Below are 56,033 nucleotides of genomic sequence, written 5' to 3'. Positions count from 1 at the left end.
ATATAAATACAAAATATAAAATATTTTATAGTTATGTTGAAATTATTTTATTTATATTATAAAGAGTAATCTATAATATATTTCAAATTTAATTAAAAAGTTATTATTAATAATTATTATTATAAAATTTGAAATTGTTAGAAAAAAATTATGATTTTAATAAAAGTTAAATAAAATATAATAAAATATTTTTATTTAAAATTTAATTAAATATAGAAATAAAACTAAATAAAAAACTTTTTATTTGTTCAAAAATATTGCTTTTAAAATAGAATGTAAGATCTACTCTATTCGATAAAAAAAAAATAAGTTGCCACAGTATTAAACTATACTAAAATAGTACATATAGGTAATAAATTTATGCTGTATTAGGCAATTTATATATTTTTAAAAAAAGGCTAGTATATAAATAAATTGATAAAATAATATTAGAACATTGTTAAAGAAGTTAGTCTTAGAAGAAAATTGATTCTATCATTTATCAAGAAAACTATTTAGAATTAACGCTGCTTGGAAATGTGCCAATGTCAATGATTCATTATTCTGTTTCATATATGATTTCGAATAAAAGTCATCTTAAAATCGCTTTCGCTTTTCGTGCGTTCTCATCATTTTATTATAATTTTCTTGCACCGTCACACACAACTCCTTTTCGCACTCAACCTCTTTCATTAGAACGTATGATTCTTTAAATCCATTACCTGGCTGGCAATACTTTCGTCTTTTACTTTCTTGTCACTTAAGATTTGTCTTCCCTTTTTCATATTCAACAATTCCTTCACTTTCCCACTAACTTTTTCCCCACTGCTTCCCACTTTTTTTTATATGTTTATAAATCTCTTTACATCTTACTTCCTCGTCTTTCTTGTTAATTTAGTCGTGAGCATTGCCGGAACTCTCGCTTTCTCGCTATTAGACTATTTCAAACAGTTGGTATTTAACTGTCCATAATAATTGAAAGAGTATTGAATAAAAAGAACGTAATGCCTAGTTTGTGTGTAACAGGAGCAATTTACATATCTGACAATGAAGAATGCAAGATTTCCCAAACAAGGTTCAAAATGTCCGAGAAACTCTGTGCGAGTTCGTATGGAATAAAGTGACAGAAGTACAGCGGAATAAAACGGAAACCGGGCAGTAGAATATGGGTCACTTGCGGAAAGTGAGTTGATAACAGGTTTAATGCGACAAGCCTGCTGGGCTCTCAGGGTCAAGCCACGCTTTCGAGACTCTCGGTGACTTCGTGATTCTCCGGGCTCGAGATGCATGCTTGACCCCTCAAATACCGCTCGCAACTACGTTTGGGGAAACTACGTGGAAATCTGGTTTTCGTAACGGTACGATTTAGTCATGTTTCACTTAGAAACTTCCCCGAGAATACCGACTAAATATATTAACATAACCGAGATGCAGTAAACTATATGCATACACATATGCGTGCTATATAAATAAAAATAATTTACAGATGCATAGATACTGCTTTACTGTCTCCTGTAATAAATGTTTTACGAAATTTCATCTTTCTTTCCAAGTGAATAACTCAATAACTTCTTCAATTCTCTCTGTAATCTTGAATAAATTTAATTATCGTTTTTTCAAAAATATATGTTCCACATTTACATCGTAAATAACAATAAAACGTGATTAACAATATTCACAATAGAAAGTGATACATTTTTATCTTATTTGATTTTAAAAATTTTAGCGGTCAGAAGAGGAATTATCGATTTCAATAAGAAAAAAAAGCGTAGATAATCGGAAAGGATTAGCGAGCGTCAGCAGATTGTTAAATGAATATAAAGCGCCTCTATTCGGTTATCTAAAGATTTCGATCTGTGGATTCCATTCGATGATCTAGAACTTGACAGCAACAGCACGTATCTTTCCTCATCTCCTAATAAGAACCTGAAGGATTACGAAATCGTCCGGGAATCCTACACCTGCGAACAAACGTCATGCATGCTTAGGATTGCTCGGATAATCCGACTGCGTTGACCGTGGTTGGAATTATCGAATGACTTTCGAGGTCAGAATCGAACGGCGTGGCGATGAGGATCGTGCCCGATGGTCACGAATGCACGGGTGAGAGTTTCCTCGCGTAGATCCATTCGAGGCCGGAAGTGGCAGTAATTCATTTCCTCGGCTCAGCTTTCCATCGCGATAATTTGAGATGCGCCACATGCATACCACGGTCTATCTGCAATTAGATTAATGTTATGTATATTGCGTTTTATAATTAGACGTACGTATTCAGCCGTTTGCAGTTCCTTAATAGTGCTGCACTCATGCTCAAACTACATTCCAATATCGATTTTATTAATTGACCTAATTAAAAGTAGATTAATTATAAGCATTAAACTAAAAACGAGACGCTATCAAAGAAGAAACGCTTTCCAAAGTAAAAAAATATTTATTTGACAAAATAAATAGAACATGTGTATTTACATTTGCTCGAAGATAAATCTGAGACGGCAGAAGAAGTACGTATGAGATTCCGCAATCATCATTTATATACTAATATCATTAAATCGATCAGTAAATTATTTATTATATGTATATATACAATATATTATATGCACACACACATACATACATTAACTTATATAATCCAACAATAGGAAAAAGTGAAAGGAACACTATACTTAAAAAATCAACGAATATCCCTATCCTATAAGTAACACTTCAAACGTTCGTATGAATGGCGAAGTTTTTTCTACGTGTGATCGACAATTAGAAACGACGAGTGACGCTTAGAAACGCTCACTTGACATTCTTGTCACAGTACCCCAATTCCAATGAGACAACTGCGCTAATTATCACCTGCATAATGTCACTTTCTCAATGATGAATTTCGAAATCAGCGGATGCGCAATGACAGATGGTACAGCGGATGTATGAGGCGTGTATTGAACAATCATCGTAGTTATTCTTCAATAGCGAGAAACTTAAGTAGGCTAAGTATGTTAAACGTTATATAAAGAACTAGAGAAAGAGAAAAATAATCTCGTTTTCTAAAATTTAAAATATTATTAATTATAAATTTTGTCAGATTAGAGTCATGTATGTTATTCGAATTTATATAGGTACGTATCAACTTCTGTATACACGATTGTCTATAAAACTGTAAAGAAACTACAAATGTTGAAAATGTATCTGTTACAATTATACAAAACTTCTCATTTAACTCTACGTTATTTTTCATGATAAATCAAACAAGAATTAATAGTTTGCTAGAATGTATGAAATTCTAATAGATAAATATAAGCTAAATTTAAATTAAATCGTGCATCTACTTATAATTTTTTCATAACAATGCAATTCAGAAACAAATAATATTCTATGTCAACAGAAACAAATAAAACTCCTTATTGTAACGGATGATTAGCAGAGCGCAATTCTATTTGTCAGCTTAAAACTCTTACTAAAAGAAGAAAAGGAAATCTTTATGTGAAAAAGTTTAGCAGACGATGTAGCGCCGCGTCATTAGCACATCAAAATCACGATTGCGATAGTGACTCTTCTTTACCGTACTTTCTTCTTCAATCTCTCCTTCTCCCTTTTCCACACGAGTAGACAGTCAGCCACAGTACCGCGGATCGACTTGCGATCCGTTTGAACGTCTCATTTCCATATTTTCGCCGGTCCCGTCTGCGTCGTGTACGAAGGCGCGTAATTCCACGGATAACTCGGCGACGTAGGCTTCTGCAGCTGATAAGCGATGTCCACGGGATAGTAGTACACCGGATAGACCGCTTTAACCGGTTTATAGAGAGCGGGATTGATCAATGCGTTCTGCACGCTGAACGAATGCTGCACGCTGGATGATACGGTCGGGGCGGTTTGCGCCGGATGCACTTGCGCGGGATACGCTGGTAGCAGGGGAGCGACGATCGGACGTACCGGTGTCGCGAAAGGAGCAACAGGTCGTATCGGTTGAATTGGCAGGGCCACCGGTGTCAGAGCGAACCCCGGTCGATTTGATGACGAGGCGGGCGAGAGAGAAGGTATTGTCGTCGCTGGGGTCGAGGGTGCCGATCCCGGTACCGGTTTCTGAGGCGGTTCCGTGGGAATCGGTATCCCGAAATGGGTGGGCGATGTTTCGGGGGATTGCACAGGTCTGACGGAGCCAGATGTAAAGATGCTGGTGCCGTAGCTGGGAAAGTTGGTTCCCGTGATGAAAGACGGTACAAATCCACCGTAAAGGGGGATTCCCGCGGGAGATCCGGTCGTGGAAGAACCAGGCTGGTTAGAAGCAGGGTGCGATGACACTGCTTGGGCAATACCATCGCTCTTGGATGGTTGCAATGGGGATTGCGTAGTAAGTATTCCGGCCGTAGTTGTTGTAGTCGGAGTTTGCGTAGTGGTTGGAATACCGTAGTTAACGGGAAACCTCAAGGGATTGACCGTAGTTTCTGGTAGAAAGGTAGACTGACTGAACGCGGTGTTTCCAGGACCAAAAGCTGCAGACTGCGGCGTTGTGGGAATATGTGAGTTCACTTGCTGGCTTATAGAGGCGAGAAGTTCCTGATTCTGAATGAAACCTGCTTGGTTCTGAGCATACCTTCCCGCCACGTTCGGGTTAGTCTGAGCCTGGACAAGGGCCTGCTGCAATTGAACAATCAGCCGATCTTTTTCTAGCGACTGAATTTGTTCTAGAGTCTTTCGAGGATCGAGCGTTCCCGACGCATACGACGGTAACGTGCCGCGGAATCCCTCAGGGTTCTGCGAAGTACTCTCGAACTGACTGTTCAGATTATGAATCGGATTACCGACATCCTGAAACTGATCGTTGCTGGGCGCGAAGTCCTGATTGCTCGCGGGTGCGCCGTAAAGTTGCTGGATCGCCTGCGCGTTGTCGGCCAGGAAAAGCGCGGCGTCGGAAATTTGATTTTGAGCCTGCACGAAGTTCTGGCTCTGTAAGTTCGTATCGTGAATTTGTCCCCGACCTGGAATGCGTTGCGAATCGAAATTGTCCGTTGAAATATAAGCCGGCAGTTTCTGATTTTGTGGCGGTAAATAATTAGCGGTGTTCATGCCAAACGGCTCGTCATTCTGACTAGCGATCGGATTCACCTCCGCGAAATCAACGTTTCTGATCGGGCTCGGTACTTCCTGTTCCATCAGTCCTGTTCCACCGAAACCGATCGATTGCTGTTGACTGACGTCGTGCTGCAATTTGTCTCGATGTTGCTGCTGAGCATGATATCCGTGTGTCGTCGAACCGGACGTTGAGTGAATTGGCGGCCCATATTGCGTAAATGGTCTGCTTAACTGGCCAGGGACCTTAAATGCGATTTGACTTCTGGACGGATGCGTTTGGATGCGAAATCGAGCATTTGAAGAGATACGATTCGGCCTGTTATAGGTGTACCCAGATTCTCGTTTTCGCTGGACGTCGGATTGCTTGAAATCAGATTCAACTTCGACCTCGCCGAGATTCACTACGTCCAGCTTCGTGACTTGTGACTTTTGCACTTCGGCTTTCTGCTTAGCTTGAGTCACCGAAACCACCAGTATGAGAACGTAGATGACCTAAGAGTAAATCAGATTTTTTTACACAAAGATAGCCAAACATTTTAATATAAAACTAAAGATTTAAGAAAAGCAAAGTAAATATTTTAGTTAAGTCACAAAATGTAATTATTTTATAAGTGATTTTTATCTAAATATATTTTTTAAATTAATTTTCTAAAATAATAAAATTTTATAACTGCAAAGAAAAGGCATAAACACTGTTTAAATATTATATTATTTATTTATAAATTAGTTTGCCTATCTCTCTTATATGTGAAAAGTTTTCTTACAATTAATTTATACATAAAATATTAACGTAATGAAATTCTATGTTTCTTATAAAAATTGAAAGATCAAAATTTTACATTATATAGGCGAATCAATATGTGAATAGACAATACGATAATTACATCAAAGAAAGTTTTATTACTGTATACTATTACATACCAGAAGTAGCCGCATTTTGAAATTCGTACATATAATCCTTCTTGCACACTTAACACTGCACTGAGGCAATTCAGTTATCTTCTTCAACAGGAAACTATGCTATTTCCCATGGGATCTCAACATTGAATTAGACTGCTCTACTCAAGAAACTAATTTGTTTGAGGATGGACAAGTCCGCGCCGACTAAGGCTACGGCCATACCAGCACATGTATAAATACAATCGGGTCGCGACCATCCACGAATTACAATAGACTTTCTTACGGGCTTTCATCGATCGAACTTAAGCAATACTGTTACGGATTCGTGATGTTATACATATCGATGCAAAGTACGTCGTATGTTCAGCGCGGTCCTGTAATCGAAATTTCGTAGCCGCGGCTTACCGAAGTCTGTTATTCTCAATAACGTGATCATCATATAAATATATGTTTCTTTAAGAATAAAAAATTTTACAATAAAGATTTTGGTTAAGAAAAAGAATACATAACTATACTGTAATAATCTCTATTAGCATGCATGTGTGTATTATTTATTGTACATTAAAATTAGACGTACAATCTTTTAAAAACATCCAGATTGAATCAAAGAATGTGCTCTTTGGAGCTCAAGTGATAGAATCAATAACATTGCGCATAATTTAGCGGAATTGAGAAAAAAAACTCATCTGATCTTTCTAAAAACTTTCCCCAATAAATCTATACGGAAAAAAAAATAATGAAACGCGGCTAAAAGTCTGTGGAAGACCAAATTGGCCTATTAATTTCTACGAGAAGGCACAGAGGAAAGGCATTTAAAATTGCAATATTTGCTTTTAATGAAAGATGTAAACGCGGGTCGTATTTCGCCCAAATACTTCATACCGCTTCATTCATCGTTGAGGCGATATGCATTTGGCTTTATATATGCACCCTATAAAGGAGCGGATAAAAAGTCGAAATTTGCGATCATCACTCTGCGCGCTTCGCATCCGTCCGTAAATTATGCCCTCAATAGGGAAATACGGTAAAGGAAACGAGCGTCGTGAACTTCCGACGAGGTCATGACGGCGCGGCGATGTCGTGCGAAACGCAGCGGACAACTCCGTCCTGCCATTCCGGTCACGTTCGCTCGGTCTCCTCTCCCAGTCTCCTTGCCCGGGTCTCCCAGTGAAAGTCAACGGGGGGACGGGCGAAATCTCGGGGAATACGGAATAAGCGTTCCCGTTTCCGTAGAGACATGTATTGTGTAACGCGCCGAGATTATGCGTAAATCGAACCGCCGCGCCGCGGCCGTGTCAGTCCCGACGCCTGCATGTATTACGCGGACACGATTTAATGTCGCGCGAAACAGAAATCGAGGATTGGATAACGTCGCGCTCGTCGACCTTCTTCGGCAACGGAATCCGTAAACAGATAACTTTTGGAAGGAAAAGTGCGACTTAATTATGTACCGAACAGCGCAGATCCATGAAACACATAGTAAATATGCTAGAAAAATGACCTCTTACACGTTTTTCGAACGATCCTTAAGACGTTCTTAATTTGATTATCTTTGGCTTCTAAGGTTTGCCATTTATTCAGAGATTCCGTCAAGAAATATTGCTTCGCGACATATCAAAGTTTATATGTAGACTTTTTTATCAGTCATTTTAGAGTAGATAATCAACTTCATGTTTTACAAACTATTATATAATTTATTTTATCATCGTTATAAATCAATTAAGCAACATCTTCTGAAAATAATACTTAATAAAGTATACGAGTATCTAATAAAACTTTTATACTTCAGATATATTATTTCTAACATTGTATCAATTGCTAATTGTATTTCCGATATTGATTTATGAAAAGCTTTATTGTAACTAAATTTATATAATCGAATCGATAATTAAATTAATTTACTTAATGATATAATCGAAAATATATCATTTAAAAAATACTTAATAGACAAAGAATCAAAAATCAATCTTTAGTATTTTATTTAAACGAAATTATTCCTGTGAGTTTCTCTCTACAGTTACGGTAAAGAGCATGCATTGATCGACAATTGTTGAAAAAGATTATTCTATTTTTTATCTAAGATATTACGTAGAAAGATCATATTCCTAACAATATGATTTCTTGCCATCTACATAGATACGTGATATTCTGACGAAATTCATGTGCCACATTTGAAACCGCGGTATGTCAATATTCGCGGCTAATGATGAGACGCGACGCTAATGCAACCCATATACGCATTTATGAGCTTCAACTCATTTCGTTGCAGATTCGGTCTCTCAATGATGCCAATCCGCTTGACATCTTTCTACATCGCATCTGAAAATCCGCGTTATCGATCATACATTAAACACTCGTATGAAACACGAAACCGCAAATGCATGCGCGATGAACTCGCCGGATTTGACTATGAAAATGTCCTGTGCCATTAATTTATTTACAACGGCTGTGCGCGCGTTCGGCAGCTACACAAATTGGATCCGAATTAACGCGTTTTGGCAATCATTAAAATTCGCAATGCTTTCCTGTTAATTATCCGCTGTAATTACCGCGAGCTGTTTATCTAGTAATGTATCTCATATAAAATAAGCGCAAATGACCCCTTTAATAAACTCTTTCGGCAGCTTAAGGACGCAACGTTATTCCAAACAGAGCGTAATATTCCACCGAAAATTACCAATTACAATAAATCATGAATTATTCCTTTCTCTTCCCGCTTTTTCATTTGTAATATTGCTTTTGCAAATTATAATAAAATAGCTTGGAGTTTAATAGCTTATTGCGCGTACGCGCGATTATCAGATATTATCTTGGAAACAAAAATTACGTTTCAAGTTTCGGGAAAATAACAAGGAGGATAAAAGGAGGGTAATTAACAGAGAAAACTTATCTCTTTCACATGTAGCGTAGTTTTATTACAATAAGCATAGGAAAAAGAAATCGACGGTCAAAAAACTCAAACGCGATCATATTTGCAAACACCAAGAGTTTCGGGATCGATTGGATTATAAAATCTGAGAGCAAAACTTCTTCCATGAGATTTCCATGAGGTAATGAGGTTTCCATGAGATTTTCGTCTTGTGCCCGTTTTAATTCTGAGTCACTGTGCATGTCGACGTTTTAAACTAATAGATGTAGGGATAGTTGTTGTAACGGTAATAGGCGTACGGAGAGTACGAGTACGGCAAGTGGTAAGCGTACGGTGAGTTGTAAGCGTACGGGTATGCGCCATATGCGTATGGTGTATAATACGAGAGACCTCTTTTGTCTCTGCCGAGATCGGCAGTCTGCGGTGCCTTTTCCTCAGCTTCGGACGTTTTCTCCACCGCGGCCGCAATGGCGACGGCGACGAGAGCCAAGAAGAGGATAGCCTGAAAGTGATTAATCCGCGTTGATTAATCCGCAGTCGACGCTGCATCGAATTTCGCGGCACAAAATAAAAATTAAACGTTACCGCACTTGGTTTATAGATAAATAAGCCGTTTTTTTTTTCAATTAACACAAGAAGGATGTATTTTCGAATAAAATTAATTTACTGTAAGATGTTAGGAAATATATCTTAAAAATATTTTAGATCTGAATCTAAAGAGTTATTGTATTTTTTTAATTAATAATGCGATGTGACGTATAAGAAAATAGAACAATTTTGTAATGCATTCTTAATATTGTAATAGATGCTCAATAGAATTTTATGATACTCGCTGATATGTTCGCTACATCACACACGTTCGTAAATGAAATAATGTGTAAATATATTTAAATAATGTGAAAATACAGCTATGCTAAATAAGGTGAGAGATAAGATTGCCAAGATCCAGGTTAAACAAAGATACAATTTACAATTCTAAAAAGGAAATATTTAGCAAGTTTTTAAATACATTTTAAGTTTGCTATTTTATATTCGTTGAGTAACTGTAACTATCAAAACAAATCTCCGGAGGGAGAGAAACCTGCCGGAGGAAGAGATTCTAAAGGAAAGCAAATTCTCTGATAATTAATTATCGGAGAAACACTAGAATATTACAGTATTATGCGACGATAAGCATGATCTGAAACCGGAACATACAGCCGAACTCAAGCCGATCGATTTACAGATAATCGCGGTAATGTGGTAATTAGACTGTAATCGGAGTATCATGATCGGTGAGTGAATTAATTTGAAAATCTATAAAAATATTTCAGGCGATAATGAATGCGCCGAGGCTCAACTAATCGCCCAAAAATGCAGAAAATTATAAATTCTCAAGCGATTTGTCCGAACGGTGCTTTTAATCTATTAATATGCATGCAAAGATATTAAAGAATGATCTATCTGAATACTTACGAAGACGCACTTCATAGTTGATTAGAAGTTTTGGAAGATCAGCTGCTGATGAACAGTAACTGAATGTGATGCCTCTGCTTTTTGGCGGATGGCTTATATACCCGACAGTCCGAGTATTCTGCATGCGTCACTAGCCGATTGATCAATGCACGAGGACCAGATCGTGTGTGAATGCGCGCGCGTGTGTGTGTGTGCGCGCGTGCCTGCGTGTGTGTGTGTGTGTGTCGCGTGTGCCTGCGAACTGTTGCATGGGGTTGTTATACGGCGCATATTGTTTACGCCTTCTCATATGTAATTCGCGGTCGTGCGCTATCACCATCCTTATCGGCGCGATCTGACAAGGCATCGCGTTCACGTATTCCGCGATGTACTCGCATACCTTCGATGGATGGAACTCGGGTGAGGCAAGGGACCTTGGCAACTTGCCAAAGACGGAGGAAAGTTTTATAACGATGACATAATTATTACTGCCCGTCGTGCTCGCTTCCTAGATACGCGCTCAGTGAACCGCAAATTAATTATTGCGCATCAGTCAAGCTCACTTTAGTCAGATTCTAAAATAAAATTCCATTTACAATTTTATATGTGCACATTTATGTGTACATTTTAATACACACATGCGTGTATTTTAATATTTATCTCGTATATACACTGTAAATCCAAGTGTTATTTCTGCACGTATAAACGTTTAAAAATGGCACATTTGACTGAAGTTCGTTTTACATGTTTCGTTGCGTGTTAAATTAACACGGTTAATCATATTAAATCAAAAGTTAATACGTTTAACTGTGTTAAATAACGTGATTTAAAACGCAAGAAATGTGTAAGAAGAGCTTTCGGTTAAAATAAGACACTTGGATTTGCAGTGTATCTGTGTTTTTATTCTTCAAATGTTTTACGTGTTACACGGCATTTAAAATATAGATTTAATTACAGCAAAACTTTTCATGAATTATTATTGTGAATGCATTGTAATTGATAAAATGTCAGAAATAATGTATTTAAAATATTAAAACTTTATTAGACACTTGTAAACTCTATTTTGAGTATTTTTATTAATAAGATTTTCTGTGTAATTTTGTTGCTTAATTATGCGTACCTCGCGTACTTTAGCGTAATTACACAATTGTTCTTTAAAACTATAAATTATCGTATTGTGCAAAGAGGAAAAAATCAAATTATTGTATATGTTAACAATGTCCAGCACAAAGAAAGATTTTAATTAGTGAGTTTTATTCAAATGTGATTATTATAATACCGGTTTCGTGATTGAATCGCTTTGAATAAACCACGGTCCAAAATATAACAGGAAAAATTTAAGTAGAATATTTGGCCACTATTGGCTAAATTAGAGCCAAATGAAGTTAATTTATTATGTCTGGCTCATCCAGTTGTTTCACCTTGCGACATTCGAACATTTTTCAGCAAATATTTCTAGAATGCTTTTTAAAATTGTTCCAATAATTTTTTAAATACTCGATGAAATAAGGTGTGCTAGAGAGAAGATTTATAACTTTGTAAAGTTATAAATAGTATTATTTTTATCGAATTTGTTTCCAAAAATAATTTATGGAATCTTTTTACTATTTATAAATAATGCGGCTTTATTAAACATCACAAATTAATCCTTAAAATCCCAACGAGGCTGTTTATATGTTACATAGCTACATTTACTATAGCATTGTAAATTCTGTTATGCGATTGCTCATATTTACATTTGCAAAAATTAATTAAATATCCAGTTGATGTATGCACGTTTAATTAATTAAAATGTACGAATTTATTTATGTTTGAAACCGTTCGCTTGAACTAGCCTTCTTTTGCAAATATTTATGATAATTAATTTTATATATAGGTAATAAATAAACGTAAATTGAGACGTAGTTTCGGGTAAAAGCATTTTCAAGAAAATATTATTTTATTTAAAGAAAATGTTATGAGATGTACTCATAGATATTACTTTCTGCTCATGAATCCCAGCTTAAGATTCCTGACACGTGCATTGTGTTGTATCGAATTTACATTTCCCGTTCATAGTAATAAATAAAAAATTTCGTGTTCATATTTCATCCATTGATTACGCAATTATTCTCAGCAGTCATACCTAATTTTGGATTTTGCTTCGACCTAGAACAGGTAGAATCTGTAAATATTTCCGTCTGACAGAAAAGATCAAGGATACTTGTCAGCCCACGAATCACTTGAAAAAGATACAATATTTCAGATATTTTTTTACGGTGGCGCCGCATAATTGAATTTCTAAATTAGAGTGGTTATTCCCATGACCTCAATATTAAAAAAAAATATATCCTTTTCGGCGTCGATTGCACTGCATTTTATTAAAATTTTAGTTCACATATATACTATATAACCGGCAAAAAATGACGCACTTGCATAAAATAACGATTAATATTAAGCTCAGCACCTTCGCTGCTACGTTTTATAAACGCGAAAGCGATCGACTCATTAACAGTCCAGATTGTTGAACATCATATCTCTCTCTGATTTTTTGCCCACATTTTTCGTCTACGTCGACGCGTAGTTTTATTCGCGTCTTTATTGTGGCGTCTTGCAAAATAAAATATTTATATGAGGCAAAAGAATGTCACTAAGATAAACGACATCATATACGATTTGCACAACGTTCATATCATTATTATGCAATGCAGGATATTACACAACTAATTTCTCCCTCTGATATTTCCTTAACTGATTCATATTTTACACAAGATGTAACCTCGTATTAATTAGGAATAATCAATTATAAAGAAAGAATTACTATTATTTAAAAATTTTCGGTCAATTTCAACGTTTTTGCTGCTAATTAATTTCTCACCGTTAAATATACATATAAAGCAAAATATATAAAGTAAATATAAAGCAAATTTATTAATAAATTATATCAAATCATAAATTATATTTCCCGCGTCATTGCAAAGTCTGTCGAAGTAAAATTAATTGGAATATGGTATCAATTTATTTAATTAATAAGTTCAAAGCATGGAATATCTGATGGACAGTTTAGAAATGTCTCGATCGTTACAAACACACTTTCAGTAATACGCATAGCATTATATGTTTTAGCACCAAAGTGATTAAAGCATCACCCGTTCATAATCGTGAGAAAGATATTAAATTATAGGTCGATAAATGATGACACAAAATGAGCTCATTCAGTTATATCGATAATTAGCATTCATAGAATGTGCAATTTTTATTACCGATTTCGTAAAGAATTTCAATAATTTATTCTTCACATTTGTATCTCAAGGTAAATTTTTTATATTACTACTTTCGAAGAAAAAGAAGGAAATTGCTGCAACGAACTCGTTTAGAGTGTGTGTTGACATATGTTAAAAATTAAAATTTTACATTTGTTTGCCAAAATTTTGTAAATTTATAATATGATTTTTTTAAATAATTTTAAAACTAAAATAACACTAAAATAAATAAGTATAAAAAGATTTAAGAAATACGATAAGAATAGGAAATACTGGGAAGCGAGTTAAAAATAGATTTTGATTTACACACGTACTCTCTGAAAACTTATTACACAAAATGTAATGTCTACTGTAAGTAACATATAATTCAACGAAAAATTTTAAACACTAGCTTTTAATAATATAATACAGCATATAATAATACATAATAATATATTTAAATATATTTAAATAATATAATCATTGTTCAAATATTAAATATTAAAACTACAAATCATAATAAAATGGTGCACGCATTGTTATATGTTCTAATGCGAAAAAACGTTATAATGTAATTCGTATATATGTATGATATGAGATTGCTGTTACAATTAGAAACTGGGTTACTATTAATATTTTTGTATATTATTTTGAATTCTCAACCCAATAAACACCGAGCATCAGTTTCATTATGTTATAATTTCTCACTCAACAATACACATGCAAAATAACATATGTTTATTGGGGTGTTTACTGGGAAAAGCACCAGGTTACGATTATCGATATAATTTCGATATAATCAGCTTTCATAACATTTTATTAACGGTACTTAATAAACAGTAATATAACCACATATGTGTCAAATACAATTAACTGCATTTAACAATTTACCTACAGTGCCGATAAGAGAGAGAGAGACAATTAAACAGATAATAAATATTATACAAGTGTTAAAAGTGCATTAATATTAATCTTATTTAAATTGTTCGTCATCAGACTTTTTCAATACATTTGTTTTTATTAATTTTAGGATAATTTATGCTTATATAGTGAAGTTTTAAAATCCTTAACTCTTTCGTCATGGCTGAGCTGGACAAAGAGCTCTATCTCTGTACGCACAGCTTTATCGCTGTACGCTCTGCTAGAAGCGCTTTATTGATACTAGATTACTAGCAGCGCGATCAGTGTCTACTGTTTCATACTACGTAATTCATCGTATCTACGTTAATGTAATGATAATAGTCGTTTAAGTTTTACATTTAATAAATTATATAAATAAATAGAACAGTATTTATGTCCAAAAATAAATCATTAAGTTTTTTGATTTTTCTCAGAGGATAAAATAACAGCACTAAAATAAAATTTGATTTATGCAGATACATTTTCCTTTATTAAAATGACTTCCCTGTTTCGATGCAATATTTTTAACCAGTACTGTAATGTAGTAGAACTGATCTTGTATTTATTTTTTAACAAAGTACTTTATTAAATAAAATTTTTAATTTTAAATTGTAGTAATAAAGAATTGAACTTTAGAGAATTTATTATCTTTAGCTGGCGCGTAACTTCTCGATATCACTATATTTGTAGATGGAGTAGATTTAAATAATAAAATTATAAAAGACTTTTCAGGTTAATGTTACGCTCGTACACTTTTACGTGAAAAACCACTTTCTGCGCTCGTGTTCACACCCGTGTAAAAGAAAGTGCGCGCATCTTTTATTTAAAATTATTTTATTTTTTAATATACTTGAATCTATTTTTATATACCATAATATTAAAGAATATTTTATATAGATTTTTCCACCAACACATTCACGTAGCGTTCCTTTTACTTTGAACGAGTTATAGTTATTATAATTTTATTTCAAAAAGATTGCTTTGCGAAAAACCGCTACAATATTCTTAAGAATTAACTTGCCTTCCATTTCTGTCATATTAATGAATTAAAAATATGAAGTGATAAAGTGTACTAAGTTCAAATTTTAGAAGCAATATTGTAATTGTTTAAACTCAAATAACAGGAATAGATATAAAGAATTGGACTGTGCTAAAGGTGTTGAGAAAGAATATAGATTATATAATACATAATAAAAATTTATTTATAAAATTAAAACAAAAACACAATACAAATTTGTGTTTGGTATTGCCACAATATTCACGCCATATTGCACATTAACAGATCTGCAAAAATAAAATAATTCATGGTTCATCAAGTTGTAATATCTATAAATATAATACATTGGTAGTAAAATTGTATGTCAGATAGAGCTAATATCAAATAATCACAACGATTCATGCGAAAGATGGTGAAGATGATTAAATCATCATGGCGTATATTTAAGTGAAAAATATATATATGCGATACAAATAATTGGTCTTACCATATACATTTGTATGGGCTAACATTATTCATATTTAGAATCGTAATTTCTTCTGCAATATGTATTAATTTAATGTTCCCAAAGGGGTTCCACAAAATCCTCAGTCTTTCATTCCTTTTAACTCTTTAATCAATCTTTCATAAACCAAAACGTACATCGGATAAAGCGGAATCGAACTTGAGATCTGACTGATTGTGAGTCAATCGGTTGTACACGGAGCCATCGTAATGTCTTCTGTAATATATACAAGATACAATTATTTGCTATAGCTATTTAACTTAATATACACATTAATTTCTAGTTTTTTCTCAGAGGTAGTGACGAATTATATGTATAAATATATCACGGTTAATCTTTCACATATACAAAGATATACATCACTGAAATACATTAAGAATATTTAATAAAACTAAAAATTTATTTAAACTTACCATATATTTAAAAAGTACACAAGCCCTTTTTCTCGAGTTTTCGTCCAAGATGTCTAAAATACAAAATAATGTTGTCTTTAGATCTATTTGAAACTCGATACATTTAAAACATATAAATACACAAATAATATCAGATAGGAGCGAAAGACTATAATATTAAATTATCGTCAAAGTAATTTCAGTTGAACTATGAAATCATCATGGTAATTGTACAATGCGCACGCATTATTAACAAAAATGAATATATAAATACAATTGAATGTGCAATTTCGAAAAAGACACATCTCGCATTTTTTGGCCTATAAGTTTTTTCACTAAGATACTCTAATTACGTCCTCACATCTTTGTGCGAATTCCTGAAAAATTTTACTTTTCAGAGATGTGCCCTTTTCGAAATTGCACATTCAATTATATAAAAACCTAAGTACAAACCTTGGATATCGACTGCGTTATTATGCACTTCTTTTGTATATCATTAGATCATATTTAAGAATTAAAATTTTCCATACAGTTTCCCATAAGTGTTACTGAACTACAGTATCTGCAAATAAAAAATTAAAATTTGTTACTAAATTAATTAAAAAATAAAAATAAAATAACTTTATTAGCAAAAGAATCAGCACTGCAGGACATTCGTCATTAAATCCGATAAGTCACAAAATCATCATTAAAATAAATAAAAATCATAAATTATTAGACTTTTGAAATATAATAATCACACACATACATTCTAAAATATAAAAATTAAAAAAAATTTCTTATTCAAAAATTCAAACTTTAAATGGAATAATTTACCATCAAAATTATTTGTGTTTTAGAACAAATTGTCACAAATACAAACATTAATTTTAATCAAAATTACTTACCACTATCATTATTACATATTCAAGATTTTTTAAATTTTGCCTGAACAAAGATTCTTGGAACATCAATGTTTTCCTTTAAATTTATCGTACGTCTCTGTATGTAGCCACAGTCCAATGTTTCGAAACCAACAGATTCAAATAGGCACGCTATTTGTTCTACAGAGAAATAATAACTCCTGAAAGATCCAAATAACATATTGTCATTACTATGTTCTAAGCAGATAGGATAGGATATAATTGCGTTATCTGGCAAAATCAGATTACAAAAAATTTATTTCATTTTAATTATAAATCAATTGAACTATGAAAACATCACATCTTTTTATTTGTTTAAATAGATTGTAACAGAAAGAAAAATATAAAGTCACCTGGTTCCATCTTGCCGCATATAGAGATTCTCGCTAATCTTGTGCCCAGGTTTAAAACGTAATTGTGCCATATCGTACAATCCGTAATCTCTAAACAATAAGATTCCTCCACTACCAAGAACGTTGTATATATTTTGGGCAACTCTATTAAATACACGAGATAATTAGTAAATTCGACAATAGCAAAACCTTAAAAAAATGTTAGAACTATATAGTTTTAACAATATTAAAATCAGTAGCATCAGCATTTAACATACTTGTGAAATTTATCAGGATGAATAGCCGATAATGCAAAAATCAGAGTTGTAACATCAACCGGACAATCAATTTCAGCGAAACAATTCTCTAACGTAACGTCCGTTTGAAAAGCTCGCATTGTTTCCGGATGGAATAACGTGTGACTCTACAAGGAAACCTCTATTAACGCACCGGCACGCAACGTGGGCTAATTTGCAATTATAATCCAGCGAATGTACCTTAAGTAACTCTATCGCCCTCGTGGATAAATCGCACGCGAATATTTTCCGGAATTTCAATCCGTCCTCTAACAAAGGAAAAATAAAATTGCCGACCCCGCAGCCCACCTCGAGGAGGACATTTTGATTCTCGTTGCCGCCCAAACCCAGCAATTCATCGAATTCCCGCGTGGTCCAGTGCCTATCTTTGAAGAATCTGGTATCGTTTCGCTTGTAGAATAAATCCCAATGCTTTTTCGCGTCCCTCTCGAGTTGATTCGCGCGAAATTCCGACACCAAGCGAGAATCCTGCGCCCGCATTCTATCGATTTCCTCCGGCGTGAGACGCTTCGCCACGTGTCCCACGTTCGAGTCGTCCGACATAGCATTTTCGACAGATTCGCTCATATTTCTTCTCCTGATTATATTACCGAGCCGAGCAATTAATTTTGCAACGCGAAACTCTTCATTTCAAAAGAAATTCACGCGATATTTTAATGTACAAGGGAAAAGAAGTGCTTACCGTAAGCGCGTGCAACCTCACTCGTCGAGATCCCGGGAGAAAATGGACGAGAGACGGGCGGCTATGCCACGCCACGCCACGCGGTGATTTTTAGATGAAACGGCAACGTTGCATGCAACGTTGCCATGGTACGTGGCAACATCGCATGCGTAAATCCCACGTGACTACCATTGACATTTGCCGGTAAAATTCGAATAGTCAGAATACATAATCCGAAGAAAACCATCTTGACAATATATAAATTAATATAAAACATAGAATAATTGTACTTGATATTTTATTCCAAATTTGAAAATCGATATTTGTAATACTTGTAAAATTAAATAAGCAAATAATTAATTAACTTAGATTAGAAAATTTATAAATAGCGATTTTCTATTTTCGTAATTAATATAAATTAGCAATCTGCTTACCTGTTAATTGAATGCAATATTAGAATAAAAGACATTCAGAAATTACATAGAATTTTATATCAAATGTTTTAAAAATTTCCTTGTAATATTAGTATAAATATTTAAGTATTCCTCTTTTTTAAACTTTTCTGCAGATATAAATATACATATGTATCTTCTTTAATAAAATAACATATATTTATTATTAGATATTGATTAAACTTTGATATGGCTATTTATTTAATTTTTTTTTAGTTTTAGGCTACATAAGAATTTATAACTATGAATATTTGATAAAAACTATTAAAAAACAATATACGATTTTCCTTATTGTCTTATAATAATAACTTTCATATTAATAACGCACATCATAACTTTTTTTTATAAAATTTAATCTGGGATAGTTTAATAAATTCATGTGATGTATTGACATACTTACTGATTGATAAAAAATGAAATAGGCTTCTCTCTGCGCGCGGTATGAATTCCACGTGCAAACACGTTTTTGTTTCATTAAAATGCAGAACCCATAGGGGACAAATATTTTATGCCACCGTACAGCATTGGCACACAATGACACACTATTAAAGGGGGCTGAACGTGACTAAAATTCAGTCAAGTAAATTGCGTATCGCTCACCGGCGATGAGAACAAAGAGCATTTATGATAACGCAAATATTACATATCGTTATAAATATTAATGAAACAGCCAAAATCGTCATACGAGGTTGCGTACATAACGTTTCAATTGATCACCTCCATTTTACGCGACACGTGTGTATTTTCCATATTATTCAACGCATTTTGCGTTTCACGAGGAGCCCATAATGTGCAAACTGAGCGCGGTCGAAAGAAAATGAATCGATTGAGTAGTATGTAGGTCATTGCAGACCACAATTTTGTAGAGAGCTTCGCGAGAGATGTAACAACCATAGATTACCTGAATGGAATGAGAAACACGTTTCACAATTCGCAGTCATTAATGCCCCGTGTAGTAACGTCATTCCGCAGTTTTCAATGCGGCCATCCTTCACAGCCGCTTTATAATCGTATATACCTTGCTCTGACCGTTAAAAAATGTCGCAATTAAAATTGCACTTCTATACGCTGAATGGTATATGGCAAACCGCAATCAGATTAAACTGACCGCATGATTTATTTTGACTTTCTCGACATAGTTTATTGCTTTCCTCATCACCAATTATTTTATTACTTGTCGAACATACAATATCAATCTTATTAAGGTTAGTATATTAAGCCTTTAGGTCAATCGTTTTGTTTTAGATATAGCAACGTGATTAACAAATAAATTTTCTGTAGCGAATCAATAACTATCAATTTAGAATCTTTTTCGGAAATTAAAAATATATGTTGGTATTTTTGAGAATCTTGTAATATTAAAAATTTTTAATTGTGTTTATATTATATTTTATACAATAAATAGAAAAAAATAATAGAATAAATAAAAAATTTTAAAATCTCTGGCTTTTAAAAATAACATTTGTAAAAAAGATTCAAGTTAGATTATTTATATTCTTTACAATTATTTACAATTATTGTTTACATAAGAAAAATTTAAAATTTCCTGAAATAGCAAAATCACATGTTCAAACTTGCGAAATTAAAATGTTAAGAAAATACATATATAAATTTTCCGAAAATTAAAAAATTATGTTTTCTTAATTTGCAGTAAGCTAATTAAGTATAAAGTTGTATAATAATAATAATGATAATAATAATAATAAAAGTTGTTTAAATGATTGAATCAAATACTGTTATAAGTTTTATAGCGATCAACATTTCACATATTATGTGTGTGGAGCGATATATACGCAATAATTCGAGTTTTATATAACATTATTAAAGTCGAGATAAGAAAATTAAAAATTAAAATAGAATATTTTTATAGCATTTTCAAGAATTAATATCATATATCTTTGAATGATTATGGATTAATAACGGTATTTTATATCGAACGCGTGATGGGCAGAAGATCAAATCACATAAATAATTCGTATTGCAGAGCCATTGAATATATACATATACAGTCGACAGTGTTGTAAATATCGGATTTGCATTACATTCGCTAACCTATGCTACGTGATTTTATTTTGATGTTATTACTCGAAAATTTATTTCGCTAATTAGCTGAGCGTCATAGCCCCCTAAAGCGTACTTTCGCATCACCCATCATCCCGCAGGAATACCCTGTGCGGTTAACGAGCAACAGCGCGGGGTGCATAATCATAAAAATAATCCTCATTCTGGGAGCAGAGAAAGAGAGAAAGAGAGAGAAAGCTTTCGCGAGATTGAACGCACTCTGGCTCTCACGAGAGCGATCAAGAGATTATCCAAATTCCTCCCGTTACCAATGCGCGTTACTACGCTTCAACGGGCTCGATGCGCGATTTACGCAGTTTCAAATAATCCTACTAACGTTTCCATTAATGCTGTCGTGAATCTTCTTTGGAATTTTTCCGCGGAATGAATTGCAAAGATTAGCGACCGTTGTTACTCGTGAATTCTTGTCGGCTCATCGGACAAAGGGAAATGGACAGTTACCTTCATATGCCTATAGCGAAAAGAATGAAAAAATCTTTCAAAAATAATAAAAAAATATTTTTTGTTATCCTTAATTTTTTAACAGTAGAATCTTTGGTTAGTTCGGAATTTATTTTTCCTTAGCGAAAAATAAGGGAGATCAACATTTATTTTCAATCTGTAGCATTATATGTATATCTTTGCAATTAAGATCCAAATTGGAATTTTATTAAAATAAACTATCTAAATCAGTTGATAAATGTAATCTTACAATTTATTTGTCTCTCTGTTTAATTTGCGAGAAGATTATCTACTTCAATCGCTTATAATTCGAAATTACTGATGCTTCGATATTTTTGTTAAAGAAAAATCATCTCTTTAAATTAACTAAAGAATCTATCGTTAATAATACGTGAGAAGAACACTCTCTATATTTATATCATATAACTATAACATATATATTTTAAAGTCTTCAAAGCAGGTAATGTATATTTGGATTTGTATTATGTCATCGCTGCATGCCAGCAAACTTAATGATAGCTTCTTCATGAGAAGAATCTGTACAATTGTTTACGTCTGTGCAATCCCGTGGGCACGTTTCCCACCATTTATGTAACTGTGTTACACATCGTCTACGAAATGATAATTACTTCTCACAGTCAAGTGAAGCGCGCTATGAATAGATTAGATCGTATTATGTGTCTAAGATCGTATTTCTGATGTAATAAACTTTATTGGTTCGTAGGCATCGATTTATGCAAAAATTCTTTATATTTAAATTTAAGAATTATATTCTTTCATAAGAATGTAACACATATTACATATTTTAAGTATTTATTTTTATACTTTATATATTATATACTTTATATTATTATATTTTAGCGTAATAAGAGATTACATAGATATCCATCTGTTCTTTAAATTGCTTAACGCTACTCGATCATGAAATTTATTTAACCAGCAAAATATAAATAATTAATAATAGTTGTTATACAATATTATAATTATTGATATAATATATTCTACTTAAATATAAGATTATCGGCTTCTGAATGTAATTAATATGACGAATATAAATTTTTTTGCGGCCTTCACAGCGTGCGAATAATAAATAGTACGTAATGACTAACGTTCGAAGAATCCACTTAAAAATGCGTAGTATGGAAGAACATATTCCACACCTATTTACCCTTCGGAGCTCAATCGCTTACTTTACATAACTGTTCAATGCGAAGTTACAAAACCATCACGAATGCCAGAGGCGATACCGCTGCATTTAATGATTTTGCAATTTTGTGCTGCAAGCTTTTAACCCTTCAATACGTAATTTTTTATAGCATCCTGAGTATTTGTTAAATAAATAATGACTGCTTAAGGAATCCTAAAAAAATATTTAAAAAATTCTTCTTTACTAATTTGAACCATTTACAGATGGGAAAGAAAAGGGCCAGAGAAGGCCCTTTACAGATGTGCAAAGTCGAGCGTTTTTAGTTCATAAAGGAGAGTACACGAACTGCATAAGAGCAGTACACGGAGCATCGGAAAGTCGCTTTGCATATATGCAAAGCCGCGCACTCAAGAGTTAATTTGTGCGTTGACCATCTGTGTGTGTATTAATTCAGCGTTTTTGTATAAAACACTGAATTAATGTTTAACAAACTCATTTTTCTTAACATTTAAAAATATAAATTGCAGTAAATAAATAATTCTAATCGTCTTTTACTTTTTCCTTTCCTAAAAAAAAAGGGAATTGAACACCTTACATTTCTTTGCACGATCCTCTCCTCGTGCGACGCAGCGCGTGTTTATTTAAAGCGTCAAACTGTAAAGTATTCACTACGACGGGAATTCTATTACACCGTATAAACCACAGGTCATGTACAATAATTTTCACATACTTGTTATTTAACGTGACGCACTAACTGCGTTTGAATTATATAAATTGTATAAATTTTGACTCTATTTAACGTTTTCTATCGACTTTATTTCAGGATAGTTCTAAAGAATCGTCATGTAATAACCATCCAATTTCAAGTATGTGCCCATGACAATCGATGCCCATGCCTCTCAATTATTACGGTGCGATACATGAGAGGCGCGCACGTGACCGTAGGAGCGGCGGCGGTGGAGGCACGAAGATGCCTCCTCGCCGTGCCTTTTCCATTCCGTCGAGGTAGGCACGGCCGAGTATCGCATATACCGTTCCTCCTCGTAGGCATTCCAAGCGGGAATTCTCGAAAGCCAGTTGTGTTGTAGAAACCGTGGTGCGGCTTGCCCGCCGCTCGCCGATACTTTCGACCGGTCGTAAAGCCGACGTTTCGCAGCACCGTCCCGGTCGCTTTCAGTAACACGGAATTTCGCCACGAAAACGGACACGATCGTTTTGCCTATCGTGGACTATCGTGGAGTCGCAGAGCCCCCGGCCCGGAGGCCCCACCGGCGAACCGTACATAAAATTCTGGTGAGTTATGCGCGCATTTCTACCTGTCCGTCTACCTGCGAAATCGACGGTCACTTCTGTCGGAGATCCATCCTTAACCGTTGAATAGGACCTCGCTCGGCTGTTCAATATTTCAAACGTCGAGGCGTCGGTTCTCTAACTGAAATTTACAGTTTAGACATGTTATTTTTTTTTTGCGGAAGAGCGCTCAGTTCCGACGTTATGTTTGCGGCAAAACGTATTGAAAATATATATTGGTAAACATGTCAATGGCATTACAAAACTTTTCGCATTTACGTGCTGTTTGCAATAACATGCTGTGACAGAGAAGACATGTTTTTTATTGTTTTAAAAAGTATTTTAATTAGATAATGTTATTATATAAAATGAAAAAATTAAATAAAATATATTTATCAAAATTTTTTAAGTATTCTCTATTTCCATTATTTGGTATGGATTAAATTATTCATGTGTGTGCAGATAAAAACAAATTGACGTCTACTAATATTTAAATAATAATAATTTTTAATAATAATATTTAACATTAATTAAATTAATTCAATTTCATCATGATAATCTTATTATGACATTAATTTCAACAATTAAAAATATCTAATAATATATTCTATCGCAATATCCTTATTGATTTGATATTATTGTAATAGAATTATTAATAAATTTTAAGAAATCAATTCACGAACATTATTATCTATAATCTATTCAAACTTCAATTATTTAAATTGCCTTCACATTCATATTAAGTTTAGAATCGAGAGCACTCGTTTCTGCGTGATGCCAGCCCCTCGTCATCGTAGAAAATAGCCATTAAACGAGTTACGAATGCTCTAATTTCGTGATTTATGTGCCAAGAAGTAGTCACAGAGAAATTGCTTAAATGACCATCAACATTCGAAAAATTGGAACAAATTACAGTCTAAACGATTTAGAAGAAATTGTTTTTAAAAAACATTAAAATTTAGTAAGAAGCGGAAGATTATTTTAGTGTTATTGCGCTGAAATATATGTATAATATATGTCATTTTTCGAGTTTTATTTTCAAACTGTTTTTTGATAAATCTAAAATCATCGGAATTGCTATATTTAGCTATTTTTTTGCAATTTACTGTCAGATATATAGTATTTATATAATTATCGAGTTTCAATCGCTGAGAATAAATTATGTTAACAGCCAGTGAGACACGTAGAAGTTTATTTTAGAGCCATCGCCGATAACCGATATCCATCGTTTAAAGTTTACCCTTCAAATTGATTTTTGACAGTCCTGAAATCGACGAAGTCATTTGGTCTCGCTATGTTTAGAAATTCACCGCGAGTTTTTATTTGCGAAACGCGTTTCGCGAGTTTCTCAGCTCTCGAGAAGCGAGGAAAACCTCACGAACGAAATGTCAGGGCTGAAGCCATTTGCATGAGCGATTCCTTTGTCTGGATTCTTCGGGCAGGGCGAGGCTCGCTGTTTCCGCTTTAGAAGCTTCGATTATCGCCACTAGCGGACCGTGTCATCGCGAACGACACCATTTCCGGGATCTTCGATCGATTATCCGCGTCACGAATAATGCTTCTGCGTCGTGTTGCGTTTGTAGGAACGAAGGCCGCGCTCGCGGAGAGTACCGACGTGAAATCGTCGAACAATAAATTCTAATCGTCGCTTAGACGGTCCTTACGGCGCAATCAAGTCTTAATTAAGTCGGAAGGATCGCGGGGGCGAATGGCGGATCTCGCGGCGCAACATCCGCGCCTAATTCCGGGATTGCGCCGTGCAATTTTGCCAAGCATTCGGATTCGCTCCGTGCTCTACTTAACTAGCGATTTAATTTTCACTCGCGCCACTATTACGATCGTTAACGCCGCGGCCGAGTAATTAAACTGCTCTCTCTGATCATCTTCGCTGTCCGCGAGCATGCGACGCGCCGTCGTCGTCACTATCGTTGTCATATTGTGGGCGGCCTATAATCTCTCCGATCTCCCGGACACTCGTTTTGCTAGAAGTGGCCGATAACGACGAGATTTCTAAATGCTGCGAAACGAGACTGGATCGGTTTCTCTCCTCGTCTCGAGAGATCGTGGGAGTGGCATTTACGCCAGTCGGACAGCGCTTTTCATTGAAGATATCTTAATCGACCTAAAAATAATTAAATAGAATATTTTCATATCTCTGAAGAATAATTGTATGCGAGTATCAATTTGCAAATATCATTGAATTGTCACTTTACATTCAACTCACAAATATTTTATTCAAGCTCAAAGAAGAACCTACGTGTCTATGAAAATAAAATATAATTTTTCTCGAGGCGGACCAGATCGTTTTGATTAAAACTACTCGTAATTTGATTCGCATTGCGTTAAAGTGAAATCCCTTTGTGGCAATAATAATTAAGAATTGCTTATGAGCGAAAAGCGGCCTTTAACTTTTTTTTAGGCAGATGCCACTTCGTCATATTCTATTTACGACGCGACGTGGGCAGGTCGCTTATATTACAAGGTGTTGTGCATCGATGCGTGGATCAGATTTCAGAACTGTGTGTAATTAACTGGCATATTCATGTAACAGTGAAAACAAAAACAAAATCGTAACGTTGTAGTAGGACACATTGATGTAAAGCTCCGCTTTGCACGGAAATTATATCTTATTACAGTGAAATTGATAGCTATCTAGCACCCACTACAAACTTCGAAATCAGGTCGACAGAAATAATTGCCATGTCGACCAAATATCTCGCCGGTAAACCGGTGTAACTTAAGAAAGTCAGCCATTAGAGGGAGAGAGCGCGCTTAGTTCTCTCGAACCATAAATTAACCACTAGTAGTATTGTGATTTCAATTAAGTGATTTATCGCGCTACATTAGTCTGCATAATGTTTCACGTTCAACAGCATCCCTATAATTGAACCTTCGCGGTAGACGAACTAATTCCGAAAGGACAACGCTCCTTTTCATTCGGATTTTCGCCGACAACGTCGTTTCCCATTCAAATTTTCCCTGTCGGCATCGTTTTTCATTCAAATTTTCCGTATTTTCGCTAAGTAAAGATGATGAAAAGCATCGTCAAAGAGATTCAATTCAAAATTTGTTCTTACTTCATAAAGCCTGATCAACTTCGTCAGTGCTCATTGCAAACAAATAGTTCTTTTTTCTTCGTCTTATAATTCAGCGAGTGAGTTACCGTCTAATTTCGAGAAGCTACTTCTTCTGCGGATCAAAGAGGAAGACTCTGATTTCCTCGCGGTCCGCAAGCGCGCCGATATTATCCGGATGAGCGCACTTCCTCGTCAACAGTCGCGAAAGTAAGCGCGCGGAATATCGGGTCCGGCGAATCGCAATGTCGGCGACCGCGCGAACAACGGGCGCAACGGCGCGCGGCAGGCCTCGTCGATACGCATTCCTGGACGAGCGCAACGTTCTCAGCCTTTCAGCTCACGCGGCGGGAAAAGTGCTTAGCTTAAACTTTCTAAGCGTTTCACGTCGCGGCTCATATTCGGCCGGGGCACAGAAAAACAGAGACATACTTATGTGGTTCCTACAACGTAATAATGAAAACCATAAAACCAAGTCTGTGTCATCGCGCAATCCCGATAAAACCGCACCCGAGACTTATTTATGCGATCGCAGTCGGCTGCTAACGAATGCAATTAGTACTCCACGCACGCCCGCTCTCTGCCCACCCGAGTCGTTTAATTACGTCCGTGGAAATTTTTGCACCCGCAGAAGCCGAAGTCGCTCGCACATAGTTTTCCCTTTCCGCTCATTAGGTTTTATTTGTGTCTAAAATCCTACATAATATATTATCTAAGATTCGTCGCGTTCCATTTCGATAAAAATACTTAGTGCACGATCTCAAATTAAAATAAGAAAATTATTCAGAACTCCAGACAAGACAATTTGTAAAATTTATCGTATTTTTGTTCAATATTCCTAAATTTTAATATACTTTTTTCTAAATTTAAGTATAATTTGTTAATATTTCTTATTTTGTTAAATATTCATCATCATAGTCTTATCGACATCATTCATCTATAATATTAATACAAAACTTAAGTTTTCTAAAGTTACCAAGTACTCGAACCAAACAATTTTGTTTATTTTTAATGTTATTTACGGATCCACCTTAGAAAGTACAAGCCTTATTACTTGCACCATCACAATTGTGAGGATCATCATCGGATACGTCAGTCATATTCTATATTATACGTTAGATCGCTAGCGTGCTATAATTTCTTGGGATGTAAAATGAGATATACGAGACCGATGGTGCTATTATGCGGATTGCCGTTTGTGCTGCAGGAAGTCATGAATGCGGTAGAGTGTAATAAGAATGCAGCAAAACGAACGCGCCGATACTTTCACAAGTAAATCGCTCAGGTAGCTTCGCGCAGCTCAGGTAGCTTCACGCAACTCAGATACCTCAAGCAGATACCTCAAGCAGATACCTCAGCCAGCTTATAAGGAATCATTATATTATACTTCCGTATGTAATATTTATCATCATTACACATGGATATATTTTATTGCGATACATTTGTCAGAAGTAAACAATGGTAAAAATATTCACATTGTAAAAATTATGTGAGATTTTTTAATGGACATATTAATTACTAACAATTATAAATACTTATTAATTAGCAATTTGAGTAACGATTACACTTTACATTCCTTTCCTTCATATTTCAAGAATTAAAATTTGTTTGGGCACATTGCGCACATTGAAACGAGGAAGCGATGACTTGCAACTAATATTTTACGCCGATGCGATGGCATATACCGTTTTTTTAATTAGCCACTGAACCATAAATACATGGGATCCCTGCTTGCTTATTTTAAAATTATTTTATTTCAATTCTACGTTATCGCTACGATATGTGTGTATTACGGATTTTCTAGCAGCTGCGAAATGTAAAAGTCCGGTAAAATCGGACACGCACGCGCTTTCGAAACGCATAATAGAATTATATCGTATTCATTAATGTGATTGTCGGCGTACGAATAGAAATAAAATCCTCACCGCATGTACGCAACAAGACAAACCAATGTCAAAAATATGGTTTAAAAAATACGGAATATGAAAACGCGTTATTGCGAACACGCGTCAGGACACGAGTTCGTGAATTCCTCAATAAAATACTAATTTTCTCGTCAAGGATTAATTTTGATAGATTGAGGATTTAGAACGCGCGATGGGATTAATTCATTGTGGTGCCCATTGTGACTCGCCTTCTATCAGAAGTAGGTGTGTAAGATGAGCGTCGCGCGTGACGTCCAAATTGTCATGCAAATATTGGACCGCGCACACATGGGCCAACACTATATTTGCCTTTTACACACAGTCGTGTTGGCCGCCCGCGGTCAACTGCAAGTACCGTTGCTTCGTTATCCGGGAATGATATACGCACACAGCCGTGCATAACACGTACACAGGCGCACAGCCAACACGTAAACCACGGATTACACGCTGTACGCCCGCGCACCTGTAAACAGAAGCCTCGAGGAAATCATTCTGACGATTACGGAGAAAGGAGAAGAGCGGTCAAGCGCCCGGAGCCGTTAACCGAAGCGTCCTCAACGCGGAAAACCACGTAGATATTCGCATACGAACGGTTCGAATGCGAACCCGACGAATTTTCATGAATAAGACAGCAGCTAACTCTCTCACTGAGGTAATAATTTAATTAAAGGTAAAAGAACTTTAAATAGTGACTTATTTTTCGGTGAAAAGTAAAAAGTCAAACAGTGATAAAAAATCCTCATCCGATCTGATATTATAAAACGTTTGTTCGCAACATTACGGTCAGTCGCTCATGTCCCGTTAAGTTTCGGTCTCGTTTTTTGCATGTTTGATGCTAGTGCACATTAACGGTGTAGACCATTAATGATGTATTGTACAAATAATAAAAAAATTCTGCATAATGTAGTCTTAATCTCACTAACTCGATAAATATAATTATTCAGCTTTTTATGCGGTTGTGGAATTAGCAACATGCATAGATACAATATGAAACTTTGTTATATGTCCAATTTATCGGGAAATCACAGAACTATTGTTGTAACCACAATCCTTTTTTTTTTTTTTTTTAATCAATTTAGAGACTAAATTTTCGGAAAATATCGGAAAATAAGAAAATAATCAATCGACATTAAAATTTTTAATGTATATATTGTATATTTCTGTATAATATATGCGCTTTAAATTATAATTCTGCAAATCTATTTAGACTTGATTAAAGAATTTGATTTCAGTAATTACTTTCTCTCTTTATTCTAAAGCTAAATTCCTTTATAATTTTCCATTTTATTTGTGAACACAGATGTAATATTTGCGGGGAAGAGATTTTTTCGAAGTATATAGGCTACACGGTGAAAAAATATTCATTTTTTCAACTCTTTTTTGCTTCGTTTTGTAGCTTTTTCAAAACGGGATCTATAATCTAGGCGCGTTTCAGTATGGTGTTTTCCCGCCGTTATTTCAACACGCGGAATTCGAAGAAAAAGTCTGTTAACTCCGTGGCAGGACGAACACGCCGGCGTGGATAATTATTTGGCATACATTAGTCACAGAGAGCTTGGCCGAAGATTGCACTTCCTAAAATGCTTCGTTACCCACAGGCAAAATCGCGATTTAACTCCTCCTACCGATCGTTAACTGCACCGCGCAGAGATGCACAGCCGAGCGAGTCGATGATTGACGATGCGATCGAGAGTAATTAGGTATCAAGTCGCATTAATTACCGAACGGTAATCACTGATGCAACAGTACAGAACGTACTCGAACGTAATATCGCTTTGATTTCCCGATACGTGCCCCGGTACGAGTGTCTTGAGTAATGACTTTCTAGAGAAATTGAAGTACCAAACATACAAATAAGGAGATTTCTAGAGTTATCAACTCGCAGTCTGGAAAAAGTCTGTACAGTCTGACATTTCGTTAAACCTTTAAAATAAATTCGCTAGAGTTTGTTTACCGCGAAATTGATTGCCGTATTCTTCAGCCCATTTAAAACGATCGAATTCGTGTTATAGGAATTCATAATTTGTGATAGGGTAAACTCAGGTAAGATGACCAAGAGAGAGAAAAGATGGCCAACTTATGTTTTTTCAATCTAGCTCGCCATGAAACATCGAATAAACATGGGTTGGCCATCTTTTCTCTATGGCCATCTTACCCGAGTTTACCCTAGAGAATTTTATTTATAATTTTATAATACAAAACACATTTAAAGAATGCATAAATATATAAAATATATATTAATAGAACACATATGCATATAAAATGCATGGCATATAAAATGATACAATAAATTTTATTCTAAAATTTGACTTAAATCTTATGTCATTCAAAATGGGATTTTAGATAGGCTATTTTCCAATTTAAGCTTATCGCTTGTTCTCCTTAGAGATCGATCTGTTGATTAATTTAACTCGAACAAATCTTCAGGAGGAAATTCCGGCGTTTCGAAGGGTTACATAATTAACGTGCGTTAATTGCGCGTTCAAAGCTGTTCCGAAGCGTCGAACGCGCGCTTCGAGAAGTTTTAATTTGCTCCAACAAAATCGAGAACTCGCACCGTTGCATGTCGCGCAACGTTCGTCTGTATGCGAGAAGAAAGTCGGCACTGCCGAAGGAATGCGGTGATTATCTCCGCGTAATAGTCCGCTTGATGAATGCGCGCGGCCACTTATTTTTATCGAGCGAACGTGCCGCGGCAGCTGTGCGATAAACGTGCGGCATCGTGTCCTAGCTCGGCCGTTCTATAGTTCGTGTGTAACACACGCGTGTTAGCGATTGTATATGAAGAGACCTCGATCGTTCTAACTGCGGGTTTCTAACTGCAGGTTTCTAACTGCGGGTAGTTGCGCATACTGTCCCCGTGGGAAGCCTTGTATCCTCCTATCCTCCCAGACCCATCCCACCTCGCGTATACCCGTTGTAACTTCCAACATTCCAACCGGCACACGTCTCCACGGCGGGCAAGGCGTTGGGCGATTAATTGAGATGACATAGCCGCTTATTAGCATGGCGTTGCAATATGCAGTCGCCTCTATCCGCGTGGCACAAGTCAATATCCTCCTTTCGTGTCTAGTTGCAAATCCAAATTTCGAGATAAATAGCAATAAAATAACAATAAGACAATATCGTCTTGTCGTCAATTTACTATCTGTTACTATCAAAATACTATTTCCTTGTCTGCATTTTCGAGAGAATAGAGGCCAATTTCGCAAAAAGTATTCCATTGTTAAATTCAAACAATTATCGATTATTTTATATAAATAAACGTAGGTACAGTTGTTTCATTCGGCGCAGGCAATAGCCTCGACATGAATGTAAATTCTGCGAATGCGAAAGCTAAATAAGTAATACGAAAGTTTTATGATACTTTTTTTTTATTTAAACATTTAAACATTATTCATTAATTTTTTTTTACAAGTGAATAACGATATATTTTTTTCTCTTCTTTCTGATACATTCTTATGAAGAGTCAGAAAAGTATTGCAATTAAGACACGATAAAAAATTGCTGTTTCTGGATGAAGAAGTTTGAATTATATAAGTTAAAACGATAGAAAAGTTCTTCACATTTAATACGGCAAGATACTGATTCCTGTGAAATTTATTCTAGAAGAAATATCACGCACACATTGCGCTACTAAATTAAAAATGCGAATATCTATGTAATTTTGTATCATGTTAATATTCAAAGGTCAATATACGCAAAATGTAATTATTCGTTAATACTGTTAGACAAAATGCTTATCTTTTTATGTATATTCGAGAAATGTATGTGTTCTCCTTAATATAAAGTTTAATTTGATGACCATTATGCCATAACGGCTCCTTATTGAATTACTCCTGTACCTTGCAATTAGAATAATCAACGTAATTCCCGTCTAGGGAGTAGAGGGACAAATGTCACACCTATATTCAGACATGCCATATATCCAGTTCCAAGACGAGAAATGATTAACGAAATAATTACGTGAGAATGTCTCACGCGAATGAATACAAGGCTATTACTTAACACTTATTTATAATACTCTTATCTAATTCAGCCTTGGAAAAACTAACCCGCAAACATACATTCATAACAGAACTGTGTTCTTTTTTTCCAAAACTGATATAACGAGATACAAAAAGATATAAAGTTTCTATTAAATAGCGAAGTAATAAATTCTTGACGATTGTGATAATCATCAATAAATAAAGCATCTCGCGTGCGAGTCATAAATGCAAGAACTAGAGTCATGAAACAGCGAAGTTGAGTCAGTTAGTCATACACATATTTTCGATGAAAGATAATAAGCCCGATTTACCGTCGCAAGTGCGACGTTCTTTATCGTCGCTTATCTGTCGCTTGAATACAGAGAAAGTTGACCGTGATAACCAAGACCCAAGAGGGAGAGAGAAATGTGCCGTGTAACACATAGGTATACATATTGCAGACGTACACATTGATTAAATGTGCACGTGGCCGCAGATGCACGTGTGTTCGTGCGATCGTAAATGTCACAGATTCCGCGTGTCCGCTGCTAAAACGTATTAATTTTAGCGTGGCCGCTCTCCGTTCGTCGCCCACCGTGTGACAAGCGCTAATTCATCACGCGCAGTCCTTCGCCAGGTGATTCGTTATGACCGATGAAAATCTCGCCCCGCGATCGAGATCCGTTATCGAGAGACAGCGGAGCGGCACTGATTCACGTGGCCGCGCGGCGAGTGCTGTCACTTCCGACTATTTTTCACCGAGTTACGAATCGCGTCGGGGCTCTCGACGCGTGACGGATACAGAGAAAATTGCGCGCGTCGGTCGACTCGCGCGATCGGAAGAAAGTATCGCAAGAAACCGGATGGTTCTTGCGCGCGCGGGCGCGCACGTCTCCCAAGTGCCAAGCTGACGTTCTTGTAATGTAAAGTTACGGCGCTTTCTATTGTGCGCATTCGTTCTTCGCGAATCTCCGTTATCCTGTTTGTGCGGATGACATTTGAGAATGACAGCATATAAAGACACCTGCGTATACGTAATCTTCAATACCTGCGAGGGGCACGAGTTTCCCCAGTCATCATAAAAGATATTCCTTTACAAACGATGCATACGTTAATACAAAGCACTCGTTATCAATGAAAATGTTGCCTCGCGAGCAAAGGACTTGTATAGAAACATCATAAAATATCCTCTGCTTTCCTCGCGTTACCTTTCGTCAAACAACGTTAAAACGCGAACAAATGAAACATAAATAACAACGTTTCTTTTCATTTCGCCGGAGGGGACTTTGGAAATATCAGAAATGCGAAAACGCTTGCGAGAAAGCTCCTTGAGGATGCTACGTGCAATATGCGAGGCAAACATCGGTTTCACGTCCCGGCGCGGCGTATCTCTTTTAGCGTATACATATATTTATGTCTGATATGCATCGGACAATGCTCTTCGAGGAATGCATCTACCATTCCGCGTGTACGAGCTGACATTTACATACCGCGAGAGAGGGAGAGGAGAAGGAGAAGAGAAAGAGAAAGAAAATATATCGCTCTCCGAGAGAGAAATTCGTACACGGACTACGCATCGCAGGCGTCTCTCGAGTTACACGATCGATGCGCACGTTTCACCGACGTTATATTATTCGCCCGCATTAATCCTTCGATTCACGGTGCGAGTCACCGCGATGCTCGATGTGCCATTGCGCCGTATAGATATCGACCGGCGAGAAAGCGTATATACGCCTCGCGAAGAAACATTTCGCACCGTCGGAGAAATGTCCCTCCGTACGACTGGTGAAATACGAGTCTGGGTGGGTTTAATCGATTCGGCACATTAGCGGTACACGGTTCCGCCGCTATCAAGTCAGCCGAGCGAGGAGAACGAAACGCGCTCGCGCGATTTTCAGCGATCGTCGAAATTCTGTCGCGTACGTCTAACGCGGCTGCGAAGGAGTTCTCCCCGCGTCCCCCGATCCCTGTGGTATGCGATTCCGCGACGATCGCGGAAAATCGGCAGTCGACCTGTACGTACGGTCGAGGCTAGATACGGTTTAGAAAGGCAAGTGATTCTCCCCAGCAAAAGCGAACCCCGCCCCGCCGTTCACTTTTCACCGAAGGAACCAATTCCTCCGGCTGCACTTCTCGGACTCTCCTCGACTCTTCTGTCTGCCGAGAGAGCCTTTACTTGTTAAAACAAAAACTCAATTTTTCATGAGTTGTTTCGAGCGTTTCTATATTTAAACTCTTGCGGAATTTCTAACGGATTTTAGATGCAACAATTCTGAAATTCAGACCGTCATTTTTAGCAAAAAATAACTGGAAGTACTGATTTTTATTTTTATTTTAATTCAGTTTGACGTTTAAAATTATATATAATAATACTTTCCTATCTTTTATTTTATAAACGTAAATGAAAAATTTTCAACGTAATAGAGAACATTTATTAATTCTCTGGGTAACCATAATCGTATCCTGATAATTAAAATTGTTAAAATATCATATTTTGATAATTTAAGTTATTAAATTTCGATGAAATTGAATTTATGAAATATACATAATCCATTAAAAATACATACAATAATTGTCTTCGCGATTTTTATATTTATTAAAGAAAAATGTTAAGTACAATAGTCTGTTCACTAAACATTTCCGAGTCTTGTTGATGTGCGATGTCTTGTTATCTGAGACTAGATAAAAAATAAATTCGTTATTCTACGATATTAACGACTATCTCTTTCATTTTTGCAGAGTTCCGTCACGCCAATCTGTCACAATGGATGTCGAAACCGGGGCCATTCTGGCCCTGCAGATATTGGCTCTGTGTTCGATAGTCGCAGCCCTACTGGCTTACTTGATGCGACAGTCCAGGAATGCAGCCGACGAATACGAGTCGCGTAACAGACGTCATGTACTCGTTACCAGCTGTGATACATGCGTAGGCTTGCAGATCGCCCTTGCACTCTACGAAGCTGGTTACAAGGTAATAACGGCCGCGTGTACCGCCATAAATTAACGGCGGCATAAACTTCACCGTACATTCGCCTCCGTTACGCTGCCAGTCGCCGATATTCCCTCCGCGGCTCGGTGAATATTCAAAATTGAGAACCGCGCTTATGCGAATGCCGAAGGCTGCGCCGGGCTGCGCGAAGTAACGGCTCGCCGGATTTATTACGTGGGAACTGCGCTGAACTTTTTGCAAGCCGATGATTATAATCGGAAACGCGCATAAACAAACGCCGACAAAGTCTTGCGTTACCGCACGGCCGCGGCGTATCAAGTATGACTCGTTTCTCCCTTTCTTGCGATCCGTGATTATGCGCCGGAATTGGGTCAAAGCGATTATTCGGACTGTCCCCTAGTCAGCTCTGTAATTGCATAAATCTCGAATTTGTAGCAGGAAGCCGTGCTGTATTCCGAGAAGAACATTCATATTTGTCATCTTTACTTTTTCTTTTATTATACACGCGAGATGGAGTAGCTTCGCGAAAGTGGCTGTCAGCTAGTTTCGGGCACGCCGGCTTAAACCGGATAGACGTCGGATCCTTTGCACGTCCACTCTTTCCGCGGTTTCGCGAATCTAAACGACTAAAGTTGAGCCGGTGCCGTGCAACGCGACGACAACCGTTGAAACGCAATATCCCCGCGGCCTTACGTCAGAATCCCCCATTATCCCTTCGAGCGTGCAACATATTTCAGATTGTCGGAGCCCGGGCTCCAAATTAGTTTCCTCATGTCAAGGGAGCGGAACATCGGTGAGCCCTTAAATCAGTTCTGCCGACAGTTCCTCGACAGGTATTCACGTATCCGCCGGTCCCGTTGAGTATATCGTGTCACCACTCAAGAGTCGCCCCCGCCAAAGATTACCACCGAAAAAGATATAGATACTCGGCGAAGTCAGATTTTATCTGGGTAATAACTTGCAGGTTGCAGGAGAAGCGTCCTTCGGACGCTAATCTTGCGAGAACTTCTTCGCCAAAGGGGTTTGAATCGAATAGCAATATTATATTTATTACTTCTCAGAAGATCCTCTTAACCGACAGGGCAATAATTTCATCCCTCTCGTGATCCGTGCGTAATATTATACTCGAAAAAGTCGTTTAATAATTTAACGTAATCGGTTCTCTAAAATTCAGTGAAGTTAGTTTTGTCGCTTAATGGCTGCGCCTTTCAACTTTTAACATTTAGGTTGGTATTTAACGTCGAAATCTCGTTCGGTTTCGTTAATTAGCAATTCGCAGTCAATCAGTTTACGTCACTCGCATGTTCCTACTTTAATTGAACTAAACGGAATTTTCATGTAGCACAAAGGCAAAATTGATATAGGTCATTTGCGTACTTTGGATTCCAATTGCGGTTCGATTGTATACCGTGCGTTCTGAAATTCAAGCTTTGGATTACCTATTACCTTTCGTACATCAAGAGCTGCATACATCAAAGGACCGCAATCGATTTACATGAATACCTTCAACCGCTTTAATTGACCTTGGCATTTAATAATTCAAAGCAAAATTATACTGATTATATGGAAAGGTATTTTAAAATTTAGAACTTAAAACACAAGATTATTTAAAAGCCAAAGTTTTTGGGAGATATACAAAATAAGAAAATTAATTTTAAGGACTGATGTCGATATTAATATTGCTAACAAAATAATAGTTCAAGAGCTAAAAATGATATTTACGTTTATATAATAGAATACGATTGAATTTAATCGATTAAAATGGTATTTAGCAATTGAAATTTTATAACCAACCCTTATAAAATCTCTTCTGTAATTAGAGGTAGCGCCTGAAGGAAGAATTTCAAGTTTTTTGTCTCTTATTTGAGGTTCATTAGTCACAATTGAGCCTATGTGTCATTTAACATGACCTATCAACGTCAAAGCGTATCGCGCGGTATTAAGCGGTGCCAATATGGTGTGTAACGGAGTGACACGTGGAATGTGGGGTTGCGGCAGCGGTGGTCTTTCAAAACATAATGTATAACGTGTCATGTTCCCTCCGCGACAGGTGTTCGCGGGTCTGCTGGACCCAACGGGTGGCGCGCCGTCGGTCAAAATCTTGAAGGCGATCGAGCTGGAGCGGCAGAAAGAGGACGAGCCCGATGGTACGAGCGACGGTGGTCCGCAGCAACCGGAAGCCGCACGTGCCCGCGGTCAAATTGTGCCATTGGAATTGGACCCGACGAGGGAGGACAGTTTGCGTGCTTGTTTGGACGCTGTCCGGGCTAAACTTCCGGCCGGCGAGGATGGCAAGATGTTTTATTCATTTAGCCCGGTTTCTTTGGTTAACCGTTGAATCGAGCCGGCCGAGAGATGACCGCAATACCGAATGTAAAGTAAATAGAAAGTTAGAAGTAACTAACCTGAGAGAAGATTTAACTGAAAATTAAATGGACGTCGGTGCGCAAGATTGAGATATTAATAAAAATAATTAGCTTTCTCAAATTAGTAACTATTTAAAAAATACAATTTAATATATATAGAAAGTAAGAAAAAGAGAAATAACATTTTGCATGGATTTCATACTTTCGTTTTAATAGCATTATAATGTATGATCAGAGGAAATAGAAGCTGTCGTATAATATTCAAGTCTTTCAAGATCAGTATGCGAATTTTTAATTTGCGTTTCATTTCTCGGAATGAATTATTATCGGTACTGAAGAAACTGGGCAATATATTCGTGTTAACAGTACATTAAATGCGGTAGATAAGAAGAGAATTTTCGAATGGGCAAAAGTCTTTTCAATATTACTAATTCAAAAAAGCTTTAATTACATCTTCGTGCAAAAAAGTAGTTAGTCAATGTTGTACCACGTATATATTACGTAAATGATATCTTCACACGTAACTTATGTAGAAAGTATGTTATACATAAAGTGTGTACATAAAGTGTGCACGTAAATAACGCTTTTAACGGCTACACTTTCCCTGTCTCTTTGTATTTTGATTTAATTTATAATTACTTCCTTGAGACGTTACGGCACTGACCTGCTAAAGCCATTCTGGCGTCAGTATTAAAGTCATTGTTCAATATTAACTTCTACTCTTTCATCTAAAATGCTTAGTTGCAAAATTCAATAGAGTTTCGCTTGATATAGATGAACAATGCATTGAAACAAGGAATAACTTATTCGTTTTTATAAGTTTTTTCGCCCTTTTCGTAATTTGCTGATTGCGCAAAAGAAAATGTATTTACATACGAATGCAGGAAATTCCATCAATTTAATAACGCACATTACTAATTTATATTATTTTACTAGTACCCTAATATATATGTAGCTATTTAAAAAAACAGTCACTTTTTTGGCTTTATAATTTATCGCAAATTATTGTATAATGCGAAAAATAACTAACCAGAAAATCGAACATTATTTCCATATATAAATTGAATTTTTATTTTATTGGTCACATAATTGCGCCAAAAAACATTGAATCTGTATTTCTTTTAATTTAAAAACATTTAAAAACTTCTCATAATTACTATTTCACTTCAGTGTTGCATGACGCACATTTAATTTTAATTAACTGCACTAATTGTGATAACTGAGCAAACACAAGAAAAATAAAGTAATTTTTTATACAAATTGTAACGAGCGTCAGTTATTGCATGTTCTCGAATATTTATTCAGCTACAGATAAGTTGAAAGTTTCTACTTATTCAATTTCACTTTCATACACGGTTTCGTTAGTTATATTATTAGTTATCACCGCGTGCCCGTTTTCTATAATAATTCAACCAGCTTGTTAGGTTCAATAAAGTGCCCCGGGACTTTATCGGTGATGGATACCTAGATGTTGGTATAATAGAACTATTACGTGTACGAGATCGGGGAAGGTACACGAATTAAATACCAGGATTTTCGCGGAAAGTGCTTAAAAGACAGAAAAGTAAAATACTCGAATACATCATTCAAAACTTTAAATGCACTTTCAACTTTCTTTTCATGATTCCAATAAGATTTTTACGAGACGCGTATTTGCATTCGCATAGATTTGTCGTGCAATATATCTTGCGCACATAATGGAAGTTTGCATAATGGGAAAACACGAGGAAATAACATACTTTCATCGCGTAGAATAAATAAGCGCAAACGTCATATTCGCAGATTTTTGCTATTCGTTATACCCCGCGAACTGTCAGACAAATATTTTTCGTCGCGAAAAATGAGATGGAAGCGCCGAATATATTTGTTTAGTTAGCGCGGCTAGCGAACGGAAAGGCGCACTTTCGTTTTATAAGTCATACTTCCGATTGGAAATGCAATTTCAAATGCTCGATATCACCGGGGACCGCAATTGCAGCCATCTTGGGCGGTATTTTCTCGCGATTGCCTTCCGCTCGTTATATATAATATAACGACGTTCTCATCAACGTGAGCGAAATTCGACGAAATAAATTTCCATCTGTCTCTCGTTTCCGCGCAACGACCCGCGAAGACGATCGCTTCGAGTACGTTAAAGCGTTGAACTTTATTTATTTGCAGGTCTCTGGGCAGTCGTGCACACGGGCGGCTTGGTTTTACCAGGTGTTATAGAAAAACAAACCAGCTCAATGTGGGAGTCCATGTTGCGTCATAACTTGGTTGCTCCACTGAGAACAGCCAGAGTATTCATCCCACTTTTGCGCATCAAGAGAGGTTTGTAGAATACTTGTCGAAATCTTAAGATTAGGGTAAGTATTGTCTGCCGCTATATAAAAGACTAACATTTATTTTTATCTCGTTTTAAAGAGGGTAATTGCTTTTTGGGCGACGAAAAAATTTCGTAAAAAATTACAGCTTTAATCAATATAAAGATGAAAAGTCTTTCACTACGAAAATAATCGAGTCGAGATTTCTCCGTCAGTCTAATTGTAAGTTAATGAGAAATTTGCTCGCTTCTCGAGGAGAAGTGAATTGCTCCTTTGAAAGCTGCGGCAATGCACAATAGCATCGAAGTAGAGCACTCGACGTAGCAACGAGACTATTCACCGATAGCAAAACCATCTTCATTCTTTAAGCGGCTTATTGAAAATGTTTCTATTCCTAAGGCCGCATCGTTCTTTTGGGCGACTCCGAGACGAGCTACGGTGGCAAGGCGGGCTCCGGGCTGGTGGCGTTCAGCGCGTCCCGAAGAGCCGTGGAAGGTGCCGCGGAGGCGTTAAAAAGCGAATTACATTCATCGGGCGTCGACGTCGTACTTCTCAAACCGCCCCCCGTAAATCCCTTCGTTCTTTATGCATCGCCCGTTCTCAAGACGTAAGACGCTACCCAACTATCAGTTTACGATGTCTTGTTTCCGCGGGCTAACAAAGATGTTAAGTCGGTTGCAGGCATCGCGCCCGAAAGTTTTGCAAGCTGCTTCACAGTTTCGCTCTCTTTCGCCGAGAATATGCTTTCCCCTCTCTTCTTTCTCTCTCACGTACACAATTCTCTCGTTAACGATATTAAAATTCCAATTTTAGAAATTGGGCCATTATTCCGTATTTCAGAATCATTGCTTTTCGATCACTTACTTTTAGAAGCGTGATGATGAGAAGAATGACAAAGGATATCGTTTTCTGTTACTAATATAATTTTGATGAGCAAAGAAAAATGTAATTTTGTCCATGAAATTAAATTTAATTATTTAAATGATTAAATTAGGTCACTGCATTAGGGAGAAAGAAACAGAGAGAGGGAGAGAGGGAGAGAGAGAGAGTGCGTCAATATTTTAGAGTCTTTAAAATTTATCCGTAACTTTCCTCTGTGCCAATGCATGGCGGCTTATGATGGACTTAATTGAACAGTGCTTAATTATTTGCAGGGTCGACGTGGAGTCTGGTGTAACAGCCTCGGAAGGGACGTGGACCGCTCCGCTATCGATTCATTCCATACAGAACGCTCTGATTCCTGCGATTACGACGTCGTGTCCTCTAAGCGTTTACGATATGTCCGTCAAGCCGAGGCTCTTCTGTCGATAATTCCGTCCACGTCGCGTAAACGGACCGAAAGATCGCGAGACGTAATAATATCGTGAGACTCTTCGAGTTGATGCGATACGCGCGCGGTAGGTATACGGGAACAATGGGACGTGGAATATAATGGTACACGCGGTGTCATTTGCGTTGACGTGTCATTCCCGCGTGCCCTGAAGCATCGCATGCGGGATTTCTTTCTCGATTTCGCGGTAGGCGACACTTCCTGCGTGTGAATGATGTCATTTTTTCATGCACTTGTGTCGAGCGGCATCAATAATGAGTTCTCACCTTTATTGCCCATTCATTTTTGTACCTATCGTGTTTGCTGTCAAATCCCGGTATCAATTCGAGGAGATATTTAATAAAACAGCCGATAATTTTCATCGCCGCTAGATTAAATTCGTGATAACTCTTACTCTTAATAAGTGTATTTTCCATCTCTTTTTCCTTCGAAAATAAAATTATTCTAATGTAGTTTTACGTTGTAAAAATAATTGTCTCCAAAATAACTATTAGAGGGATTAATATATTTTAAAATTGGACATTGGAATCCGGTAGATTGATCTTCGATTGCGATATTTAAATATTTGGTTGTGTTGTGACTTCATGAAATGTATATTTCAAGAGGTTGAAACGGAAAATATGTTTCACTTGAAAGGTTCCGATGGACGTGTATGCGAAGTTAAAAGAATTTTCTACATTTGCGTATGTGTAAATATCAGATCTATAATACATGAAATGCCTGAATAACTTTCGTACATTTGAAAATATACAACAAGAATTTTAAATATGTAATTTGCATAGTTTTAAAAAGCGAGTACATGATGAATAATCCTTTCTCCTTTACGATTATTATTTTTGGAGTTTTTTTTAAACGGAGTTTTTCAATGAGTTTGCTTTTAAATAAAGTTTTAATAATAAAGATTAATGTATTTTTTCTTACATGTCTCTACATCACAATTAAAAGTATAAAAATAGTGTTTAATTTTTCTTCAAATCCACAAAAGTTATTCTGTCATCTTGTTCTCGATAGAATATTCTATATAATTTATATATAGGTCAACCTTTCATGAAAGCTATTTGAAATTTATAAAGCATGATTAAAATGTGAAGCTTTTGCCAATAAATCTATTTTAGATGATCTATATATTTTAGATGAAAATGACAGATTTTTCTTTAAAAAGATTTTAACATATACAAATGTAATTGTATTAAGTTAAAATAAAACGTAATTTGCAATATATCTTCTACGATTACGTGTAACATCGATAATAATGTTGTATGTATTGTTCGTTGAAGTATGTATAAAATAATATGGAAATAAAATAGGCTCTTGTGGCGGTATCTCAATTTTCAACTTGTTGTTTCATTAATAGTCAAAACATTAAAAATGTGTAAATCACGTTTGTCTTACTTTTAATATACAAATAACTAGTTTAGCATAAGAGCGTATGTTTTTAGCGTAAAATCCACCACTTTCAACAAGAAAATTGTGTAGCCGGTAAACGTGAGAGCTGTTGCTTAACTTGTAATTAGGTTCACTTCGTTAAATGGCAATTGCCTGTAACTTCCAAATAAAGTACCAACAAAATCCGAGCGTAACGATACGTATAGTTTTCGCGGAAAGTACCTGAACATTTATATATTCAAAAACTGTTTCCAAACAATTAAATTTTTTTGATTACGCACAAGAGTATGCCTTATGTGAAAACATTTCGGAACTAATTGAGCATTATAGCACGGAAAATGTCAATCCACTAAATTTAAATATCTTCTCTCTCATTAAACACTATACACAATACATCCCACATAATATTTTGTAGGTTTAATTCTGCCATCCGATTCTATAATCTGCTCCACGGTTGTGATTATTCCGTTCGCGATACACATCTGGTAGTATAATGTAAATTGCATATTATCTTTCGCGCGAGTGACGGTAGTTCCCATCACGAGCTTCCTGGGTAACGGGCTTCATCGTGAATAATTAATTTGTACGTTGCTTAGTGCGCAATGCGAATAATAAAATCTCGAAGTAAGATTAACGCGCGGCGCGTAATGCATATGCATCGGATGTAAGTAATATTGCTTGTTATTCCTGCTGTCGCGACTATCGCGCTGGGAGTTAACTGATCTGACTACTGGCCTCTCAGTTTTGCCACGAGGTCGGGCGGAATGATGCCGCAGGAAAATTGCACGGCGCAAGAACGAGCCGGGTACCTAATCGAAAAATCCGCGCGCGCTTTCTCCGTGTTCCTAGTGAGAGAGCGAGCAAAAATCTCCGGTCCGCTGCGGCCGCGATTGCATTATCTTTACGGCAACGCGGATGAAAAATGTTGATTGACTATTTCGGCAATTGGCACGTGACGAATAATTTCACAAGATATTGAGGCCACAGGCCGCATATTTCAGAAAATACCAAAAAGTGTACGTGAACATTATTACGATTAAAACTTATATTCAAAATAAAATAAATACGTATATTTTTAAAGCAAATGTAACTGACATGTACACAATTATGTACGATGGAGATATTAATATCTTCTTCTCTAATATTTAATTAAAAATTGGATGCATATATGCTTTAATAGAATAGACATAATTAAAAGTGCGATTGTAATATAAGTTTAATACAATTCCTTTAAAATTCTAGAATTTTTTCTCAAATTTTAATTAATATTAATGTGCACATTATTATTAATTAAATAAATTAAATTAACATAATGAATTAAATAAACATTTCTATTTTAATTAATTTGTATTTAGCAGTGATACTTAAAAAATAGCTGTCCAAATATCATGTCTTTCATATTATTACTTTCATTTCAAAACCCATTGTCATGGATGTTATTCCTCAAATTCGCAAGAGAGAAACATAATTAGCCACTTCAATCAGAAATTATCGACAAGCTCGTGAATAATCATGCTTGAAATTCATCGCTTTGACAAAAGATATTGTTATTAATTATTACGTTAGAGGAGGTATTTGACATATAATCTCATTGTTTACAATTCCATCACATGAGTGCACACCAGACGCAAAGGGAAAGAGAAAGAGGAGGAGAGATAGAAAATAAATTCTCATTATGTACTGATGTCCTATTCAAACGACATTATAACAATTGAAGATTCAATCATTAAAGATCATGTAACTTTAATAGAACCGGCTTCTTTTGAATAAACATCTGCTTTTTTCATGTTTCATGAATGAAGATTCTAAAAAGTGCGTGGCATTAAATTTATATCTAAATCTCCTATTTGTTTTTGAGTGTTCATAGAAAGGTGATGAATCAAGCAGAAACAGAACGTAAAAATTAGTACATATTACATTTGTACATTTATTATTTCCGAGCCATTGCTTTCCCGGTCGTAAAATCGCGACGCCAATTCGTGTCTGGCAGTGACGAGAAGCAGGGTCGTACGGTGGTCGTTGTTTCAAAGAATTATTATCATTTCTACGACCCGGCTGGTCACACTTCTTACTGTGCGGTATCGGGGACCAACCGCGGGGGTATGACAAACGAATTAATGGTTAAAAGGGACCGTTTTTGCTTGCTCCGAGGGTGGCCGTTGCTATAAAACGATCTCGTTGCTTTCGTCTTGGAGGTAGTCCATTGGCGATTTTCGTAAAGGAAGAAACATGGCCTTTGTAAAGGTAAACTAAAGTCGATAGCGTGGTATTCGATATCGTAAGTTGATACGCCGCGGGCCGTAGGCAGTGTAGCGCAGAACATTACTGAGGCGCTTTGGTGGAACGGAAATTCGCGTTGTAACAGGTCGGACGAAGCCATGCACACGTCGCTTATAATTACGTATTCTTGCGAACAAAATTGTGGAAGGTGTTGCATCTTTTGTGAGCGCGTTACGCCGCTGACGTCGGAATAATTGCGCATCCCGGAAAGTATTAGCGTGGAAAGCGTTGCAATGCTAGCGAGTTGCCGGGCGCTGAGTAATTTTTAGTTCACACATACGTACCTGTAATTTGCAACGTTATAACGATTATATAACGATTATATAATGATTAAAACGGAAATACAATATTTTGCCGTTATAGTACGAACGTTATAGTGTATTAAAATCATGATTACATTATAAATTCAAACTTTTAAATGGTAATTACATTAAAATTTTGCAAGTGGTAATTATTAGCATTAATTGAAATTATATGCAGTATAATAACGTTAATATTAATTATTAATCGAGCAATTATTAACTCTGAATAATTAAGTAGCTCTTTTTCACGTTTTTTAAAAGTGTCTTAAAGCTACATCAAGCTACAAAATACTTTGCCGTAATTAGGGAAACAGGATATTCTTAATTAAAGTTTCCAGTGTCCTTGTCTTTGCATGGCACGTAACAATTTCTTTTGAGGTCAAAATATACCGTCTAACAGGATCTTAAAAAGGTATCGTTGCACAATAGTTGTTTTAGTGAGAAAAGGCTGCATAATACTATCCATCTTTATAAAACGCTGTAAAGTCTTGTAACAAAGACTTATTGATCTTTCGCTCTAGCTTACGCATAGCATATAATGTTTCTTTTCCTTTTATTTTACGAGTTGAGTATTGGAAAAAGTATTAATCGTATCAGGTTAAAAGTGAGAGATACGGTCAATTGGAAACAAATATATCACAATTTAAAGCAATATTATAAAGTTAAAAAAAAACTCGAAAAAGAAGATATTCCACTCCAAAAGATTTTAATAAAACTACTTACTTCAAATGCAGCTAGAAATTTCCTGAACGGCGCATTTTATCGCGAAAGAGTCCCCCTCCCCCTCACTATTTCGCTTTTCTCTCTCTTTGATATCCAATTTGCGGGAAGTGGACGGATATTAACCTTTCATGATCCGTCCGGGCAAAGAACTACAACGTATAACGTGAAGAATAACACGGAGGGGCTCAGCACTTTTACCTGGCCGCGGGCGAAGACGCGCGCGGTCCCGACCTCAAACTCGGGACGATCGATCCAATTTCAAGTTTCGCCGATCTCATCGACCCGTAGGGCGGATTGCCGTAGCTTCCATAAAACGAATCGCCGTAGCCCAGGTCGCGCTGAACAAAGTATCACGCAGTCGTGACCGTAAAGTAGCGAGCGCGGAGTGTTTCGGAGGTCTTTATGTGGGCGGTAAAAGCGTCTCGGCGAGTCCGTTCTGGCGCACATATTCGGAACGGAAGAATAATGGCGAGACTTTTTTCGGTAATTTTCTACTACACGCCACCACACACCACAGCGTCGCGTCGGTGCGATGAAAATGAATTTTGCTTCCTGCGCGCTGTTCCTTCCTCTCTCTCTTTCGCTCTCTCGCCTCCTCTGTCCTTCTCTTTCTTTCTCTCTTCCTCGATTAGATTTAAGAGATTAACTTTTCCAATTATTCGCGGCCACCAATTTACCTTTAACAGCGAACAGTACTTCACGGGCGGCGTTGTCGGCCGCTTACACGACGCTCGAATGTCCCTCCTCGCTTTGCAGGAATTGATTGTCTGCGTCGTCTTCGTCGCTGTCGTTGTTAAGAGCTTCCCCGGGATGTACGAGGAAAATGCGGTGGGTGAGTGTCTCTCGTTTAATTCAGGGAATCGGTCACTCGAGGAGGTAATTACGCGTATCGGTAAAAGGTGTCGATCCGCACGAATTCATCTTAGTACTCTCACTTGTTAAAAACTTTACATTATAGACTTAAATTTTGCTAAAATTGCAATGAGATATTTGCATTGATTATTCAAGAAAATCGAGAATATAATAGTTTTATATGAAATTAATTGTAGAGGAAGACAAGGACGACGAGGAACGGACCGCAGACATAGATCGCAACGAACATGGCAGTCATGATCACGACGAGAAACGGACCGCAGATATAGATCGCAACGGACATGGCGGTCATGATCACGCGTACTCGTATCATCATTTTCTCGGACCAGTGATAGGCCATCACGAAGAGATATCTTGGAAAGATAAGCATGGGCACCATCATCACGACTACAAGGCTCATCCTAAGTACAAATATGCCTATGGTGTGGACGATCATCATACTAAAGACCATCACGGACAGAAGGAACACCGTGACGGTGAGTAAAAAGACTCTCGATATTCTCTACCTAAGGCTTTAGAATCTGTAATTTTTATATTACGTTAATATAGTTATCGCGCGTCATCCCGGTACGTTGCATGAGAGAATAACTCAGCTCCTTTTTAAATAAAAACTGTAAAATAATAATTTTTTTTACTATTGCTGTTAATAATTATGAATAATTATTGACCACGTAAAACTGATATCTTCATACACCCTTCTGATATTTCTAATATTGATATTGAAGGTGTTTCCTGAATATTTCTGTATTTAAACTTACCAAAGATTGCTATACTAAGAATGTTAATTTGAAAATCGATATTCTATTTAATATCACGTCCGTGCAGCATCAATTTCTCTTATTGTCAAAGTATCGATATAGCAACCCTAGATGTATCGCACAATACTGATCCGGAGCCAGAGAGGTAGTGAAATGCAATTCGATCTCGCGCTCTTAATTAGAATCTCGAAGTAATTGGATATCTGGCCCTGCTCTTAATTAGAACCTAGGAAGGACCGAGTTCGTTTCTTACCCCGATGTATTGCGCGGCCCGTTGTGGATACATTCGTTACTCTTCTGGCGAGCTTTTCGCAAAAATGCGAGAACCTCTTCGCGCTCGTTCATATTCGGCGTGCGCCTGTTAAATTTAATTGTGACTGATACGAGAAAGAGAGAGAGACAGAGAGAGAGAGACAGAGAGAGAGAGAGAGAGAGAGAGAGAGAGAGAGAGAGAGAGAGAGAGAGAGAGAGAGAGAGGGGGGGGGGGAGAAAGAGAGCATAGGAGTTTATTACGCATTCGTTGGGAAGAGCTCTCTCGCAAAGCCGGCGAATGAAATGCACGGAGCTTACGGCGAAGCTGTTCCGATACGGCGTATCTCGGAAACGTGTAACAGCCTGCGTAAACGCGAATTTAATTGGAACGTATGGAGAGATACATGAGTTTCTATTATATCTTCATTCAGTTTAAATACTATTCTTACTTCCACTCCGTATAAATAACACTATATTGCTCCGATAAACATCACACAAAGCATAATAAATTATGGAGGATAAATTTTCACTTTTTTTGCTACCGCGAACAAATTATTTAAACATCCTTTAATTAATTTAAAAGAATTTTGTTAATTTTTCTTCCTACGTGATTTCATACACCTTAAAATATTCAAATATGTCTACAATAAATTCTCTATAAAAACAAGCAATCATAAATAGATGATAAGACCTGGTCTCGTTAGACATCATTAATTCTAATCAAATATGTAAATATTAATTATCTTGTTTATGATGTAAACCATAGGCAAACATGTGGAGGGCGAATATCACATCCATGAGCCTGGTGGTAATGTCAGGAGTGTAAAATATCATGCTGATCCTCACGGCGGGTTTTATGCCGAAGTTAATAACTACGGCGGGAATGATCATTCAGGTAGCACATATGGTGGTCATAAACATCGATAGTTGCAAGATATCACAATGAATAATTATCGATAAAATGATTAATGAAAAAGCTAAGGGTGACTAACGAGGATAACGTTGTAAGCGAGCCTGCATTCTGTACAAACTCGAGCCAATATATATTATTGTTAAATACTTGTTTTTACGTTTTGTGAATTATATGTGTTGTTAAAATATAATCGTTAAATATCTTACCTCTTATAGTAAATAGAAACATATTGTATGTATCAATAAAAGATGTTATCACATTATTAATGATCTGTATATTAATTATTACACGTAAATATTCTTTTAAACTTAATTTCAATCCTTTATACTTTTTAATAATAAGCGCTGTATAAGTTATCAAAATTTTTCAGTAAAAAAGAAAACAAAGTTCAAATTTATTAGAAAAATATGAGACTATTAGGATACTATGACGTAATTTCTACATCAAGATGTATCAATATAAAAATGTCAGGACCCCCCACTTGTTAATTTCTAAAGTGGACCCTCCTTTGGAATTCATTCCTGGTTTTCCCGCAATGATCTCGTGATCTCGTTTCATCAAAACGAGCCGAGGGCCGCTTGCTCGGTTTCTGCTGACCGAATGCAACGAGTTGACCGATCTCTCTCATCAGCACGCCGCAACATGTTTTTATCCAATCACGTTCCCGCGCGTCCTCGACCTCTCGAGTCAGCAACGCGCGACGGACCGACGCGACGGCGGTGGCGATCCGGGGCCGTCGAAAAGCGTTTTAGGAAGCGCAAAATTCACCGCGGTAGGGAAAACGATGTGGCATGACGAGGGTGAAAGGAGCAAACCGAAATTTCGTGCCCTCTCGTCGAACAATCGCGGCGAACGGGATTGGTCGTTCTATAAGGAGATCGGTCGACCATTGTATTACTGACCCAGGCCCTGCCAATTTTGTTGCCAATTTCGTCGCCAATTTCGTTGCCAATCTCGCTGGTTTCTAACGCGGATAATCGTATTGCGCAAACGCTTCGACAATTTCTATTAAGTTCTCTTAGCGGAGACTACAGCTGTGTATAGACGTGGGCCGGCGCTGAGATAGAAACGTTGAATTTCCCGGAGCGAGCAGCCCAGGGTTTCACATTTCGCAACATTTCCGAGCTTATAATCCTTGCCCTCGGTTTCGACTAACAACCGGTTGGATTGTTATTACTATCATCAATGTAATAATATAAATAATATATGAGTATTACACAGTTATAAAAACTTCTCCTTTTCGTTCTGTCGAGTTGTATATGAAAATTTTATAAATATACAAAAACTTTGTAGCATGTTTTATCAGTCAGAAATAATGATGAGTATTCTCACGTTTGCCTACATGAACATATTTCATGCAAGACTGTTCTTAAAAGGAATAGAGATTTCAATGTAGATTTTATACGCGAGATTATGTAATTTTACACATATAACCTGTGTGCATGCTCACTACTCGTCATCCAATTTTACACGCTATGGTATCTTTCGAGCCAGACTCGCTCGAAATTGCCGCATCGAAGATCGCGACAATCAGGAAGACTTATTAGCATAATTGACGTTCCTCTAGTGTGCTCGCTGCACCGTCCAAGGAATATGATTTTAACTTGAATGTCGCGGTTGCTCATCAAGCATAGCAGTTTGAGTGAGAACCGTGAGTGCCATACAGGTCTTTACATGCCTCCGTATTCTCTTTGAACCTTCGCTAGAATGGAGTACGTTAATGACATGGTTCACGCTCCCGTCACATATATCCTTGTCCACATGTTACCCGAATAGCGGTTGCTACGTTATGCTTATAAATTCTTAACTCTTAAAACGCACAAAGCAAGAAGACAGAATTAATTAATTAATTTACTAATTAAATAATCTACCCATATAAAATTACCAAATTTTTGGGAAATGCGTGATTCTATGAAAATATAATTTTTATTATTTTGTTTATTCAAGATAAATAAGATATATTAATTAAGAATGTATTTTAGAATATTAAACACGTCATTTCATCCAGTATTAAATTCCACAGGGAACGGAACTGGACCACCATGAAGTGACCGTGCAGATAAGGGAAAATGACAGTACATTTCAACAGATTGATAAGGTCACGTAGGCAAGATCAGATACGTCGTAATCTGTCTTGGAGATGTTAATCTGCGTACGAGACTGATAGTTAGCTCAGATAATGCCGCGTATCCACATGTCGATTACGCTAGTTGTGTAAGGAGACGCGTCGACGGAAGATGCTGTTCGTGATTGCGGAGATTGTCACGCGTGTACAAGCGTAATGTCAAGTTCGCGTGACTTTGTAATGGAGGAAAATGTGAGAGTTGTATCTATTTAATTTAGAACTCTATCCGTGTGTCTCGCGCGCTCACTCGAGTGCACCGTCATTTCTCGCCCGTACCTTGACAGCGAATAGATATCTCCGTATCCGATAACTCACTGTCTCGTACAAAGCCATTGTAATGCCAAACATATTGCTTGTGGCCTCTTACTGTCATGTAATCACTAATTTGTTGCAAGATCCTTGTTAGTATACGCTGCTAATTGGAACGGTAAGCTAAGGCTCTTGATCACTTGCCGTTCGATCGAAGAAAACAGAGGACTAATTTGTATTTTTTTTAATATAATGCAGAAAAAAATTAAAAACGTAAAATTAATGCAAAATTAATGTATCGAGCAACCGAGTGTGCCTATACCTGTTGTTTCACTTTCTCGCTTTATTAAACATAATTGTCGATAACTGTCACTCTCCGAGAGATCGATCAAGATCAGCACAAATATCAGCGGGGCAAAGCAACAAATTGGATTAAGTTATGTGCGAAGGGAGCGCAAGCCAGATATCATTAATGCAACGGTATATGTTCCTTCAATACGAATGCGCGTAGCGGCGTCCAGCGCGGATCGATACGGTTATTACTAAAGCAAATGGACGGATTACGAGTTGACTGCACGAGATTGTTCTTTTTCAGGCATGAGTCATGAGGCGGCGAGATAGTTATTTCTGAGTCTAAATCTAGTCTCTCGGTGCAAATACAGCCCCATCGGGATCTTCGGCGAGAAAAGCTGCGCTTCAGCCTTTGGGTTTCGCAGCTGCTTCTGCAATTAGCGAAATTGCGAATCATTTCGCAGATATGTATAAAGTAATCAAAATACGTACAAGGTAATGTTGATTTTTATGCAAAATGGAGATTATTGAAACGGTTTCTCTTTACCTCGCACAATCCAAACCGTTGATATCGGAGAGTTTGACTTTATTTGGAGCATCGGATATGCCCATGACGCGCGTTCACTTTGCCTTTCCACCGACGCGGAGGCAACGGAGTTACGGATGAGAAGGTTAAATCTCTGATATCAAGCGTATCACGTGCTTGAATTTCATCACGGTGCATGCGTTACACGTGTAACGCATTTGTAGCGTAAATAGGTTATTGTTACGCGCGACGCGAGTGAAATTTTCCGATAATGAAGCTAGTCGTTGCGATTTGGAAGGTGACAGCGGCTATTAAACTAATGGCAATCGCTCGTAATGATTTAATTATTTATCAATTACTGCCATTTTTGTCGCAGGGAAGTAATTGCTATGCATTCAATTCATCTCTAAAATCACTGATTTATCTAAAAATCGTAACTAATGATTTCTTTTCTGACATGAAAATTATTATTAAAGGAAATCTGCAGAGAGCAAACCGTTAAAATAACTCACGCTTTTTCTAAATAAAAGTTTATTATATAAAGGATGAATATTTATTTAAAATGTATTAATTACACTGCAAATCCAAGTATGTTATTTTAGCTGAAGCTCTTTTACATCACATTTCCTACCGTTTTAAATCACGTCATTTAATTGATTGAACGTATTAACTTCTAATTTGATATGATTAAACGTGTTAAATGACGTAATTTAACACATAAAGAAATATGTAAAAAGAGCTTCAGTCTGATGTGTTATTTTTAGATGTTTATGCGTGTAAAAATAACATACTTAGATTTGCAGTGTAATCATTTCTAATATTGTAAATATTTTATCTTTATTTAATCTCCCTGTGTTTTCCAATTTGAAAATTATAAAATCTATAATACTTTTATTAAAACAATAAATAAATTAATCCATCTGCTTTCAATATCTTCAATTATGAATGTTTATTTTTCAAGAACTGATTCAAACTATCTATGTATATAGAAATATATAATACACCATCATGTAGAAATAAATAAAAAAATCAGATTTCTTGAAGAAATAAGGGAATTCGATATGTACAATAAAAGAGTTAATTTTCTTTAGGTCTCAAATGATCCATTATCTTATTCGAATATTGTCATCGAGTTTCGATGCTCCGCCACGATCGCCAATAAAAGCCAACCGTTTCGAGACTTTTGGAAAAAAACCTCTTTCGTAACGCAATCGATTGTTGTTTCAACGAGACGGGCATCCACATGCGTGGCGTTCGCTATAGAGGCGTTTCATCGCAGGAGTGCCCAATCTTATGCATAGGAAAGCGATTGGTTCACGTCGTGTTTTTGTCATTCGCAGGGACCGTTCTATACGTCCCGCTAAATAACCTAACGGTGGCGAAATTCATCCAGCAAAAATGAACGTTGGTGAGCACTATATAAACTTTCATCGGTATCGACAAAAATATCATTCGCATTTTATAGGAATCAATGCGAACATCGAAAGCATGGCTATGAAGGTTTGTGAAGTTTGTTGTTGAAGTTTGATATGTTCATAACTAATCATTATTGCAGTCTAAACATAATATATATATATTTCAAGCTTCATTTAATTTTACTGCACATTTGATAAATAATAGAATAAAATCTTTTGCATAAATTCCTATCAACGCTAAAAATACAAAGAATTATTTTCTTGTTAACTGTTTTAAACAAAGTATCGTCGACTTTTTTTACACATTTTGTATGCTTTTAACGTATAATACTAATGTTTTATGTATTTTATTTTGCTGCAACTTTTTTTATCGAGTTCTAAACTGATATGAGCTTTTTTATTGGATCATAATAACTTGTTTATCACAGCTTCATCATAATCCATAAAGTAGAAAGTTTCCACTTACAGTGGAGAAATGTTTTTAAGTGCAAAATCCTAAACTTTCCATTTTTTATGCGGAAGTATATGTAAATGGCAACAATTTGTCGGCAGGTTGCCCTGTTATTGGCTGTATTGGCCCTTGCAACTATTCAAAGCGGATTGGCAGGGCACGCTCACAGTTTCGCGCACTTTCATGGACCGGTCATAGGACCCGGGCACGAAGTGGTTGTCTACGATAAGCACGGTCATCATCATGTAGACTACGTCGCGCATCCCAAGTATGAGTTCGCGTATGGAATTGAGGATCATCACACTGGCGATTACCATGGACAGAAAGAACACAGAGACGGTAAGTCGGATTTCCTCTTTAATTTATATAAAATTACCGTTGGCAAAACGTTCGCAAATATGGCATTAAAAAGAAAAATTATAATTATAAATGCAGTATTGTTTGTAAGCTAAAGGAAATTGCAGTTAATTAATTGCTTAAATTGTGATAAAATTATTACTTTATGTTACGCAGAATTTGTAATTTCTTCGTATTATATTTGTCCTTTTATTAAGAGTGATGTAAACGTTATTGTTTAATGTATATGACTAACTATATTTACAATTTAGTCGTTTTTAACGATATATTGAACTACGTAAATTATTCAGCATCAAACTTATTAAAATTTATGTAATCATGCAAAGAGTTGTTGAATTTTTTACGATACTCGCGCAACAGCGTGGAAAATGCCGCGGTCTAAATGTTACCGAAAGTTTATGAAAAATTTCGATAAAAGTTTGTCTGGCGGATCTTCGTCGGGACGGGGAGATATTCGAAAGTGCAACTCTGAATCGCAATAAGCCGGGCATAGAGCCGCGCATTTAAACTTATCGACACAGTTATTTTTTCTCGCCAATCACGTTTTTCTTCTATTTTTGCATAAAACTATGTCGGTGGTTAAAGATTATACATGACGGGGTCAGATTACACGGCGGTATGCTTCGGTGCGCTTTACTTTAATTAAACATCGCGGTAGTCATATTGACGTAAAATATATAATATGCGGCATGCGCATTACGGTATAATATCGATAACACATCCATGTGTTTAATTCTTTGCAATTAATGCACGTTTACAAGCGGTCACTACATTCGTCGCATATTGCAAGAGTAGTTTTTCGTTCGCAGGAAAAAAGGTCGTCGGTGAATACACCGTCAAGGAACCGGGTGGTAATATCAGGACCGTGACCTACCACTCTGATCCGCACGGAGGATTTTTTGCTCACGTCCACAACTCCGGAGGTAATAACCATCATGGTGGTACATATGGTGGGCACCACTGAAGGCATCAAGAAACCCAAGTGTGATATACGACGGTAAAACGCTTAACCCAAGTCACTTCTGGCCTTGCGTTATAATTGTTAAATAAATATTTGCTATTCTCAAATTTTCTGTTTTCATTTTCATCGTCTACCTTGACATAAAAAAATTGTAGAAATACGAGACACATAGAAAACTGCTTGTCGCGCAAAATTCTTTAATTATAAACCGTAATTAAAACTTTCTTTAATTTTTTTACTCTGTGACCCTAATTAGAAACAAGTCTGTTATGTTTTAACTCTTGAAATATTAAATGTATGTAATGAAAAGCTTTTTCTTTTTTTTTTCAAGAAAAAATTTATATTTGTTTTCTTGTTGTATAAATTTAGA

The 56,033-nt window shown here is 36.5% G+C and overlaps 5 protein-coding genes, 1 long non-coding RNA gene and 1 other non-coding gene across 12 annotated transcripts; 3 read left to right on the top strand and 4 right to left on the bottom strand.

Moving 5' to 3' along the window:
- Positions 1 to 2,435: 2,435 nt before the first annotated feature.
- Positions 2,436 to 5,976, bottom strand: LOC139780584 (uncharacterized). Its single transcript, XM_071719280.1, has 2 exons — positions 5,962 to 5,976; positions 2,436 to 5,532 (listed from the first exon to the last, which is right to left on the bottom strand). The coding sequence occupies exons 1-2, from the start codon at positions 5,974 to 5,976 to the stop codon at positions 3,622 to 3,624; spliced, it is 1,926 nt and encodes a 641-aa protein (XP_071575381.1). The 3' UTR covers positions 2,436 to 3,621.
- Positions 5,977 to 8,833: 2,857 nt separating this feature from the next.
- LOC139780574 (uncharacterized) lies at positions 8,834 to 10,989 on the bottom strand. Its single transcript, XR_011720277.1, has 2 exons — positions 10,265 to 10,989; positions 8,834 to 9,311 (listed from the first exon to the last, which is right to left on the bottom strand). It is a non-coding gene; the product is annotated as an uncharacterized lncRNA (long non-coding RNA).
- A 4,551-nt stretch (positions 10,990 to 15,540) lies between these two features.
- LOC139780573 (tRNA N(3)-cytidine methyltransferase METTL6) lies at positions 15,541 to 18,620 on the bottom strand. Its single transcript, XM_071719265.1, has 9 exons — positions 18,492 to 18,620; positions 17,990 to 18,386; positions 17,771 to 17,916; positions 17,514 to 17,657; positions 17,146 to 17,321; positions 16,712 to 16,820; positions 16,280 to 16,332; positions 15,849 to 16,082; positions 15,541 to 15,648 (listed from the first exon to the last, which is right to left on the bottom strand). The coding sequence occupies exons 2-5, from the start codon at positions 18,374 to 18,376 to the stop codon at positions 17,165 to 17,167; spliced, it is 834 nt and encodes a 277-aa protein (XP_071575366.1). The 5' UTR covers positions 18,377 to 18,386; positions 18,492 to 18,620; the 3' UTR covers positions 15,541 to 15,648; positions 15,849 to 16,082; positions 16,280 to 16,332; positions 16,712 to 16,820; positions 17,146 to 17,164.
- LOC139780585 (small nucleolar RNA snR60/Z15/Z230/Z193/J17) lies at positions 16,402 to 16,492 on the bottom strand. Its single transcript, XR_011720279.1, has one exon. It is a non-coding gene; the product is annotated as a small nucleolar RNA snR60/Z15/Z230/Z193/J17 (small nucleolar RNA).
- Positions 18,621 to 23,584: 4,964 nt separating the features above from the next.
- LOC139780572 (uncharacterized) lies at positions 23,585 to 43,136 on the top strand. Its single transcript, XM_071719264.1, has 6 exons — positions 23,585 to 23,885; positions 35,589 to 35,820; positions 37,850 to 38,090; positions 40,326 to 40,478; positions 40,871 to 41,078; positions 41,626 to 43,136. Exons 2-6 carry the CDS (start codon positions 35,614 to 35,616, stop codon positions 41,780 to 41,782), a joined length of 966 nt encoding a protein of 321 aa, XP_071575365.1. The 5' UTR covers positions 23,585 to 23,885; positions 35,589 to 35,613; the 3' UTR covers positions 41,783 to 43,136.
- A 798-nt stretch (positions 43,137 to 43,934) lies between these two features.
- LOC139780579 (uncharacterized) lies at positions 43,935 to 49,550 on the top strand. Of its 5 annotated transcripts, none has more exons than XM_071719272.1 (4): positions 43,935 to 43,992; positions 47,179 to 47,324; positions 47,542 to 47,841; positions 49,142 to 49,550. In XM_071719272.1, exons 1-4 carry the CDS (start codon positions 43,952 to 43,954, stop codon positions 49,300 to 49,302), a joined length of 648 nt encoding a protein of 215 aa, XP_071575373.1. In that variant the 5' UTR covers positions 43,935 to 43,951; the 3' UTR covers positions 49,303 to 49,550. The 5 variants fall into 5 exon arrangements, with proteins under 5 accessions (XP_071575373.1, XP_071575377.1, XP_071575375.1 ...); XM_071719276.1 differs by having other exon boundaries at positions 43,948 to 43,992; positions 47,249 to 47,324; XM_071719274.1 differs by having other exon boundaries at positions 43,948 to 44,203; positions 47,249 to 47,324.
- A 1,770-nt stretch (positions 49,551 to 51,320) lies between these two features.
- LOC139780581 (uncharacterized) lies at positions 51,321 to 55,770 on the top strand. 2 transcript variants are annotated; one of them, XM_071719278.1, is made up of 5 exons: positions 51,321 to 51,605; positions 52,258 to 52,448; positions 53,820 to 53,979; positions 54,447 to 54,684; positions 55,512 to 55,770. In XM_071719278.1, the coding sequence occupies exons 3-5, from the start codon at positions 53,878 to 53,880 to the stop codon at positions 55,664 to 55,666; spliced, it is 495 nt and encodes a 164-aa protein (XP_071575379.1). In that variant the 5' UTR covers positions 51,321 to 51,605; positions 52,258 to 52,448; positions 53,820 to 53,877; the 3' UTR covers positions 55,667 to 55,770. The 2 variants fall into 2 exon arrangements, with proteins under 2 accessions (XP_071575379.1, XP_071575378.1); XM_071719277.1 differs by having other exon boundaries at positions 53,571 to 53,979.
- The last annotated feature ends 263 nt before the right edge of the window (positions 55,771 to 56,033 follow it).

This window comes from Temnothorax nylanderi, unplaced genomic scaffold (genome assembly GCF_030848795.1).
Source record: "Temnothorax nylanderi isolate EJ_2023f unplaced genomic scaffold, tnyl_v1.0 TNYL_tig0285_pilon, whole genome shotgun sequence".
Lineage (NCBI taxonomy): Eukaryota > Metazoa > Arthropoda > Insecta > Hymenoptera > Formicidae > Temnothorax > Temnothorax nylanderi.
The sequence above is the reverse complement of the archived record's forward strand: the minus strand, read 5'-3'. Positions and strand labels throughout refer to the sequence as shown.

Coding starts and splice junctions, on each gene's coding strand:
- LOC139780573 (XM_071719265.1), bottom strand. CDS start 18,376: ATGAGCGAATCTGTCGAAAATGCTATGTCGGACGACTCGAACGTGGGA. Junction 17,917..17,989: donor GGGCGATAGAGTTACTTAAG/GTACATTCGCTG, acceptor GTTTCCTTGTAG/AGTCACACGTTATTCCATCC. Junction 17,658..17,770: donor CATCCTGATAAATTTCACAA/GTATGTTAAATG, acceptor TGTATTTAATAG/AGTTGCCCAAAATATATACA.
- LOC139780572 (XM_071719264.1), top strand. CDS start 35,614: ATGGATGTCGAAACCGGGGCCATTCTGGCCCTGCAGATATTGGCTCTG. Junction 40,479..40,870: donor ACTTTTGCGCATCAAGAGAG/GTTTGTAGAATA, acceptor TCTATTCCTAAG/GCCGCATCGTTCTTTTGGGC. Junction 41,079..41,625: donor GCATCGCCCGTTCTCAAGAC/GTAAGACGCTAC, acceptor AATTATTTGCAG/GGTCGACGTGGAGTCTGGTG.
- LOC139780579 (XM_071719271.1), top strand. CDS start 46,895: ATGTGGGCGGTAAAAGCGTCTCGGCGAGTCCGTTCTGGCGCACATATT. Junction 47,325..47,541: donor GTACGAGGAAAATGCGGTGG/GTGAGTGTCTCT, acceptor AATTAATTGTAG/AGGAAGACAAGGACGACGAG. Junction 47,842..49,141: donor ACAGAAGGAACACCGTGACG/GTGAGTAAAAAG, acceptor TGTAAACCATAG/GCAAACATGTGGAGGGCGAA.
- LOC139780581 (XM_071719278.1), top strand. CDS start 53,878: ATGAACGTTGGTGAGCACTATATAAACTTTCATCGGTATCGACAAAAA. Junction 53,980..54,446: donor TCGAAAGCATGGCTATGAAG/GTTTGTGAAGTT, acceptor ATTTGTCGGCAG/GTTGCCCTGTTATTGGCTGT. Junction 54,685..55,511: donor ACAGAAAGAACACAGAGACG/GTAAGTCGGATT, acceptor TTTCGTTCGCAG/GAAAAAAGGTCGTCGGTGAA.